This window comes from Rutilus rutilus, assembly GCF_951802725.1.
Source record: "Rutilus rutilus genome assembly, chromosome: 11".
Lineage (NCBI taxonomy): Eukaryota > Metazoa > Chordata > Actinopteri > Cypriniformes > Leuciscidae > Rutilus > Rutilus rutilus.
In genome coordinates, this window is record NC_140216.1 from 36,309,474 (window position 1) to 36,381,562 (window position 72,089).

Here is a 72,089-nt window from a genome sequence, read left to right on the forward strand (position 1 = left end):
CTTCCTGTTTCACAAACTGCAGCTTTGAAAGGCTGACCTTGTGCCCCTCCCTTTCAAGATGCTTCAGGAGAGTCACAGTGTCAGCCCTGCAAATAGACTCACTTTCTGAACAGATCAAAAGGTCATCAACATAAGAAAGGAGTTCGGTTAATTTCGGTTCTAACTTGTGAACCATCACAAGGCCTAATTACACCCTCTTTCAATAGAGCATCAAACACTGGTTTTATGCCCTCTATTGCTTCACGTTTCAGTGGATATTGTGCCTTACATGGTCTGAAATCAGATTTTGGTGTGATTACAACTGGCTCACATCCTTTAATCAGCCCCACATCATATTTGTTTTTTGCCCACAAGTTTGGTGACATTTGTGCCAAAGAAATATCAATTTCTGAGGCAGAAATATCCCCCTCTCCCTGTCCTGTCACATTTTTCCCAATAGCAGTCACATTTCTCTGAACCTCAACCTCAAAGTCACATTTTGATTTAAATGCCCCCATACTCTGACTCTCTGCTGTGTGTGTGTCAACTCTCACCCAGTCTGTCTGTGGCCGATAGACACTCTCTCACAAAAAGGCCTGCATCTCTCCACTGCTGGCTTATGGCCTTGGAGACAGATAAGTGGCAGACGGTGTTCTCTGACATAAGATAACAAACTTTCTGACTGTCACACTGCAGCCAATGCGCACACACACTTTCTGTCCAGAAAATCTGGTCAAATTTCACACTTTCATTCTTCACAGAATTAAACCACATCTTTTCAAAGTCTGAATCTCGTTCTGTTACGACATGTGATGTACAATGCATTTTGTCATTTGTCATAAACGATCTTTTGCCAATTTCAAAATCTTTTCTGCCCAATCAATATCTGTTACCTGCCAGACACAAGCCCACTTCGGCTCAAATTTAGAACAAGTAATTTGTGGTGCCTCCTCAATGCTAATTCCATAAGAATCAGCACAGAGGGACAAATTTAATTTACACTTTCCCATAGAAAACATGGTAAATCACATGGTCGTAACGTGGACAGACTGATACCAGAATCGACCAAAAATTCAATAATTACCCCTTTGACTAATAACGGGTAAATTGGCATTTCAGAAAACCCTGTACTTTTGTACAATCTCATACATTCGTCATTCACAACACTGCTCAAAGTATCAGTCATTGCTTTGCTCAAAGTTTCATCAGACACACAAAAAGATTTGCAAGCAGTTTTTTCATTGCAGGTAGCAGAAAGAAAATCAGTGTATGTGTTTGTGTGTGCGTCGTGTGTGTTAGTACAAATATTTTCACTTCCCTTTGCTGCAGCCAGAGAATGGCTTCCCAGAACCGGACTCTTTCCGTACCGCTCTCCAGCCCCCTCGGTTCAATCCGACTTCATGGTGGGACACGCTCTGCTTGCACACTCTACATTTTGTACAGTCTCGGAGCGAGTGGGCATTTGTGGCACAAACATAACAGCTCCATTTGTTTTCCCTCCAGCAGCTCTTCTCTGTCCTCTTCGGTTAGCAGGGTTTGAACAGGAAGATGCAGGTTTGTTGGGTTGTTTAGGTTGTCGTTGTTGCATAACCACCATTGTGAGGGGTTTTTTCTTCTCCTTTCTGTCCTCTTCAGCGTGAGTAGCGTGCCCCAGCGTTGCACTCAAACGCCCGTGTAACTGTGCATGAAACTGCGCTGTTAGTCTGTGTGCCACTCGCTCTGCGGCCTCTGCCCCCTCTCGCGCTGCTCTTGCATCTGTCTCTGCCTGCGCTGCTCTTTGGGCTGCCTCTACCAGTTCAATTTGTGCTCGTGCTTCTGCAAGTCGTGCTTCTTGGGCTGTTCTCGGGGTCGGTGGAAAGCGGTCCAGATCGAGGTCCAGCCTGAGGGCCGGTATCTCTGCTACTGGGTAGTGAGCTGTATTGTAGGCAGGTGGCGGAGCCGTTGCCACCTCAGTCACATGTGGAAAAGCACATACATTCGGTTCATTAGTAGCATTCTGTTCCAGTGGAACTGTTTTTACGCACACAACATTCTCAACATTACATGCCAATTCTTTTTGTATTTGCTCTCGTTCTCGCCTGTCAGCCTCTTCTACCCAACACATTATAGTCGGTTCACAGTTCTTACACACATGTTTGACACACACACAGCAGCTACTCTGTTTTCCCTCGTTCTTTTCTACTGACTCTTTTACTACATTTAGTCTTATTTTACTCAAGGTCCCCGCTTCGGGAAAATCGTGATGTTTGATCAGTTTCTGTATGTCAACCATACATTTACCACCATAATTATTTCTCATTTGACAGAAAATTGGTGTATAAAAATGATCTAATTTACTGTTAGATGACCCCATTTTTGGCTGAATTTCCCTTCTGGATTTCACTTTCGACACGTGTCTTGCAGTATCTGTCAAACGTCTTCAACAGACCCGATCTTATTTCACCCAAAATCGGTCGGGTTTCAGCAAATATGCTGTGCTTTTGTAATTATGTTTTACTCAAGGTCTTCTATTCACCTAATTAATCTGGCGTGGCTCTTCCGTCCACCTTTGCAAGACTTCTTCGGGTTACAGAGACTTCGAGCAAAACTAATTAACCAGCACCTGTGATTATCTGAATCACCAGTGGTACCCCTGTCCACTAACGAGCTAAGTGTGGCAGAAACCGGTCTGAATCTGTCAGATCAATTTCTCCCTCAAAAATTTGTGATTATCTGAATCACCTCTCGCCCGTACCCAAAGCAAATTCAGCCAACATGGTTCACGTTCACACACAATTATCAAATCACACTTAACATCAATAAAACAATTCTGCCGTTTCTTACCCAGAGATGCTTTCTCTTTTCTGTAATTGCCGCGGATTCTTTCTGATCCTGAGTTCCTCCCCTGGTCCTGAACGCCGGAATTGGCTCTCTCCCTTAACCTGTTGAGTCACTATCTCAAACAGTCGGGGTATGAGACGGCTGCCTGATGCCGCCGGGTTTGCAGTTCCGTCCAAATCCGTTCTTCAGGACCAGGAGAAGAAGATCCGCACAGGACCCCACGTCTGACACCAAGTTGTAATGGCAATTTTCAGAAGTTAATATCAAACAGCATCAGAGGTGTAAGAAAACTTTCAAGAGACAAAACTGTAATAAAGAGAAAAGGTTTATTTCAATGAGGATTCTTTTCACAAAAGCCGCAGCCACCCAGCTTTGAAATAGAATACCTAATAAACATAATAAAACATACAGATCTTATACAGTTTCTTGGCAAAAGAACTCCTCCTTCCAGGTTTCTTGTAAATTTCCAGAAAGATACCCCCTATCTTCAGCTAGTTCGGACTGGTTTCTACCCCCCCTGGCACAGGTCACACTGTTCTTTGTCCCTGAGACACCCAAAGGCCTTCATCTACGACCTAAATTGCCTCTCGCTTCCCTGTCCCTCCTCAGCTGCTAGAAAACCTCACAGAAACATATGATTAAACAGTTTGGAAACGAATGATAATAAGAAATGCTGAATTTTCCAAAACAGTTGCCCTCTGTGATACTATTATTTACTTATTACTGAGATTGAATGTAATTTTCTCTATATGATAATTAAACTCTTTTAAGTGAAGGAACATTTTGATATACATATATATATTGGAGTGGAAGTTTTTGGGAACAGAACATAATTTCTTACACCCCGCTCTCACTCTCACTCATTGTCCGGTATCGTTTGCATCTAGACGCTTTTCTGTATGCTTACCTCCAGGACTCCTCATACCACTTACCTGTTCCGTGGCTTCCTCTCCCAGTCTCCCAGTCTTCCTCGTGGGTCTTCATCTCCTGTGTTCTCCAGTGTCTCCTCCGGTTCCGGTAATCCCTCTCCGATCTCCATCTGCAAGAAAGACATACTGTATCATTCAAGTCATCATCATCGGGACTATATTCAGATCTACTCACCTTCATCTGCACTCCGATCACGCATCTGGTTGTTATCAATAAACTCTCATTACCTTATCCGTGTGTCTGCCCCTTCTGTGTTGTAACAGTTTTAAACTGCAAGCTGGCACATTCTCATATATCCAGTTCAGAATCACTGAATCAAAGATATGATTTGTTTACTTTTTATGTTATCTTCAGTGAGAATTTGCTGTAATATTTGTGCACTTCGGTATTATTAAATATATTCTAAAATCTACTTTTAAAAAGTATTTTTAAATTATTTTTGAAGGCTAAAATAACATTCACACATTAAGTCAGTTTTCAAAGATAAAAATAAAAACCTTAAATGTTACTCCAGGAACCTTCTTAAATACAACCTTGGGAATAAGTTAGTATAATATAGTCTCAGCAAAAAAAGAAATGTCCCCTCACTTTCAAATGCTTTTTTTCCCATCAAATTTCTATATTTCATTTCAGAATAATGAGTCTCTGAACAAGCGGGAGGGGTCATGCAAGCTTCTTCATAACTACAATTAGACCGAGAACTTTTTACCAATCTTATTTCTTTATTCTCTTGAATCCCTTTTAATCCTTTAATTATTCAGATCAATGCACTCACTTCTCTCTTCCGGCTAATTAGGTGCCAAGACCTATATATCTATAATCAAAAGTTGTAAGTATTATTAAGTTAAAGCAGGAGATAAAAACTAACACAAACGTTTTGGCTGTCTAAATATTAGTTGCTAGATGTGTTCTTCAGACTCATTACTTTATTATTTCCTGTCTGTATAAATGTGAATGACATTTTATGTGACTTCCTTATTCTGAACAAACTCGAGCAGAACTGAAGTCTCAGTGGACACGTCTTCTGTCAGGCTCATGAAATGGATTCAGTCTATGAAAATACTGGTTTCAAACTTTCAACAGTTTCTTCAGATGAAAAATGCTCTCAATACAAAGGTAAGGCTGGGGATATCATCAGTATGCATTAGAATTTCTATTTCTAAGATTTAGCACTGCAGTTACAGTGTAAGTTTTTTTTTTTTTTTTTTTTTTTTTATCTCAGCAAGATTTTGTGACTTTTTCTACATTATCTACATTATCTATCTATACACACCAAGGTTACTATGGTTTTGCATTTTTAAATTAGTTTTTATTTTAATAATTTCAATTTTTGTTTAAATTTCAGTTTAGTTTTAGTTAGTTTCATTATGTTTGTTAGTTTTAGATTAGTTTTTATTTAGTTTCTATTTAGTTTTTATTTATTTAGCTTCAGTTTTAGTTTTAGTTTTAGTAATTATAGTTTAGCAGAGCAAACAGAACACTTCCAGTGTAGACCTGTTGGAAACTCAGAAGCGGAGACCAGGAGACTTGGTTCTTTCTTCAGCAGGATTCTTTATTGAGAACACGAGCTGTCGGTAGCTGCAGTCATCAAGTCTAACTAGGGCAGTAGACATTGTAGTTTATATACATTTCAAGGGGGAGGGATTTACATTGAGGTGGAAACACTCTGAACAAAGCGTTTAAATTAAGTACATGAGTCAGCTCGTTACCGAAATGTCCCTAACCCTGATCTCATCAGCATAACAGTGTCATTCAAATGCATAGATGCTAATCCAATCATCCTGACAGTATCACCCATACCTTCACATTTTCATAGCTTAACTTGGGACAATGACACTGTTCAGGAGGTGCATAAAGACAAAAGGTTAATGTCAGACACCTGCGTTGCTTGACTTAATCTACTTTGAATCTCATCATCTATGCCTCAAAATGTAAAACACAGAGTACAGAACTTTCTCAGTTTATATACTATTGTGTTGTAACCTAGATGTAACATTTTATAAATTTGTAATATAACAATTCCCCCTTTGAGAGTTCTAATAACTGTCACAAAATACAAATTTAGACACTTAAAAGTGAATTCTTGTAACCCGTGATTGTTACAGGCACATAGCACAGATCTTCTGTAATTGCATGCTGACACAGAAACAAACATACAATTAGGGTCAGTGAGGTTCTTATGGGTAATAGTCTTTTCTGGTTGGAACTGTCCTTTTCTTGTTATTTTGTAGATGTAGATGGGGTGTGCCACCCATGGGATTCCTGCTCCTACTGAAGGCGGGTGTGGCATGCAAACGTTCTTTCCAGCAAACAAGGCGTTTTTTGACATATTCATCAGCTCTAAGAATATATGTTGTTTCTGGAATCTACACTTTGTGCGATGTCCATGATGGTTACTAGTACGGCAATCTTGATCATGCTGATGGATGACTGAACGTATGTGAGACTCTGCGTTGTTTTTTTTGTGTTTTTTTTTTTGTGATAGTTGGCTCGGCAATGGGTCTAGTTGTTTTCTAGAGGTTGTGGCTTCATACGCAGGTGAGGAGGTCGGTGCATATGGGTCTCGGGACAGCCATCAAGTGGTATCTGCACAGAATAAGAAAGAAAACAAAAGACAGATAGAGCAGTATTTGTTCAAACACTAGGGTTGTATCCTTTTCTGAGTCTGCTATTGTTGTTCCTTCTTTCCCTATTTCTTAATTCCTGGGACACCTAAAGAACAGTGAGGTAAGGATGGACTAGTGGATGGGGAAGGCCTATGAGGGAGTCTTCACCGCAGGGTTAGCCCCCAAAGCCTGTTGCATTCGGTTCTTCCCTGGGCTCCTCACTGGTCCGTGTCCTATCCAATCCCTGTAGGTGGGGGAACAACTTTACAGTGTGACCCATGAGTCCAGGTTTTCCTTCCCTGACACAATACTGCAGCTGCTGTAATCAACATCACTTGATGTGGTCCGTGCCATTTAGGCTCTAATGGCCCCGTTCAGTTCACCTGTGTTCTGCCGGACAATGCTCCTGTGCTCAGGGCAGAGATCGCTCTCCTACTGGTGAAGGACGTGATCGAGCCAGTCCCTCCAGCCGATATGAAGACCGGTTTCTACAGCCCGTATTTCATTGTACCCAAGTGGGGCGGTGGGTTCCGACCAATCTTGGACCTGCGTGTCCTGAACCGGTCCCTTCACAGGCTGCCGTTCAAGATGCTTACGCAGAAATGCATTTTCAAGTGCATCTGTCCCCAAGATTGGTTTGCAGCGATCGACCTGAAGGACGCGTACTTTCATGTCTCGATTCTCCCTCGATTCTTCTTCGATTTGCAATTGAGGGGCAGGCATGTCAGTACAAAGTCTTACCCTTCAGGCTGGCCCTGTCGCACCGTGTCTTCACGAAAGTCGGGGAGGCGGCCACTGCTCCCATGTGCGAGCGTGGTGTATGGAGCTGGACTCGATCAACATGACAGCACGCCTCACGATCTAGTCCCGAGATGGGTGTGGCAGAGTGGCTAGTGCCGGGTACAACTGACCCCACACTGTTGCCAAACTCTCAGCTTGTGGTCGGACCCTTCATACCTGCGGGCAGGTGTTCCCCTAGAACAAGTATCCAGGCATACGGTAGTCACCATGGATTCTTCCACCACCGGCTGGCAAATTTAGGTCTGTGGACAGGGCCTTAACTGCATTGGCACATCAACTGCCTCGAGTTGTTAGCAGTACATCTTGCGCTGAGTTTCAAAACGCCACTACTAGGCAAGCATGTACTGGTCCAGCACTGCACTCCAATTTTGTTGAGGTAACAATATATTTTTCTCGTGGCCACGACTTGATACTTTGAGAGAACGACATCTATTTCTCTCGTGGGCACGAGTTATGTTGAGGGTACCACACCGGCCAATACTGTAACCATATACAGCTGTCGGAGATGGAGATGACTGATGAAATAACATTTTACTTTGAATTAGGATATATATATATATATATATATATATATATATATATATATAGTACTGTGCAAAAGTGCAAAAGCAAAAATGGTTTTATTACAACCATTATATATATTTCATATAGCCTATATATCATTAGAGTATTTGTTTAAAAAAAAAAAAAAAATTCCATGGTCCACTTTAGACATTCTACTGACTTGAATTTGAAACATGTCACCTTATTATCCTAACCTTAACCTAACAGTCTACTACAGTGGTTTTCAACCTCTCCTGCAGGGACCCCCTGACAGGCCATGTTGCTGTTTTAACCCTGAAATGGCACACCTGATTCAAATAATGAGTAGTTTTTAGAGTAGGAAGAGTAGGAATTAGTCAATTAATCAATTAGTCAACTACTCATTAAGCCTTTGATTAACTGAATCAGGTGTGCCATTTCAGGGTTAAAACAGAAACATGGCCTGTCAGGGGGTCCCTGCAGGAGAGGTTGAAAACCACTGGTCTACTAGACTTAGTTGACATGCAGTTGCAAAGTTAATTAGTAACTTAATTATAGTCACTAAAGAGGACAATCGAAATAGTGTAATCAAAAATATTTCCACTTTCTACATGTAACTTTAAATTAAATTAAATATATATATAAAAAAATAATAATGTTTTGAACATGTCTCAAAGGTTAACAATTAGAATATAATTCAAATAAAAAATTTAAAAGGAGGACATGGGACTTTTTTTTAAACTCAAAATGAATTTATATCACCAGTTAAATACGTAATAAAATATCTAATGAATGGTGTTAAAAGCTCACTATCCTGCCGTCCTTCAGTGTACACACCGTCTCTGTATTGTCAGGTAATGTCAGTGCTGAGCGAAAGAGGACAGTCACTCTCTCTAATCGAGCTTCACTTCTGCTGCTTGTTCTCGGGGTCCCAATTGTGTGTTTTTCTTGGAGGGCTGTGTGTTCTGAGGGTGAATTGTGATTATGATTCATGTTCAGATCAATTACACCTAACCCGACCTGCAGGGGGTTTAAAATAACAAATACGTGGAAATTTGAATTAGTGTGACACACGTTGAATTGACTGACTGACCAACACAATGTTTCAAACTATAGTCGGATCCAGAGCAGAACAAAATTGATTAAATTCAAGGGATAAGAGTTTCCTTAATAAAATCAAACTCTTTTCTCTCTATGCATACAGACAGTCACAGACTTCAAGAACAACTCTCCTCTTGTCTTGGTTAGTATTGTACTGTATTCCCTGACACTTACAGTTGGCAACTTGAGATCTCTGTTGTCCTTGTTATGTTCGGATAGCACTTCCTGTACTGGAATTCATTTCTAAACGTTTTGCTTCAGAAAATACATCTCTGTCTCATAAACCCTGTGAGGATGACTGGATGGCATATAAAGGAAAGTGTTACTTCTTGTCTTCTACAAGTAAGACATGGTTTGAGAGTCGCGATTCATGTGTAGCATCAGGAGCTCATCTGGTCATAATAAACAATAAAGAAGAACAGGTGATTCTGAAAACAATAGTTTTTTTTTTTTTATAAATGATTTTAACATAAAGAAATATTAATTTAAACAATCTTAAAGATGCAAGACTTTTTAGGTTAAAAAAACAACAACCAGTAACTATCATTTTCAACCATGAATGTATTTTTCAATTGAATTTTTTAACCTGTCCTTTAAGACATCTGTTTTACAACTTATGACAGTATATGAAATGTTTTTCATAGGACTTTCTGATCTCTAAAATGTATAGGCCTATGTCACACTGGATTGGTCTCAATGATCTGGACACTGAAGGACACTGGGTTTGGGTGAACAACCAAACTCTCAATGACACCAGAGTACAGTAAGAAATCTGCTTGTGTAATCATGTCTAGGAATGTTAATCAATGTACCAATATACAGCTGTTTTCTAAAAATATTATTGCAAGTGCATTATTGCTTGTTTGTCTCTTAAAGGTTCTGGTTCAGCGGGAATCCAAAACAACCTAATAACCGGAGACAACATGATCCATCTGGAGAGAATTGCGCTGCTCTGGGAAATGTGAAAGGCAACTTAGACTCTTGGTTCGATGCTTCTTGTAAAACACAGAAATTGTTTATCCGTGAAAAGGAATATTAATTTACCTCCATCAGTGGTACTGGATGTTATTAAATAGGTCTATCATGTATATTCACAGAAAAAAATTAGTGTCAGCAAATTTAGACATTTCAGTGTGATTTTGTCCAAAAATATTGTTCATGAAACTGCTGCGGTCGGCAGGTGGAAGCCTTGCAGTTCTGAAATTTTTTCTTGGAATAACCAAGTGCTATCTGTAAATAGCCTACAAATAAGAGTAGATATGGACAAGATCTCTTGTGTATGTATAAAATAAAATAAAAAAAGAACAAAAACATTTGGTGAAGTTCACTTGCAGTGAATTGTTCATTTGCAGCACGTTTGAGCTTCAGCAAGAGCCAATGAGGTTCATTCTCGTGTGTTAACCCAGGGAACAAGACTAAATAACCTTATGTCATTATTCTTATGTAGATAATTTGACTGGAAACAAGAAGACAAAAATGCTAAGTAAGCAAAGCATTTTTTGCAGTGCAGGTTCATTCATTCATTGTGCATAGCCTATTTTCATCATGCAGACACCGTCAAAGTGACAAAATGGCATGTCCTTTTATACAGTACAGGATACTGTAGATGAGGAAGCTGCTTTCATTCTTAGGGAGTTACATTTACGTCAGGAGAGGTTTTTTTTTGTTGTTGTTTGTTGCCATATCCACATGCATATTTATTTGAGCTGTACCATTTTTAAATGGTAGTTTTCTATATAACATCAGGGATGCAGAGCACATTAGTAAGGCCGCTGTATGCAGAGAGGCAAGTAAAGTGTGCCTCGCTCTCTCGCTCTTTCTGAGAAGTTTTGTGTTGTTTCCTGGGTACAAACCGTGACAGTCATCAAAGAGGGGTTTTCACACGATTGCAGATCAGTGGTTAGAAATAAGTTAAAATGAAGCTAATCTGATAAGGTTAATAACATCTTGCTGTGACCACTGAAAGTAACCTAATATTTAGAATTTCCAATTTGGTGGATGCATTGATGACATGCACATTCCCATCATCACAATTAACTGCTGAAAATGAAACAGATTACTGTATGGAATGGAAGGATGCCATCAGATGGAAGGGTAGAGATAAAGCCTATGCCGTAACCACCACCACAGCTGTCAAATAAACACAAATTATTCACAATTTATTTGGTCTTCTTTATTTCCTACAGATACAAAACAAACAGTTAATATTTTTCCTGTTAGATTTTAATATTCTTCCAATACTTGATATTGTGGAGACCTCTTCTCCATCCCCCCATTTTGCGAGCCTCTGCCTTCTTGCTGTTGGCTGAGAAGTCAAATGTTGATTTCATTACCCTAATCAAGAAATGTAACCGGTTGCATTAGATAACATTTAATTATGTGAAAAGATCATTTGACTATGTGGAAAAAGCTGCTGCACATTGAAATAGACATTCAATTATATTTATTTAATATGTCAAATGTTTGTAAAGTCATGTAGCTTACAGCCATGAACATTATGGGCCATTCATACACACGGTATGTTTATATCTAAGTGCATCGTATATAAAGTTATTGTCTTTCAAATGTAGGAGTCGACTCTGAGTCAATGAAATTAATTGTTTTTCAAACGAGTCATAAGCCGTTTTGTTGTGACTTCAAGACGAAACATATAGCATATTGCACGCGCAGACACCAGGGAAAACTTAAACCTGAAACCTGCAGCTGATTCCTGTGAACATTGGATAACATCTAGTCATGGGAAGTTCGGATCTTGTTCGATCTCGTTCATCAAAATGAACAAATCTTTTTTCGAGTCATTTCATTCTAAGTTTGTGCTTAGTGTGTCTGACAACCTTTGGACGACATATGTACATGTCACTGCCCCGAAGCGTGAAAATCAGCCTTTTAAAAGAAACCCTTTCATTTTTAATTTGCATGCATCAAGTTTAAAATGTAGTGCTTCTCCATTGGAATGCACTGAAAGAGAGCTCTAATGCTGAGCACATTCAGAGGCACTAGACAGGTGTCTCTTTCTATACGTTTTCTTCACTTCACTTTCAACTGTTTTAATAAAACTGTGTTTTGCACATCCATACTTGCGTTTATTCAGTTTTAATGACCTAGATTTTATGAATGCCCCTGTTGTTTTACAATGGCGATATGACAAAATAATAATAAAATAAACATGGTCTTAGTGCATCCGGAAAGTATTCACAGTGCTTCACTTTTTCCAATTTTGTTATGTTACAGCCTTATACAAAAATTGATTAAATTCATTATTTTCCTTAAAATTCTACAAACCATACCCCATAATGACAACGTGAAAGGAGTTTGTTTAAAATCTTTGCAAATTTATAAAAACAAAAAAATAAATAAAAATAAATCACATGCACATGAGTATTCACAGCCTTTGCTCAATGCTTTGTTGAAGCACCTTTGGCACCAGTTACAGCCTAATTCCTTTTGAGTATGATGCTACAAGCTTGGCAGACCTATTTTTGGGCAGTTTCTCCCATTCTTCTTTGCAGAACCTCTCAAGCTCCATCAGGTTGGATAGGGAGCATCGGTGCAAAGTCATTTTCAGATCTCTCCAGAGATGCACAATCGGGTTCAAGTCTGGGCTCTGGCTGGTTCACTCAATGCTGCATTCATCTGTCCCTTGATCCTGACTAGTCTGCCAGTTCCATCCGCTGAAAAACATCCCCACAGCATGATCCTGCCACCACCATGCTTCACTGTAGGGATGGTATTGGCCAGGTGGTGAGCGGTGCCTTGTTTCCTCCAGACATGATGCATGATGAATGGCAAATTCAGGCCAAAGAGTTCAATCTTTGTTTCATCAGTCCAGAGAATTGTGTTACTCATGGACTGAGAGTCCTTCAGGTGCCTTTTGGCAAACTCCAGATGGGCTGTCATGTGCCTTTTACTGAGGAGTGGCTTCCGTCTGGCCACTCTACCACACAGGCCTGATTGGTGGAGTGCTGCAGAGATGGTTGTTCTTCGGGAAGGTTCTCCTCTCTCCACAGAGACACACTGGAGCTCTGTCAGAGTGATCATTGGGTTCTTAGGGCGCTTTCACACTGGCAGTTTAGTGCGGACCGGGGCACGGTTCGCATGAAAAATCGCTAATGTGAACGCTGTCATCGGACCCGGCTGCGCACTAGAGTACCGAACCCGAGACTACCTGGAGGAGGTGGTCTGAGCTCGGTTGCTCCTGAACCGTGGCGCGGTTCGCGTTAATGTGCAAGCAACACGGACTCGGGTGCGCGCTTGTTCAGGAAGTATAGTATCCCGCGCATGCGTATCACTGTCGATATCATTGTTTGATTGCGTTTGCGATGACGTAAGATCACTGCAAACGCACCTGGGTTTGATACAACTAATTGAGTGTGAAACCAGACCAACGCTGCGGGGGGCGCCGGGAACTAGCGCACTCGGGTTCGGACCGCAGCAAACGAACCCAGTGGAAAAACGCCCTTAGTCTCCTCCCTGACTAAGGCCCACATTAACTGTGGGACCTTATATATACAAGTGTGTGGCTTTCCAAATCATGTCCAATCAACTGAATTTACCACAGGTGGACTCCAATCAAGTTGTAGAAACATCTCAAGGATGATCAGTGGAAACAGGAGGCACCTGAGCTCAATTTTGAGTGTCATGGCAAAGGCTGTGAATACTTATGTACATGTGATTCTTTTCCCCCGTTTTTTTTATTTTTTTATAAATTTGCAGAGATTTCAAACAAACTTCTTTCACGTTGTCATTATGGGGTATTGTTTGTAGAATTCTGAGGAAAATAATGAATTTAATCCACTTTGGAATAAGGTTTTAAGCCACATCAGAAACACCATGTATTTGCATGATTCATGTCGAAGTAATTCATATCAAACAACACAATTAGCCTTTTGCAATGCCATATTTAGATTAATAACTTTTTACAGTCATTACTTCCTGTTGGTTCTTCCTTCCTGAAAATAACACACAGGGCTCAGAGTTTGCTGTCGTGTTGGGTTAGTAAAATGGAAATGATTTATGATGATGTAAATTCTGCAAACAACAGAAGTTCTCGTTACATGGGTAAGAATGCATTTATGATTTTTCTGAGCATCAGCTATTGTTTTCATTCTGTTCGTTCCTAACTGGTGAATAATTCGAATAATATGATTCCTTCAGGCCTGTTAAATCGATGCCACAAATATTGTAATTAATGTAAAAAACATTAAATAAAATATTTGATATATATATATATATATATATATATATATATTTGCTGACGTGTATCAATTTTAAAGTTCTGTGTTCTTTCTCCACTATGATATATCAAAAGAGAGAAGCATGTAATGCTGAGAACAGACATGAGATGGGTGTCTTTTTCTAAACGTTTGCATGTATAATTTTGTATAATCAACAGCTGTTGTTTTCATTCAGTTCACTTTTAAATAATTTATAATTACAGTGATATAGTTCCTGAGTACAGGGTTGTTCAACGGATGCCACATTGTAAAATAATGTATTTTGATTTAACATAACTAAATATAGATGTTAAGAAGTGTCCCCAGCAAGTTGAACATTCAAAAGGCATTGCAGTTTTTTTTTTTTTTTTTTTTTTTTATTGCTTGCACACAATTTCTGAAACTATGGCTCCATTTCTTGAAACTCTACACACAAAACTGCTTTACAGCAGAATTTGTATGAATGTGTTACTATTGTGAAGCTGCTGTGAAGCAATATATCTTTTTTTCTCAAAACACTAAGGTTTGATTTCTAAGTTTCCCAAATGAAACAAAAGAGCTGTTAGTTTTGAATGATGTGTGTAATGTAGTTTGTGTAGTAGTAGACTGTGTTTAAAGTTTTGCAAAAAGTTTGTTTTTCAATTGCAAACTGTGTTTAAAGCGTATAATGTACTTGTAGTTTTGCAGACTTGGACTGAAGATTCAGTACATGAGTGAATGTTTTCACTGAGTGAACCTCAAGTTTCACTTTAACTGTCTTAGCAATTTGGGGAAAAAACTGTGATTGAGATCACTGAGTCTGAGGTTTTTATAACTTCCTGCAAATTTCTATTTGTGTTTGGTTCCTATCACACACTGCTTTCTCATTCTCAGTATAAAACACCTGTGAAATCCCATTATGAAATAGATGTTTTTCTCCAAAACACGTTGGGAACAATTACTTGCCCCCTTTTATTAAAAACTTTTTGCAACCTCTTTTTTCCAAGATAACAGCTCTGAGTCTTCTCCTATAATGCCTGATGAGTTTGGAGAACATCTGACAAGAGATCAGAGACCATTCCTCCATACAGAATCTCTCCAGATCCTGCAGATTCCCATCTGACCATAGATTCCCATCTGATTCACTCACACCCCGTACCGTTTGAAGTTCCAGCAGTGTCAGTTACTTTTCAGACGTTCTATGGTCAGATGAAACAAAACAAAACAAAAAAGAGCTTTTTGGCAGCAAACACTTAAGATGGGTTTGATTCATATAGGGATAAAAAAGTGCCCAAATGTAAAATGAAATACTCTGCTGTATTTTTAATGCTGTGGGCCTCATTTTCTATCTTGTTCAGACACATGGCATCATGGATTCAATCAAATCAATTGCAAACTGAGTTTAAAGCGTATAATGTGCTTGTAGTTTTGAAGACTTGGACTGAAGATTCAGTACACGAGTGAATGGTTTCACTGAGCCTCAAGTTCCACTTTTAGTGTCTCAGCAATTTAAAAAAAAAAAAAAAAAACTGTATATGTTAAAAGGATCTCTGAATGTTTTCAAGCCAAACTATTCTGCCAATTAAATACAATAATCAACGTTGTACAATTGAATCACACTGGAATTCAGTCATCACATTTGATTTCTAATCACAGGGAATCAAGTTACTTCCTCAAAGCGGACTAAAGTTCTTCTGATCGTTCTCGGTGTCTCTCTCGTTTTGGCTCTTGGAGGTCTGAGTGTTCTGGGGTTCATGTGTGAGTATAATTCTTGCTCTATTTGAGCTTTGCTCTGATGAAAACAGCCACATTTAAGGCAGTTATACACTTATACAAGAGTTATGGTACATTGATTTCCTGTGGGTTGCAATTGTTAACACTTGACAGATATAAAGCTGCTAAAAAGGCACCAGTGTGTTCTGCATCAAACTCTGAGAGAGAGCTCTTAGACAAGTACCAGAAAGTTAAAAACTGCCTCTCTTCTTGCACTGGTGAGTGGGTTAACCTACTTTCAAGCTGTTTCTATGGCAAGCCGTTTTAACATTTAATCATTTAAACCGACTAGTCACTATTTTCTTGCTACTAGTACTTATTTTTTAGATACTAGTATCTATTCCATTAAGTACTAGTACTTATTCATTAGCTACTACTTATTCTTTAGGTACTAGTGCCTATTCTTTAGATACTAGTGCTTATCCTTTAGGTACTAGTACCTTTGCATTTTTATATTAGTTTTTATTTTAATATCATTTTCAAATTTCCTATACATTTCAGTTTAGTTTTAGTTAGTTTCATTAATGGTTTTGTTAGTTTTAGTTTAGTTTTTATTTTGTGAACACATTTCTATTTAGTTTTTATATATTTCGTTTCAGTTTTAGTTTTAGTAATTATAGTTTAGCAGAGTTAACAGAACACTTCCAGTTAAAGACATTTCATTTCAGCAGTTTAATGTTTGCAGTTTACATTTAACTCTTGTGAAAACCTCTTCATAATACAAATAAAATAATTGTTTGAGGATGAACAAAGAACCAAACAAATGCAACAACAAACAATATAATTTGTAAAAATTATATAATAATATTAAAAAATGAAATCTTGTTAAACGTGGTGTATAAGAAAAAGCAAAAGATATGCGTATGATTATTATGATTATTCTTTAAGTTTATTTCTATGATTAATCCTTTCAAACATTATTCTTGTATATGATCCATTTATGCTTTGTTTAAAATCATATACTCATAGTTATACACATATTCAAATGTTCTCTTCAGACCAGACATTATACTTCTACTCTGACAAATATACGTCTATTTCTGGGCTATAGACATGCTATATGTTTTTTCCGCTTTCTGCTCAGTGTGGTATCTTGTCTAATATGTGTAGTATAGGCCTATCTTGTTTAGGCTAGTTTCACATGAGATGGTTATCTTCCCTGGAATTAAGTATACAGCTGTATTTGCATGAGGAGGAAATACTTATTTGGGCATTTCTGCTTCTTAGGAGGGCTGGTTCACACAGAAAGCGGTTTTGCTGTGAAAAACGGAAAAAAGACGTGGGCACAGTGGGGAAAAAGCGCAAGGTCTCAAGATTCAAGATTCAAGAACTTTATTTGCCATTTGTGCTTGCACACATATGAACTCTTGTGCGGTTGTTGCTCAGAGAGTCAAGTCAAGTTTAAAAAGACACACAAGGAAGACATAAATCTATCTATAAAACATATACATTGTAAATTGCACAAAACCCGTTAAAAGTGTAAATTTGCATTATGAATTGCACAAGTATGTTGAATATTGCACAGGCCCCAGAGACAACATGATATAATATGATATATTATAGTGCAAAGTTGCGTTATAAATAAATAAATAAATAAATAAAATGCACAGGTATATTGCACAGGCCCTGGAGACAGTAGTTCATTTTGTTTTGGCCAAGAGTCTCACTGTGGCTGGGAAAAAGCTCTTATAAAAGCGTGTTCTATTTGTGATAATGCTGTCCGCTCATCTGTACCTGAGATTGTACAGTATGTACAGTTTTTGTGTGTGAGCAGGGAATGAGCTGGATGTAGTGTGTCTCTGATAATTCTCTCTGCTCTTTTCTGACAGCGCTGTGTGTAGATTGTGTCCATGGAGGGGAGTTCTGTTCTAATAATTCTAATAGTCTCGATATGCGTCTTTTAAAAGTTGAACTTATTTTAACTTGAGTGCTGCGTTTTTAGAGCGTCGTGTCATGAACGTGATGCTGCAGAAGACGCGAGACTCGAGCGCAACGGTCATACACTGAAAAATAAAGTAGCGCAGTGGAATGGAAAAAAGTGATTTTCCGGTAGGCTTATTTAGGAGAGCTTATTACAGTTTTTTACAATCGCTATGACAGTTTTTTTCAATACATTTAACAAGTTTCCTAAACTCTTAACGCACCAACACACGTAAAACACACAATTGGCAAAACGGTTAATTTCATGCTCAAAATCACACATTGTAAACTAAACTCCAAAACTAATTTTCAAAATACAATAATGCACTAACTCAATAAACTATGTCTACCAAAACACTGCAAGCATGTTTCAAAATCAAATAATTATTCAAAACACTAACACATGTTCTCTTCCAACAGGAACATTTAGTCAATCATAACACAATGACAAAAAAAAAAACACTATCATCAGCTGAAATTACAGAAACTGCATTATTTTATATGTGTCAAGTATGCCCTTATACAATAGACAGTATATTGTATTGATCATAGATTGTGTTTTGCACTGCGTTTTTTTTTTTTTTTTTTTAAGTCTCTACATTTTGGTTTTGTTTGTAATGTAAATGCATGCATTTTGTTGTTGTTTTTTTGCAGCAGAAATTCAATACAACAAAATAAATGACCCTTCTTAGAGTAGCTTTATAGAATGTATGGTTTATGAAAAAAGAAGACAGAGACAGAATTGCTGCAGTAACGGCTTTATTTGCAACAGGACATTTCTGCAATATAACAAAAATATGCAATATAGCTGCCATTTACAGTAGCCTATTACTGTATGTGAAAATACAAAATATACGAACAGAAAAAGCCATCTTCTAATCTGCCCGGTCTTCTGCATTTGTCCACATGTTCTCATCCACATCACACCTGATATCCTCCGTGTGTGTTCAGCTGTGATGTCTTGGTATGCAGCATCTTTTGCATACAGGAGGGACATTTGGTCCTGTGGACTATGGTCAAAAACCTTTCATCTCCAGGCTGAGGAAACTCCTCAATGGGGTTGAGGAAAGGGAAGTAAGGGGCAAGGAAAATGGACATCATCCTCTGATGGGCGTCAAACCAGGCTGTGACTATAGACGGGAATGGTGGAATGCCACATTGTCCCATATTTGCATAACTTCAATCAGCTGTTTCTCACTAGCAATGGAATAATGTGAAAATATACAAACAGAAAAAGCACCAGAAGAAAATAAATAAATAAAAAAAAGAGTCATTTTCTAATTATTTGCATAATTCAATCAGCTGTTTCTCAATAAGAATAGAATAAAATACAGGGGATATATTTGTGATTCAATTCACAATATAAACAGCTGTTTACCTTGACTTTAGCCTGTAAGGTTAGGTTTAGAACATGGTGTTATCTGTTCTGACATACAGTGTTAAAGCATTGGTAAATTTGGCAGTAAAAATCCATTGTTTTGGTCTTGTTTGAGCTTGTGTGTAAAAGAAGTTCAAGCATTTTAAATTTGTGTTAATTGTATGCATTTTGTGTTAAAGCAACAAGAAATGTGTTAATACTAATAGTATAGCTTACACAGACGGATGTAGTGCTAACTGTGTTAAGAGTTTTGGAAAATTGTTAAAAGTATTGAAAAATTTGTCATAGCAATCGTAAAAAACTGTAATTACGAAAACGATTATATATTTCTGCTAATTATTATTTTGTTTCAGTTAGTTTTTCAGTAACTGTTGTTAGTTTCGTTTAGTTTTAGTTTTTCATTAATGTTGAAATTTCTATTTTATTTCAGTTTACGAAAATGTTTTTTGACCAATAGTATTTAAAAAAAAAATGCTGTATAAACTGTATAACTGTATAAATGCATAGATACAGTATGTACACTGTCATTTTTAAAAAGCCTATACAGTATGTATTGGCACACAATTATTACAAAAAGGTATGCTGTGTATGTTCTTGCTAAATTGCTCCCAAATGTAAGATTGTTGTATCATAGTAGTAGAATATGTACCTTAGTTCTATAATACTTACAGTATAAATAGTTGTTTTATTCTCCTGGTTGTTACCCCTTTATTCCCCAAACTTTACATATTGTTCCCTTATACTTACATGCAAGTATACTTTATACACTATAATTACCGAAAGTAACACTGTAAAATCGCTTTAATTATACGCAGTTTCCGGGCTGTAATCTAAAGCGATACCCTTTTTTTTTATTGCAAACATATCCACATTGCTATAATCATATCTACAATGCTTTCTTAACTGCTGCTTCTCACCACTGATTATTGAGAGGAAATTGTGCAGTTGCTGGCTGCAGTTCACTTAACAGCCTACAGTTTTGCTAAAAACAGGGGTTTCTGAATTCTAAATACATCTGCAATTGTTTTTCTCTAATCAGATGTCAATGTTTTAATGCAACTGTCTGCCCAGGAGACCAACAGCACAAGTGAGTAAAATATATTTAATGCAGCCAATAAGCCTACAACATTTCATTAACCGTTTGTAAAGAAAAATTACATGATTTTGTCTCTCTTTTTTTATGTTATTCATAATTTTCTGTATCAGTCATGGTGAGAGAGCTCACAGACAACTACACCAGAGTTAGAGAGCAACTGTTCTTTTACAAAGGTGAGCTATTTCTCTTCTAGACACATGACACAGTCTTTGACAAAGTGTTGGAATATTTCTGCACATTAAACCAAACTTTAATTAAATTCAACATTTTTATGATCTGAAGAATGTATAATTTTCATATGTTTTTGTTTTTATTATTATTTCAGCATTCACAGCTCAGTCTTTGAACAGTGACATGAAGTTGAGAGATTGGGGTGGAAAGTTGTATTTCTTCAGCTCTGAAAAACTCACCTGGTCAAGCAGTCGTGCTTTCTGTGTTTCAAAAGGAACTGATCTGGTGACCATAACCAGCCAATCAGAACAGGTAAGACGATTATAATGCACAATTTTGCACCAAATAAACAGGTACAAAATACAAAAATGTTGTATTACAAAATCACATCTCACCACTGAATTTTTAGTTTTAAATAATTGTGAATTATGTGCCTTTTCTCTATTAGATGTTTCTGTACTCTGAAATTAAAGACCATTACTGGATTGGTCTCAATGATCTGGACACTGAAGGACGCTGGGTTTGGGTGAACAACCAAACTCTCAATGAAACTGGAGTACAGTAAGAACTCTGTCTGCAATTGTTTGTTAATCGGTAACACTTTATAATAACGTTCAGTTGTAAATCATTAATAAGTGGTTAGTTAATGATGAACTAATAATTTACAGAACATTAATAAATGATTAGCAAGTGATATACTAACATTTTATTTATGTTTTGTACATTCTGTTATAAGTCATTTACAAGTGATTCGTAAATGATTAACTAATCATTTACAAAACATGAATATGCATTGCATAAATGTTTAATAAATAATGTTATTTTTTTGTATGTATGTAGCAATTAGAGGGTGCAGAATGTGTTGTAAATGCCTTGAATACACATACAGATCATTTTTAACAGCTAAGTGTAACACATTTACAAGTGATGAATAGATTACACTTTAGATTAGGGGATGCAGAAAGTGTTATAAATCATTTACAACACTTTCTGCATCCCCTAATCTAAAGTGTAAACTATTCATCACTTGTAAATGTGTTACACTTCATTCGTAGATTACCACTTCAAGAATCAAAAAGGCATAATATCTACGAATGTTAACTACGAATGTATATGTAACACATTTACAAGTGATGAATAGTTTACACTTTAGATTAGGGGATGCAGAAAGTGTTGTAAATGATTTATTCATGCATTTACACATCTATAACAGGTGTTGAACACTGTAGTGTGTACTGCAGTGTAAGTGCTGACTGGTGAGGGTGTAGACAGCTGTCTTCTGTAGTGTGTAGTGTGTAGTGTAGTGTGTACTGCAGTGTAAGTGCTGACTGGTGAGGGTATAGACAGCTGTCTTCTCTGAAACACATGGAGTCTTTAACCACTGTGCACCTGATGTGAGCAAAACAAAAAAAGTAACAATTTATTAAACATTTATGAAACGCATAGTCTTGTTTTGTAAATGATTAGTTAATCATTAACTAATCAATTGTAAATGACTTATAACTGAATCTACAAAACATACATAAAATAATTAACATATCACTTATTAATCATTTATGAACGCATAGTCATGTTTCATAAATTATTAGTTAATCATTTACTAATCACTTGTAAATGACTTGTAATGAAATTTACAAAACATATGGTAACACTTTATAATAACTGCACGCTATTAATCATTAGTTAAGCATTAGTAAACAGTTAATTCGTCATTTATAAAGCATTAAAAGACATTAATAAGCAGTTTATAAATACGGCTATAAATGCTTTATTCTTGATTTATAAACGTATCGATAATGTGTTTAATAATTGTATTTTCATACTTTATTAATGATCAATTTATAATTTCTAAATGAAGTATAGCATTATTTACAAAGCAGTTGTTTAGGAGTTGTCAGTGGTTCACTTAGAAAGTGTAAGTAAATGATAAATAAACTGTTTAAATACATAGTATTATTCAGACATATAGTAATTGTTACTTAGTGTGTTAATAAATGCTTTATTAACATGTATTTCTACTGTAATTCAGGGTTAATTCAGGAGTTATAAAGCATTTAGTAGTGGTCAGTTAACTATTTTGTGAGCTCATCTAAAGTGAGGACTAGTTATGCCTTGTAAAGCCTTTACAAAGGAGATTTAAAGGCTGTTAAATATTTTTATATTCTTTATCACTGTGTTGTGTTTGTTTCCTTTTTCTGTTTAGAAGATAACTGAGTCTTTAAATCTCCTTTATAAATGCTTTACAAGGCATACATTATCCTCACTTTAGATGAGCTCACAAAAATAATTAACTGACCACTACTAAATGCTTTATAACTACCTGAATTTACTTTATTTAATTTACAATGACAACACCTAAAAAACTGGTTTGTAAATAATGCAATATTTCATTTAAAAATGATAATTTGGTCATTAATACACTATGAAAATACAATTATTAAACACATTATAGATATGCTTATAAATCAAGAATAAAGCATTTATAGCCGTATTTATAAACTGCTTATTAATGTCTATTAATGCTTTATAAATGATGAATTAATTGTTTACTAATGCTTAACTAATGATTAATAGCGTGCGGTTATTATAAAGTGTTACCAATACGAATGATCACGCCAGCACCTCACACAAACAACATATCAGTTCTAGCATTTCTAGCTGTATATCACAGGCCATTCATCCATCCTCAAACTAAAATGAGGTCATCCAAACAAAAAAACTTATTTGGCTCAATTTAAATAGTTTGTTGTACAATATGTAGGCTTTGCCTCAGTGTGATGTAATTAAGCCAAATACTGTGTATAGACCAATCCGATCTCACAGCAATTTGTATGCATTTTATGAGGTGGCTAAATCGTACAACCTCACTCGTACAAATTCATACGTATTAGCCACCTTGTAAAATACGTATGAAATGCCACGAGATCGGATTGGTATAAACCAGTGGTTCTCAACTCCACTCCTCGGGACCTACTGCTCTGCGCATTTTGTACGTCTCTCTAATCTGACACACTCAGTTGTCAGACACACTCATGGAGTCTGTTCTAACTAGCTGATGATCTGATTCAGGTGTGTTAAATAAGGGAGACACATACAAAATGTGCAGAGCAATGAAAGACCGAGGACTGGAGTTGAGAACCACTAGTATAAACTAGAACAGTTCTGTATAAAACAATAGTGGGATTAACATCAAAATGCATTGTCTGATGTTAAAAAAGTATGTTTTTTATGTAACTGTTACGATTGGTTGCAGCAACGGAGGAAGCAGGATCTAAGTGCAGCAGTTTTTTTATTAAGCGAAATCATACAAAAAACTCAAAAACAGAAACAAGGACCAAACAACCAACCTAAAGCAACAATAAGAACTGACAAAGAACAAGACAGAACACAGGGTTTAAATAGAACTGATTAGTAAATTAACAAGACACACCTGAACTAAACTAATGATCAATCAAACAGGCAGGGGCTGAGGAAGACAGAACTGAACTAATTAACAGATAAACTAAACACAGACCAACAGAAATCAGAACAAACTGACATTGTGACAGTAACCTTCTCCCTTTAAATTGTTTTGTCAATTTAAGCGTAATTCATGCAAATTTATAGTATTTATTTTGAAGAATTAAAAGAGCAGTTTTGTGTCTATCCTTGCATTGTTCAACTGGTCGAGGTTGATATGGGATTTAGAAAGTAATTAGTAATAAGTAATTCAATACATTTTAGAGAGAGTAATTAGTACAGTAATCTAATTACACTGTTGAAGATGTAATAAGTAACTAGTAATTACTTTTTTAGAATAACTTACCCAACACTACTCCCACCCACATTAACTGAGGGGATCCTTGGAACATGTTCTACCCTATAAAGGCCCCAACAAATTTGAAAACCCCTGTTTTACATGAACTAATTTATATATATATATATTCTCGAAAGGAAGAATATGGTTTTAACACTGACCACCTGTTTCTGCTATTGAAGGTTTTGGCACCAGAGGGTCTCAGAGAAAAGTGAACCTGATAACTGGAGAGTAGACGATCCCAATGGAGAGAACTGTGCTGTTGTGAAAAATTCATCCAACTATTTCAACAATTGGTTTGATGTTTCTTGTAATTATCTGTATAAGTTTATCTGTGAAAAGAATTTTTAATTTACCTCCTTCAGTGATATGTAATGAAAGGGGTCTATTTTAGAGAAAATAAAAACATCATGTATTCTTTTGGATTTTCTTACTTATTCAGTTAAAAGGCTGTAAAATGTATACTTCTTTTTTTTTTTTTTTTTGGATTTTTAAAATCTAGAAGCTCTAAACTGTCAAGAAAACTGCATTTCTGCAGCTCAAACAGTAAAGCATGGCACTAGCAACACAAAGGTTATGGGTTTGATTCCTAGCAAATGCATGAACTGATAAAATGTATTACGTTGAATGCAATGTATGTTGCTTTGGATAAAAGTGTTTGCCAAATGCATAAATGTAAATGCACAAGCAGCTTTTTATATTGAGTGCACTTATATCCCATCTTGTAGTCATTATTATGCTTGTAAGAGCAGGAGCGAAGCATATGATTTCTGTCACATTTTAGACAAACACCTTTTGGTAATGCTTTAGATTACAGGGGAAGTACTGCGTAATTAAGACAAATTTACAGCATAATTACCAACTTTCGGTAATTATAGTGTACCCATGAAGTACTTGCATGTAAGTATAAAGGAACAATATGCAAAGTTTGGGGAATAAAGGGGTAACAACCAGGAGAATTAAAAAATATTTATATTGTAAGTATTATAGAACTAAGGGGTCCTTACATTTGGGAGAAATTTAGCAAGAGCACACTGTGTACCTTTTTGTAAAATTGTGCATCAATACAAACTATATAGGCTTTTTAAAAATTATATCTTTGTATTTATAGTGTTTTGTTTTTTGTTTTGTTTTTTGATAGCAAAAGTGCAGATGTTTAAGTTTGGGCTTACATGTTTCAAGGCAAGTAAAGCTAAAACTTTGTTTTTTAAATACTGGGGAATATACTCTTGTTCCATGTAGTTACAGGGTAAGTACAATAAAATACATACACAATCTAATATCACTGACTCGGAAACCTTTATTTAAAAACAACTTATTACAGTTGGTCTGAAGTGATAGTCTACAGTTTAAAAAGTTTAAAATATTGTAATTTTTCTTACAAACACCTGTCATTTCACTTCAGAAGACACTGATCCATCCATTGGGGTCGTATGGATTACTACAGTTATTGCAGTATGTGCTGTTTGATGCTCCAACTTTTAGGAACAGATGAGCTTGCGTTATATGTATTCCCAGAGATATATATTTTTTTTATTTTTCTAAAAACCTTCATTTGTGTTAATCTGAAGAAGGAAAGTTGTAGACATCTTGGAGGGTAAAAGATGAGTAAATGGTGAGGACGTATTTCTGGGTGTACTGCATTTTCTTTTAATACAGAATACAAAATAGCAAGAGACATGATTTCTTCATTAGTGGAAAGAAAGAAAAAGAAGAGGAACAAAAGTAAGAAGCCAAGCAAGAGAAAAAAGGTGGGACAAAACATGTTACTTTCTGTAAAGACTTAAGCATTTGAAATGAATTGTTGATTAAAAAAAGCAGTTTTAAACGAAAAAGAAGTGTTGTAAATCTGTTTTGAATTAAGTTGTTTTTCAAATAAAGGTTTCAGAGTCAGTGATATAAGATTGTGTATGTATTTTTATTGTACTTACCCTGTAACTACATGGAACAAGAGGGTAACAAGCACCACTACATGAAACAAGAGTATCTTTCCCCAATATTTAAGCAAAAGTTGCAATTGTATTAGTTTTCAGTGCACTTTTGTTAAAAAGATTACTGTATAAATGCATAGATATGTACCCTGTAATAAAAAATAAAAACCTATACAGTTTGTATTGGTACACCATTATTACAAAAAGGTACACAGTGTGTGTTCTTGCTAAATTGGTCCCAAATGTGATTGTTGTATCATAATAGTAGAATAAGTACCCCTTAGTACCCCTATACCTCTATAATATTTACACAGTATTATATGTATATATATAAATATATATATATATATATATATATATATATATATTTTATTCTCCTGGTTGTTACCCCTTTATTGGTACTGTACCAGGTACTGTATAGTTGCACCTTGTTTGGAGTGTTTTTTAGTTTTGCACCTTGATACTTCTTCCCTGCTATATACCTCAGAGTCTATTAGTCTTAGACCTTGCAATTAGCATTAATTTGTATGCTTTTTCCACCACTGAGATCATGTTATTTACCTTGCACTCATCCAGGAACGCATCAACCAGGAATATGGCATCTTCTGGGTCAAGGTGATTCATTTGTTCAGCTTGGTCAAGTTATTTTTCCACGCTTCCTTTTCCTCCTTGTTTACCTTTTCCTGCTTCTTTCCCCTCATTTCTTTCTTTCTTCTTCTTCTTCTTCTTCTTCTTCTTCTTCTTCTTCTTCTTCGCGATTCGCATCGATTTTGCGCATTACAGCCACCTACTGTGAACTTGATCCAGATACTCTAACAACTACCCATCCTTCTTGAAGTCACGTGACTCAACCAAAACGTTTCAGTTTCACATTATTCTGGCGAGATCTGAAAAATCTTCGGAACAACGAGCAAGCGAGTGATTATGTACATTCACTGAGTAAATATTATGAAAATAAAATATATATTTCTCACTAGAAATGTAATCAAAACTTATTTTTATGCAAAAACTAAATCAAAATATGGCAATAGCAGCGTCCATATAGCAACAAAAACGTTTCAGTTTCACATTATTCTGGCGAGATCTGAAAAATCTTTGCAACAACGAGCAAACGAGTGATTATGTACATTCACTGAGTGAACATTACAAAAATAAAATATATATTTCTCGCTAGAAATGTAATCAAAACTTATTTTTATGCAGAAACGAACTCAAAATATAGATTTTTTTTCACTAAAAATGAAAGAAATGTCTGCCATGTTTTTTGTTCTCACGGCCGGAATCTTGAAAGTCACGTGACTTGGACGTAAAACAATAGGAAAAGAATAGGCAAAAAAATTTAACAGTCATACAATTTAAGGGCCATTATTGTAACCCCTCTACGTTTTGCACTTTGGACCAACGTAGTCAGGGTACGTTTTTATATGAGACTGGGTTGCATTTTAAGTCATGAGTTCTAGGTTTAACAAGACAAAGCAATTGTTTCCCCTGAAACTTTCTGATGTCATCATTTTCTCACCCTGGTGTTGTTCTTTCTTTTTCGGACCACAAAAGAAGAAATAAAAATAAATTACCAGCTCACACTACCTTATTTTTTAGAGGCTATCAGGCAAACAGGCTTATAACATCATACTTCCAGTCTGTATTAACATGGATAATATTTTATGTAACTTCCTTATTCTGAACAAACTCAGCTTGTAAGCTCAAGCTCGATCGGCCCAAAGTCCGGCGTCCGACCAGCGCGGAAGGTCTCTACATGTTACTGTCTTTTCTCGAGGCAAACTATTTTTCGATTAAATGCAATACATTTGAATATGTATTCTCTCGTTATTTCATCGGACTCCATAAATGAAAAGGTTTCATTAATGATATCTCTGCATTATTAAATGTGAGTGAATGTTTAACTATTCCTTTTAACTCTTTAATGAAAAATTAGACATTTGTACCAGTCGCACTGAGACATTTCAAATTATACTAAATATGTATAATACTCGATGTTAATCATTCACATTAAACCATATATTCTTGGGTGAGTTTTGGTGATCTTGGCATGGGGGAGAAGGAGAGGGGGGATGAGGGAAAGACATGTAGATTAGGATGACTCTGAGGTGAGACTGTCGTCTCGATAGTGCACGAGGGGGAGTTCAAATGTTAATTTCCAGAGAGGTCCTTTGTCCTCTCAGGGTCTGGTCGCTCTTCAACCAGACTGTCCGGCATTTTCTAATTTCTCAATCCTTACACTCAGCAGCACTGAAGTCTCAGTGGACACGTCTTCTGTCAGGCTCATGAAATGGATTCAGTCTATGAAAATTCTGGTTTCACTCTTTCAACAGTTGCTTCGGGTGAAAACCGCTCTCAACACAAAGGTTATGCCGGGATGTTTTCAGTATGCATTCATTTCTATTTTAATGATTTAGCACTATAGTAATGATGTATATGGTTTTCTTATATGTTCATTCAACAATTACACATTTGGCGGATGCTTTTTTTTTTTTGTTGCCCAAAGCAACATTTAGGTCTGTTCATGTGTTCCCTGGGAATCAAATGCTGTCAACACTGTCATTTAAATAAAAATGACTTTCTGAAGTTCCTGAAAGGCCACAGCCCACAGCTTCAACCTTAATGCTGATCCAGCTAATTAAGTATGTTGGACTTATTTGAAAACTACGGGTATGTGTGTGTTGAAGCAGGGTTGTAACTAAACTCTGCAGTGCTGTAGCCCTCCAGAGTCCAGGAAGTGAGTTTTGCACCCCTGGCCTAAAGCAACTGTGATGTGTGACCTGGTGTGAAGTTTACCATTTAACTTCCTGTGAGCCGACTAGAAGTGTTTCAAGTGCTCATGTCATGCTATTTTAAAGGTTCCTTATTTTGTTTTGAAGATAGGTTTATATGCCTCCATGGTCAAAAACACTATAATTTTATAGTAAATAAGTTTTACTAGATTATTAGTTTATAATTAAACTAGAGCTCTTCCCATGATATTTACACATTAGTTCAGTAGGCGGAGAGTAGACGTCTTTTGTGGCTGTTTGAACACATTCGATCACATGAGCGTTTACACTACGAAAGCAATCCGGTCGAATGTATTTTCGACTACCTCTGGAAGCGGTCGAAAGTTGAGAAGCTCAAAATATTTTATACCCCGTTTACACCTGTATTTAGCATCGTCCACTTGTGATCCGATCGACCAAAACGCATCTTAATACCAGGTGTGAACAGGGTCAAAGAGTCTGAAAACAGTTTGTTTGAAGATTCAGTCTTAAATAAAATCACACATTCATCATACTTCACTCTTGTCTAAATGTTTGCAAGTAGGTTTTAACTGAAACTTTAAACTGCTCTCAGGAGTCATGAGTGATCAGAAATAAATATAAAATATTTTCTCATATTTTCTTTTTCTCATGAAATTTCTAACCCCAGGCAACTCAGAGAGAGAGAGAGAGAAAGAGAGAGAGAGGTCACTTCTCCTAGGTGGAATAAAGTTCCTCTGATTGTTCTGGGTTTCTCTCTTGTTTTTGCTCTCGGAGGTCTCTGCGCTCTCGGGGTGATTTGTAAGTATAACTGATACTAGATCTCTGCTCTGTTCAGGGTTGTATTGGCTGAGTTACTGTAAGTACTTCTACTTGACCTCAGTGTTGGACAGTAGCATCACAGCAACATTGCAACTTGCAACACGTATTTTTTAGTAGCTTTTTATTTTTTAAATCATACTTTAGTAGGAAATCATTACCAAACAAACCTCCATATTGAACCTATGAAACTGCAATTAATTTAGCCAAAGGCACTTAATTTAAAAACTAAATTTAAACTTGGTTTCGTACATAATTTCAGTCCATTATAAGGACTTTCCTCCATGCTTTTGAAGTGGCTTCTTGTTTCTCCTTTACTATTTAATTGTCTTTTCACCAGCCATGAAGAAAGAGTTTAATGATCTTACACCCTGATGCGACAAACTTAGGCTATTTTTTGAAACCGGGTCCCAGAGTGGATAAATCTGAAAATCTTGTATACAGCGTGCAAGGTTTATGCGCATGCTCTAAGTCTTCTTCTCCATTTTTAGTGCATTTCTGTGGCAGAATTACAGCGCCACATACTGGTCTGGGATGTATACTACATCATTTTGAGTCGGTTTCAGTGGTTTCGTGTGTACGCAGATATTTCTTGAGATTAATTTAATTCATTCATTCATGAATCTCTTTGTAATATCTCTGTGAATGGCTGGATAGTTTGTTGTGGAAAGCTGTATTTATTCAGCTCTAATAAACTGAACTGGACAAGCAGTCGAGATGTCTGTTTTTCAACAGGAGCTGATCTGGTGACCATAACCAGCCAATCAGAACAGGCAAGTCAGATCAATTAGGATTTAATTCATTATTAAAGTTATTAATAAAAATAGCCAAGCGATGTTAAAAATGACCCAACTTTTTTTTTTTTTAATAACCCAACATAGTGACCCATATAATATGTGTAATCCAGCGGTTGGGTTAAAAAAACAACCCAACGTTTTTTACACATATCCTTATAGGACTACCTCATTTTAGTTCCTAGATTTGCTATTTGGCTAACTTAATAATACCTGTCTGTATTAAAGAGAGTGACATTCTTCATGTGTCTTCGTTATTCTGAACAAACTCGAGCAACACACAGTCTAAGCGGACACGTTTTTTAAAATTTATATCATTTACAAATTAAAACTTGCATAACAAAAATAATGTATAAAACAATTTGTTCTTTGTTACAAAAAAAAAAACAATTCACAGATATTTATTTTTTGTTTCATTAACAAATTATAACTTGCATAACAAAAATAAATAATGTAGAACGACTTTGTTTCATTTACAAATTTTAATTTACATAACCAAAATTATATTTCTCTACCAATCTCTCAAGAAGAGAAAACAGTCTGTCTATTCTCTCCCTGCTCTCCTCTCAACAAATACTTTTATATTATATACAAATAATGCATTGTGTTTCCATCTGGAGCAATAGTGTATGTATGAACCTTTTGTAATACTTGTAATACTTGCGTATGAGTCCCTCAATTGTCCTCAGTGTGAAAAGATGGATCTCAAAACCACACAGTTAGTCACTGCTGGAAAGGGTTCAAATATACAAAAGATGCTAAAAATTCAAAGAATTTGCAAAAGGATTTCTGAAGAACTGCTCAGAACAAACAAAGGTCTCATTAACAACCATCACAAAACATCACAACCATTGTGGATCATCCAGGTAACGACACAGTATTAAGAATCAGTACATAAACTTCTGAACAGGGTCATTTTTGTTCAGCCATTTTTTTGTCTTTTGGACTATATGTACTGTAAACATCTTTTATTTAAAATATCCCTCAATAAAGAAGTTGCTCTGAATAAATGGGCTAAAGTTCTTCTGATAGTTCAGTGTCTTGTCTTTGCTCTCAGAGGCGTCTGTACCCTGCTGGTGCTTCTCACACATGATGCACGTCACTATTTTACTTCTAAACTCTTCTTTCATTCCTAAATGTGAGCTTTTGATATCTGTTTATTTGTGTTGCATCTGTTGCTCTTTTAAATTCAGATTTCAATGTGTCTGATCAGGACCACAATGCCACAGGTGAGGTAAATACAGCAACCACTTCTTTGTTCTGGATGCAAATTACAAAAGACCAGTTTGATGCACTTCACAGCCAGCATGGTTTCCCAGTTCTTTCTCTAAAAACAACACAGGTGGTGTACTTTGTGCCGTCCACTGGATTCAAGGTTTCATTTAAAATAAAAAAATAAAAATTATACGCTGACAGTTAAGAATTTCATTTTTTTTTGTGTGTGTGTGTGTGAATAATACGTCAAAATTCTTATGTAAAACATCCATGAAACCTTTTAAACTGCGCAAAAGGTTATTTATAGTGGGAGGTTATTGATTATTAACTCTTTCCTCGACATTTATGGAAATTTCCAGATTTCTGTGTTTGCACTGTTATATGGTTGGAGTGCTATGACACATCTTCTGAAAGAGTTCGGAATCTCCTGATAAAAAGACAAGTGAAGATGATGCAGAAACAAGTGATAGCATATGTAATCAGATGCATATGTAATATAATGCGATCAGTAACAATAAACAGCATATAAATCAAAACTGCCTTATGTTACTGAATGAAATGTTGAACCAGGATGAGCTTTAGGACTGTGAAGCTTTGAGGGTGTTGATGGACTCCAAAAACATGTTTTTCTCAGACTTTTGCTCAAAATGTTTTTTTTTTAAATGAAACTTACCCACATTCAATTGCTGATTAAAAAAAAAAAAAAAAAAATCCATGAAGCTGGAATAAAACGTTTTGGGGTTTTGTTTGTTCTGTTTTTTGTTTTTAAAGCAGAGGGTCAGTTTCTTGTGATATATTGCATGTTCAGATATTCATACAACAAAATATTCTGGGGCCATGAAATGATCAAAAATGCTGGCGGTGGCTGGCAACTTTCTTTTTTTTTAACGCTGGTGAGAAAAGGGTCAAATGTTTTTCAAACAGAAAAAAAATTGAATCACTTTGATTCTCTTTTGCCGGGTTTTTTATTCTCTTTTGATTTTCTTTGGAGAAGAAAAAAAAAATCATTTTAATAATGCATATGTTTACATGTAATGCACCCTTATTACATTTGATTTCATATTCTACAGTTAAAGATTGTTTATACTGAGACGGACTACACATAAATATTTTCTATAGGCCTGCATTAAGACTTCTTTGCAACCATTGATGACATTTTAGCAATCAAAATGTTGCTAAACTAAATATGCTAAACATTACTGTAAATATTCGACATGAAAATTGAAACCATTTTTACTTCCATAACGCAGAATATTTCTGAGTGAAACTGAAAGAAAGGCAAGAAGTTTTGCACCTGCAAATGATTTATATGTTTAGAAAACACTTTTATCCAAAGTTACTTACAAATGAGTTTATTATAAGAACAACATCTTATTATAAGAATTAACAATATTTGCAGTACATAATTCCAAGTTTAAAGTATACAATTTTAAGATAAAGCAGAAGTTAAATGCAGAGAAGAGAATTATAGGAAGTTCATGTGATTATGGTTTTCTCTTAGAAGAAGTGTGACTATTTCTTGAGAGCTGTTAACTGTTAAAACTGTTAAGTTTTTTTTTTTGGGGGGATCTGCAGATTCTGGATAAAGCGAGAGAATGTCAGAGAGCCTGATACTAAATTCTCTTTTTCAAAGGAAGAAAAGATTATTTTCTCTCTAAGAAAAGATTTGTGTGTGAAGCTGCAGCGGTTTAATTCATTACATTTTCATCACTTTGAATAGAAATAAATTAAATAAATTTATTTCTATTCAAATGGAGTTAAATGACAGATATGTTTTCAGTATTAATGGTATATCAGTGTATTATACACTGATATACCATTAATACTGAAAACATATGTCAAGGTGTCAGACATGATTAAATATATTGCTGTCCATTTAAAATGAAGATACATTTGTATTAGTCTCTTTTAAATGAATATATATACGATTTCTATAAAGACACTTATTTAGAGATGTGGTATGAATAAAACAAGCACTAATGTTTTAAACTGCAAGCTGGCACATTCTCATATATCCAGTTCAGAATCACTGAATCAAAGATATGATTTGTTTACTTTTTATGTTATCTTCAGTGAGAATTTGCTGTAATATTTGTGCACTTCGGTATTATTAAATATATTCTAAAATCTATTTTTAAAAAGTATTTTTAAATTATTTTTGACGGCTAAAATAACATTCACACATTAAGTCAGTTTTCAAAGATAAAAATAAAAACCTTAAATGTTTCTCCAGGAACCTTCTTAAATAAAACCTTGGGAATAAGTTAGTATAATATAGTCTCAGCAAAAAATGAAATGTCCCCTCACTTTCAAATGCTTTTTTTCCCATCAAATTTCTATTTCTGTTTCATTTCAGAATAATGAGTCTCTGAACAAGCGGGAGGGGTCATGCAAGCTTCTTCATAACTACAATTAGACCGATAACTTTTTACCAATCTTATTTCTTTATTCTCTTGAATCCCTTTTAATCCTTTAATTATTCAGATCAATGCACTCACTTCTCTCTTCCAGCTAATTAGGTGCCAAGACCTATATATCTATAATCAAAAGTTGTAAGTATTCTGCACAATTTTTTATTAAGTTAAAGCAGGAGATAAAAACTAACACAAACATTTTGGCTGTCTAAATGTTAGTTGCTAAATGTTTTCTTCAGACTCATTACTTTATTATTTCCTGTCTGTATAAATGTGAATGACATTTTATGTGACTTCCTTATTCTGAACAAACTCAGCAGAACTGAAGTCTCAGCGGACACGTCTTCTGTCAGGCTCATGAAATGGATTCAGTCTATGAAAATACTGGTTTCAAACTTTCAACAGTTACTTCAGATGAAAAATGCTCTCAATACAAAGGTAAGGCTGGGGATATCATCAGTATGCATTAGAATTTCTATTTCTAAGATTTAGCACTACAGTTACAGTGTAAGTTTTTTTTTTTTTTTCATCTCAGCAAGATTTTGTGACTTTTTCTACATTATCTACATTATCTATCTATACACACCAAGGTTACTATGGTTTTGCATTTTTAAATTAGTTTTTATTTGAATATTTTCAATTTTTGTTTAAATTTCAGTTTAGTTTTAGTTAGTTTCATTAATGTTTGTTAGTTTTAGGTTAGTTTTTATTTAGTTTCTATTTAGTTTTTATTTATTTAGCTTCAGTTTTAGTTTTAGTTTTAGTTTTAGTAATTATAGTTTAGCAGAGCAAACAGAACACTTCCAGTGTAGACCTGTTGGAAACTCAGAAGCGAAGACCAGGAGACTTGGTTCTTTCTTCAGCAGGATTCTTTATTGAGAACACGAGCTGTCGGTAGCTGCAGTCATCAAGTCTAACTAGGGCAGTAGACATTGTAGTTTATATACATTTCAAGGGGGAGGGATTTACATTGAGGTGGAAACACTCTGAACAAAGCGTTTAAATTAAGTACATGAGTCAGCTCGTTACCGAAATGTCCCTAACCCTGATCTCATCAGCATAACAGTGTCATTCAAATGCATAGATGCTAATCCAATCATCCTGACAGTATCACCCATACCTTCACATTTTCATAGCTTAACTTGGGACAATGACACTGTTCAGGAGGTGCATAAAGACAAAAGGTTAATGTCAGACACCTGCGTTGCTTGACTTAATCTACTTTGAATCTCATCATCTATGCCTCAAAATGTAAAACACAGAGTACAGAACTTTCTCAGTTTATATACTATCGTGTTGTAACCTAGATGTAACATTTTATAAATTTGTAATATAACAATTCCCCCTTTGAGAGTTCTAATAACTGTCACAAAATACAAATTTAGACACTTAAAAGTGAATTCTTGTAACCCGTGATTGTTACAGGCACATAGCACAGATCTTCTGTAATTGCATGCAGACACAGAAACAAACATACAATTAGGGTCAGTGAGGTTCTTATGGGTAATAGTCTTTTCTGGTTGGAACTGTCCTTTTCTTGTTAGGGGTGTATGTCATTTGTTGAATGAAACACTTGATACTATGTACGCATAGATAGTATGCCAGTATAGGAGAAACAACAGCAGAATTGCTATTTCCTTGATCCACAGCCAGGGTTTATCTAACAGGTTTCCGAACCATGAAGAATTATCTTCAGTCATCTGGTGTAATTTTGCTGAAAGATCAAGAATTTAGCTTCAGTCTAAATTCAACAAAATCTTGTTGGATTTTGTTCAAGCCCTCTGTTGGATCTATTAACCCGGTGCAGCACTCAGAGACGATAATGGTGCAGGCTCCCCCTTGCTTTGCAAGAATGTAATCCAAGGCCACTCTGTTTGTAAGATCATTATCTTGTGCAAAGCGAGAGTGTCCATGATGTTACCCAGGGCCAAAACCATATCATTGGCCAATTTCTGTACAGCATTCGATAAGCTTCTGACTTGATCAAGGGCCTGTATGACACCATAAGATGGGATTAATGCTCCAAGAGTTCTTGACCACCATGTTTGTGCACAAGTGAGTCCTGTAATGCAGCCATCTTTGTTTGTGGTAGGAGATGAATTTTGTAGATGTAGATGGGGTGTGCCACCCATGGGATTCCTGCTCCTACTGAAGGCGGGTGTGGCATGCAAACGTTCTTTCCAGCAAACAAGGCGTTTTTTGACATATTCATCAGCTCTAAGAATATATGTTGTTTCTGGAATCTACACTTTGTGCGATGTCCATGATGGTTACTAGTACGGCAATCTTGATCATGTTGATGGATGACTGAACGTATGTGAGACTCTGCGTTGTGTTTTTTTTTTTTTTTGTGATAGTTGGCTCGGCAATGGGTCTAGTTGTTTTCTAGAGGTTGTGGTTCATACGCAGGTGAGGAGGTCGGTGCATATGGGTCTCGGGACAGCCATCAAGTGGTATCTGCACAGAATAAGAAAGAAAACAAAAGACAGATAGAGCGGTATTTGTTCAAACACTAGGGTTGTATCCTTTTCTGAGTCTGCTATTGTTGTTCCTTCTTTCCCTATTTCTTAATTCCTGCAACACCTAAAGAACAGTGAGGTAAGGATGGACTAGTGGATGGGGAAAGCCTATGAGGGAGTCTTCACCGCAGGTTTAGCCCCCAAAGCCTGTTGCATTCGGTTCTTCCCTGGGCTCCTCACTGGTCCGTGTCCTATCCTATCCCTGTAGGTGGGGGAACAACTTTACAGTGTGACCCATGAGTCCAGGTTTTCCTTCCCTGACACAATACTGCAGCTGCTGTAATCAACATCACTTGATGTGGTCCGTGCCATTTAGGCTCTAATGGCTTGTTTCTGAATGACTTTATCATGACCCATCGACCTGGGATGATTGTGTGTCCACCTTCTGGTGGAGTCTGCCAACAAGACTCAACTCTCTCTTTGGCGCTCTGTACTGTCTTTGCAGGGTTCTAGTGGACCATGTGAAGTCTAAGAAAGGCAATGCCTTTCTATGTTCTGACAAAAGATCATCAAACCATGTGCGAACAAGGGGACCATTATCATCTAGCACCTTCTCTGAAGTGTCAGCTATCCCACTGTATGCTGCAGCTGACTGTCAAAATCTTTCAGTGTACTCACTGACAGTTTCATCCTTCTACTGTACACAACTAGTGATCTTTGACCAGTCCACTTTTGGTCCAACAATGTTCTTTAACACTCTCAGAACTCCCTCTTTATATAAATCTTTTCTGGGATGTTGAAAATCAGAATTGTTTACAGCACTTTCAAAATCATTGAATTCTGACTCAGTCAAGATCTGTGATATTAGCTGGGTGACTTCAGCTAAAGACATATCATAGAGCCGCATCTATCTGAACAACTCCCTCCTAAACTCAGAAAAATGTATATGCACTGATGGCAAACTCTCAGCAAGTCTCTCTATGGCTTCAGGACCTAAAGTTATATTGCCTGCTTGTAACTGCAGTATGTGGGTTGCAGATGGAACTGTATCAACCCCTTTTCCCCTACTCTGAGCCTTTTGTCTTGCTCCACACACTTCAACTGCATTTACATCTTTATTCATCAATCCAGCTTTGACATTGTCCTCTATTCTATAGAAAGACTGTAAGTCAGGATAAATTGCATTTGATTGGTCTTCTAAGTCACATTTGGTTAAGGCCTTGTTATGGCCCACCTTTCTTGAGACAGGACACTGTGCAATTGTTTGTTCTGTTCTTTTAACTTACCAATACACCAAGTTTGTTCTTGTGCAATGGATAAGCTAAATTCTCTGTGGCAGCAGATGATGCCTTTTATGTTTTTCTTCCTGATACATGCACCTAACACCTTCTTGCATTCTTCAATAGACCATACTTTTTCTGGGTGAACACCAAATTTCTTTGTCAAATCCAATCTGACTGACTCAGTCACTATGGAGTCCATGTGCTCTCCTAACAATGACTTGAACTCACTGTCTGTCCATAAAGGGGTAGCTAGTCCACCTTTCTCAGTTGTTGGAATCAGCCTAGCATTCCTTCTAACCATTTTGTGATGTTTTCCTGACACGGTACTTCCCTGACAAAACAGAGGATAAACCAATAACTTCTCTGACAAAGCAAAGGATAGCTAGTTATGGATACTCATCATAATGTATTTAACTTTCCCTGGCAAGCGGAGGAGAACCAATTTGCTAACACACTTTTAACAGTTGTTAAACTTTCCTGATTAAACAGAGGATGAACCTTCTTCTCAAGCAAAGTAGAGGATAAACTACTGTTAACACATTGTAACTGTTGTTAAAATTCCCTGGTTGAACAGAGGATTAATCTTCTATGACTGCACAGAGGATATATCACTTTCCCTGGAAAAGCAGAGAATAAATCTTTCCTAACTTTACAGAGGATAAACCTTCTCTAACAACGTAGAGGATAACTATTCCATTAAACAACCTTCCCTGATTAGACAGAGGATAAACCAACTTCCCTGACTATACAGAGGATGAAACACTTCTCTGGCAAAGCAGAGGATAAATCACCTTCCCTGGTAAAGCAGAGGATAAATCTTCCCTAACTTTACAGAGGATAAACCTTCTCTAGCAATGTAGAGGATAACTAGTCTGTTAACCAAACCCTGCAGCTGTTTGTTAACACTTTTCTGGCTGCACAGATGATAACCACATGTACTGGTCTGTTAGGTTCTTTTGGATAGAGTGACACTCACCAACCCTTGGTTGTACAGAAAGATTCAGTCTGGAACTCAGTCAGACCTTTGTTGAGCTTGAAGTTTCAATCTATCTGGATTCAGATGAGTAGCTCTATCCGGGTCATGGCACCAAAACTGTTGAATTCTCAGAAGCGCAGACCAGGAGACTTGGTTCTTTCTTCAACAGGATTCATTATTGAGAACACGAGCTGTCGGTAGCTGCAGTCATCAAGTCTAACTATGCTAACTACGCTCGGGGCTGGGCGCTTTATACAAACTCTCCATAAGCGCATCAGCCTCATCTTCATCAATTTTCACTCATCAAGCAACTTTATTTATTTATTTGACTTTATTTAACTTTATTATTGTGGAATCCACATCCTACCCGTAGTGAGATCATCCATCCATCCGTCCGTCCATTCATTTTATCATAATCATCATAATCTCTCCAGCGTGTCCTAGGTCTTCCCCGGGGTCTCCTCCTGGTGGGATGCGCCCAGAACACCTCCCCGGGAAGGCGTCCAAGAGGCATCCGGAACAGATGCCCAAGCCACCTCAGCTGGCTCCTCTCGATGTGCCTCCTCTCATTTCGGCCGCCTGTATCCGGGATCTAGTCCTTTTCGGCCATGACCCACAGCTCATGACCATAGGTGAGAGTAGGAACATAGATTGACCTGTAAATCGAGAGCTTCGCCTTGCAGCTCAGCTCCTTCTTCACCACGACAGACGGGTACATCAACCGCATTTCTGCAGAAGCTGCACCGATCCGTCTGTCAATCTCCCGTTCCATCCTTCCTTCACTCGTGAACAAGACCCCAAGATACTTGGAATTCCTCCACTTGAGGCAGGAACTCTCCACCAACCTGAAGTGGGCAAGCCACCCTTTTCCGATTGAGAACCATAGCCTCTGACTTGGAGGCGTTGATTCTCATCCCAGCTGCTTCACACTCGGCTGCAAACCATCCCAGTGAATGCTGAAGGTCCTGGTCTGATGGGGCCAACATGACAACATCATCCGCAAAAAGCAGAGACGAAATCGTGTGGTCCCCAAACCAGACATCCTCCGGCCCCTGGCTGCGCCTATAAATTCTGTCCAGAATAATTATGAACAGAACCGGTGAAAAAAGGGCAGTCTGCCAGCAATGGGAACCAAGCTCTTGCTCTGGTCATACAGGGACCGGACAGCCCTTAGCAAAGGGCCCCCGACCCCATACTCCCAGAGCACCCTCCACTGGACACTGCGAGGGACACAGTCAAATGCCTTCTCCAAATCCACAAAGCACATGTAGATTGGTTGGGCAAACTCCCATGAACCCTCCAGCACCCTGGAGAGGGTATAGAGCTGATCCAGTGTTCCACGACTGGGACGAAAACCGCACTGTTCCTCCTGAATCCGAAGTTCTACTATCATGTGGAAATTACACATATGGACTGGCGACAAAAGGGGGGCTGAGGGTGACAGCCAGTGGCGGAACAGAAACAAAACTGAAAAAAAGATTCTCCGTTGTAAATTAGTTGCTTACATTTACAAAATGAGCCTATAGCAGGCATAAGCCATTTTAATAAAGATAAACGTCCATTTTTTATAAAATGTTAAATGAAACTTAATGAAATGTTTAGTGAAATTAGAAAATATTTAAGAGATCGTTCATTTAGTTGTATAGCCTACATACATATTTTTATATCCACATATTTTGTTCTAATGTCACAAGTAATAATCTCAGGGTTTACTGGATTTTACACGATTCTTTTTGTAGTGTGGTTTATTGGTGGCGAGTTAATAATATTGAGAACAGGCTTTTCTGCTACAGGTAACAACTCTTTCTGTAATTTTGTGGGTATTGGATCTAATAAAAATGTTGTTGGTTTAGATGCAAAGATACATTTATTTAGCTCTTCCTGTCCTAAAGCACTGCAATTGTTCTTGAGGGGTGATAATTGAGGCTGAATCATAAGACGCTGTCAAAGGTAGTACATTTACTATTGTATTTCTGATGCATTTGATTTTCCCATAGAAGAAATTCATAAAGTCATTACTACTAAACTGTAATGGAATAATTTGTTCAGGTGATGTCTGTCTATTTGTTAATCTAGCCATTTTGCCATTCCATATTTATTTATATATATATATTTTTTTTTGCACCATTATGCTTCCATACTGCCAAAGTTCTTCACGCACATGCGGGAAGAAGGCACAGGGGTGGGGCAAGGAATTTTAAGCTTGGTTTATACTCGCCGTGTCCGCACGAGCGCAAAGGTGTGCGGGGTAAAAATGATGTCATTGCGATGTGGGCAGTTGTGGGTGTAACGACTGGGACAATTAGACACATAACTATTTGTTACATACTGTATAACAAATAAGCTTCAAAGCCCACTCTTAGGAATGAAACATCCCCCCAAAAGAGACAAGAGAGCAGGAAAGGTTTCAGTCGCCAGGGCGACGATCAGATAAGATGTATTTATTGCTGTGAAAAATGTGGTCATGTGGTCAAGACCTAGGCCATAGGAAAGACCTACAGACCTTAAAACAGACTTTCCTGCATTCATTTATAGTTGAACTGATCTATAAATGAGCATACATCCCAGAACATTTTGTGAATTATTTACTGTCTTGTGTAATGTCTTTTAATACTATTATTTTTTGATACTGTGTATTTTACAATAGAATCAATGGTCAATGTAACCTCACCTATACCATATTTGGTCTCTATAAATTGGTACTTTGAAGATCAGAATGATTGCGTATATGATACATTGATAGCTGCACAACATAGTATTACAAGAATCTTTCATAGTTTCTTCATCAGCAACCAATCCAGCTGCACATGCAAATGAGCACGCTTGAAACAAAAGATCCATAAATCGCCAACAGAGGAATTTTCCCACTTGGAAATTCCACCTTTCTCATTGGTCAAGCTAACCCGGAGAGGTGGGACTTTTCTCAGGCTTTATTAGAGACAAATTCAAATATTAGTGACCCTCTCTTTTTCTGGTTTCTACTGCTGCTTCTTCAGGTTGATGTCTGTGGGGACCCCCACCGGGGCCCGTGAGCATCGGCAGGCCTTGACCACAGCCTGCTATGCCTGCTCTCCCAACAGAGTCAGACTGTAATTTCTTCATTCCAACTCAGAAGAAAACTGCAACTTTACCATCACTGAATGGACAATCATCAACTCTTCCGACTTCCTCCCTTCTCCTGGTTGCTCTGCGTGGCTTCTCTGGCCCAGGGCCGGCAGGCCACAATCAGCAATCCAGCCATGTGCTCATAGAGAGAGAGAAAACCTTCAACCAGAACAGTGTCAAATAAACCATTCGAGGTCATCACCATTTTTTCCTTCAACGCGGAAGAAATCATTTGAAACTGAACCATCAAAATCCTTCTTCAGGAACTTCACAAAATGCTTTCAATGCAAAGGCCATCCAAGTATACATTTAATGAGGTGCTCTGAAAATAATATGCTGATGGTACTTTTCATAGTTAGATGGATCTTTTCCATAGGTCCATTTCCTGCTTCCAGTTTCAGACTGTCACTTAACATTTTTGTGTATACGTGTGTTTAGATTAGTTATGTTTGTAATTTAGTTAATCAAACTTCTGCACAATACATATTTGGTTCTGATTCTCTGCTTGCAACAAAGTTTATTTTATGATTTAGATTTTGACTACAGGCTCTTAGTAGTACTGTACAGTAAGAAGTACAGTTTTTGGTCATGACAATCACGTTTACACTGCCTCCGAAACTTTTGTCCATTATAAAAAATGTTTTGGATCGGGTAAAATTTTCTGCGTTTTTCGCATTCGTAGCAAGCATTTTGAGAGGTGTTTTGACAATTCAGTGCCACCGAATGACGAATGCAAGAAAACACGTACGAAAATTTCGGACTCTGTGTGCAAGGACCTTTACTCCGAGTTGCCCCCTGTTGTTTCAAAGAATAGTACAACAGCGAGCGCCTCAAGTATAAATGCCTCGTCCATTTGGGGAGGTGCGCGTGCAGGCAGCGGACTGTTAAATAACTTCATAACTTTTTTATTTTTCCTCATGTCATGATAGAAATGATTCATATGGGTGTAGTTGTCACAAGATCTTTATTTTACCTACAACTTTATAAGCATTTGAGTCATATATTTAATTATACAAATGCTTGTTTTCTCTAGCAGTGGGTTTTGTATGTTCTATAGTTCTATTCCTGTTTGAAACTTAGAACAATATTTGTAAATTCGATCCTTCAAACTACTTTTTTTTTGGGGGGGGGGGGGGGGGGGGGGGATATGATCGCAATAAAATCCCACCGGTAAATATTCAGACAATAGTCAACCATATGATGAAGTTCGATTTTAACTTAATGGTAGAACTGAATTCTCAGGACTAGCGTACAATTCATAAAATGTCATGTACGGTCAATGTAAATGTATTCTGTTAAAAATCTATCATACAGAAATTAACACAGTGTAAATTCAGGAATGGTTCCAGATGGAAATGCTGCAAAGATTCAAGGTTCAGAAATCATTGCCTTTTTTTCTCATGAAATTTCTAACCCCAGGTAACTCCACTGAAGAGAGAGAGAGAGGGGTCACTTCTCCAAAGTGGACTAAAGTTCTTCTGATTGTTCTGGGTTTCTCTCTTGTTTTTGCTCTCGGAGGTCTCTGCGCTCTCTGGGTGATTTGTAAGTATAACTGATACTAGATCTCTGCTCTGTTCAGGGTTGTATTGACTGAGTTACTGTATGTACTTCTATACTTGACTTAACACATGTAGCATCATTACACAATTTTTAGTAGCTTTTTATTTGTAAAATCATACTTCTCAGCAAGCTATTTTATTAGGCAATATTGTCAAACAAACCTCCATATTGAATGTGTAAACTGCCACTAATTAAGCCTGAAGACTTCATTTACAAACTCCATTCAAACTTTGTTTTGTAGATAATTTCAGCTTTAAGTGTGCAAAAACACATATTTTCCACTGCTGCTTTTGTCTTTAATCAGATAATCATAAGCTTGCTGATTTCGAATCACTGAATGAGCAGAACATCATGGTTTCAAAGACACTGGCGGCTCAAGAGATCAACAGCACAGGTGAGAAAACTGTATTTCATAAACGGTAGAGCACAGACATGTTTCATTCACAACAGCCATATCACCCTGTAGCCCAAGACTGGTTGCCCACTGAAGCTAAGCAGGGCTGAGCCTGGTCAGTACCTTGATGGGAGACTCCTGGGAAAACCAGGTTGCTGCTGGAGGAGGTGTTAGTGAGGCCAGCAGGGGGTGCTGTTCACCCTGTGGTCTCTGTGGGTCCTAACGTTCCAGTGTAGTGATGGGGACACTATACTGTCAAAAGAGCACCTCCTTCAGATGAGACGTTAAACCGAGGTCCTGACTCTCAGTGGTTATTAAAAATCCCAGGATGTCTTTCGAAAGAGTTGGGGTTTAACCCTGGCATCCTGGCCAAATTTGCCCAATGGCCTCCGTCCATCATGTCCTCCTAAATATATATATTGGCTTCATCACTCTGTCTCTTCTCCACCAATAAGCTGGTGTGTGGTGGGCGTTCTGGCGCAATATTGAGGAGATTCCCCACCTATGTAAAGCGTCTTGAGTGCCGAGAAAAGCGCTATATAAAAGTAATTAATTATTATCATTAACAGTGTTGAGTGTTCATTGAACTGGCCATGTGAGAAACGTTATCAGCTTGTTGTCATATATTCTCCAAGCTATAATAAGAGAACTATTAACTTAAAACCAACTACACCAGAGTTAGAGGACAGCTTCTGTTTCATGTTAGTGAGTTGTTCTTTATGTGACATTTTCATAAAAAATGTTGAGCCTCATTTTGTGTTCGGGTCATTTTGACCACGAGAGGATTTTCCCGTACCCAAAAATGACCAGCCTACTAGAAATTGCTATAAATCTATCATTATGCTATAGTACATCATCACCCAATATTGGATTAAATCTTTTCGTCAACTTGTTTTGTTTCAATTAGGACCGGTTTTATATTTATTTTTGGACTGAGCTTACCTCAGTTTTTTTAAAAAGGCGTTGAAAAAGCCGCTATTTGTGGATGATTTTGTCAATTTTACATAAAAAAATAAATAAAAATGGCACTGTTAATCACACTAATGTGCTTTAATGTTTAACCAGGAAATTTGTTTGTTTTTTTTGTACAAAATGCCAAAAAAGTCATATTTGTGGTGTTCACGGTCAAAAATGACTGGCCTACAAAAAAAAAAAAAAAAAAAAAAAAAAAAGTATAAATCTCTTGTTATGCTATTTTATCACCAAATATTGGATTCAATCTTTAGGACATGTTATTTAAATTATGACAAAAAGTAAGAATCCAGTATTTGGTGATAAATATAGTGTAACAAGTGATTTTATAAGCAATTTTTTTGCAGGCATAGAACATCACAAGTGTTATAGGGTTTTCAACACAGGACAAGGGTTAAAAATGCCACAGTCTTCTGTTCTGACTTCAATTTTCTAAATGGCTGCTTGTTTTCTCCTTCTCTTTACTATTTAATTGTCTTTTCTCCAGCCATGAAGAAAGAGTTTAATGATCTTACAGCCAGATACGACACACTTAGAGAATGGCTGTTTGGTGGTGAGTGTCAGTTTACAAGCTTAGTGTGACACAAAGTGTGAATATTCATATTTCTGCACATGAAACCAGTTTGATTAACTTTATGATCTAAATGATGGAAGGTGTAATCACACTTTCTTCTTTTTTTTTTACAGCTCAGTCTTGTAATCTCTCTGTGAATGGCTGGATAGCTTGTTGTGGAAAGCTGTATTTATTCAGCTCTGATAAACTGAACTGGAGAAACAGTCGAGATGTCTGTGTTTCAAATGGAGCCGATCTGGTGACCATAACCAGCCAATCAGAACAGGCAAGTCAGATCAATTATGAATTAATTGACACTTTATGCAAGCGTTGTGAAAATTTGACTTACAGCTGACTTGATTTAAGGTTTGATCACACAGTTGAAAGGTTTATTTTAAAGGATTTTTTGTACCTCTAATTTTACCTACGAAACAATTATTTGCACTATCACCTGTGAATATATTTTCTCCTTTAGGATTTTCTGGTGTCTAAAATTAAACAGACGCACTGGATTGGTCTCAATGATCTGGACACTGAAGGACACTGGGTTTGGGTGAATAACCAAACCCTCACTGACACCAGACTACAGTAAGAACTCTGCATTTGTGATCTGTTTTAGCTATTTATTTATTTAGCCTTCTCAATGGTAATGGGTGGGTAATTCCATCTCAATGGTTCAAAAATGGTCAAATTGGTTGATTGATCATTTTTAATTTTCTTCTTTTTCTGTGATAACCTAATTGTATTGGTGTTTTAAAAAAACAGGATTTTTTTCTTTGTTCAACCACAGACCAAATGCATTATTGCTTGTTTGTGTGTTAAAGGTTCTGGTACACTGAGGGGCCGAAAGAACCTGATAACTGGAGAGTACAGGATCCCTCTGGAGAGAACTGTGCTAGTCTGGGAAATGGAAATGGCAATTTTCAATCTTGGTTTGATGCTTCTTGTAAAACAATGAAAATGTTTATCTGTGAAAAGAAATATTAATTTACCTCCATCAGTGATACTTTTACATGTCAGTTTGTTTTTGGACTTCTTTCTGTTTGCATTTGTTCAGTTTCTCGCCACTGCTTTTGTTTCCATGGTCATGGTAATCATCTCATTAGTTCTCTTTGTTTGTTTAATGTATATATTCCCTGTGTTCTCCCTCTGTCTTGGTCGGTTCTCGTTGATGTTTGGTTGTGTCCAACCATTCTCCTGCGTTTTTCCCTGTTCCAATGTGTTTGATGATTAAAGTTTTCCTTCCAACGTTCTTCCTCGTTGTGAGCATTTCTCAGCACCACCATCCGTAACAGAAGAACCGACCTAAACTGAAGATGGATCCTGTAGTACAATTACTGTGCCTAGATCAGGACCAGCTTTCTCTTGAGGCTCACACCACAGCGTTCCTCAACGAGGCGTTCCTGGAATGGATGTTGGCTGTCTGTGAGTCCCCGTTCCCCATCGGCCTTCCTAGCAACGGTGAACTCGAGTCAGTTCCAGAGCCTCATCTTAATAGCCTTGGAATAAACAAGTGCTTGCTATAAGTTCCCTGCAACTAAAATACATGGACAAGATTTGTGCATGCGTCTAAAATAACGTGTTACAACTAGACTAAATAATGTTAATGTGATGTGTGCTACAGCTATTTCAAGTCTTGTGAAGCAATACAGTACTTTTTTGTTAGAAAAGCAAAAGAATTGTATTACTGATAATTTTGCACTTTTACAGCAAGCAATTTTGTTCTGTTCTGCAAAGAAGTCACTAATGCAGTTGTCCTCTAAAGCTCTACATCGATTGCTTGTAAATTCCTTATTTGTTAGTCGCTTCAGTGATAAAAGAGTGTGATAAATGTGATTTAATAATGTTATTTTATTACTGCATTTAGATATTAATTTGATTGTGTGAGACATCTAAAGGGTTGAAAACAGGAGAAAGTCTTTTAAAACATTAATGCTGCAGGAATATATGTGTCCATAGTCTTTATACACCATTATATGCCATGAATTTTGCTTTTTGTTGAATCTACAACTTATTACTTAAATTGTTATGGCTGTCAAAAGATATAATAATTAAAAATAAAAACAAAAAAGTAGTGTTTTGAAGTATACACTAATTAACTTTTTATTTTTATTTTGAATTTTTATAATATTTTGACAGTCCTATAACATTTAAGTCATAATTTCTAGGTTTTACTCGTAGGCCTGAGGGCTGTTCCATAAAACAAGATTAGAAAACAAGCCAGGCTTATTTTGGTTAGTCTGACTTATTGTCAGCTGGTTCTGTTTCATAAAGCAAACTTGAAGGGATGGTTCGGAGTAATTTCAACCTAGGGTCCTTTGCACTATGACCTCGAGCCAAACACCCCTATAATTGTTCTATTCACAACTCACTATTTATTTTATTTTACTGACTATTTTTGATTTTTTTTTTCAATTTATGCTATATATACTATTTTATTCAGTTATTATATTACTTCTATGTTCAAGGTTCAAGGTATTTTACTGTCATTCTGTACATGTTGACACATGAGAACGAAATATGTACTCAGGTCCAGCAGCGTACTATTAATTTTTTTTTTTTAAAGATATATATAATACACATAAGTTAAAAAGTAGATTAATAGACTAAATTTAAAAATAACTTAGGAAACAAGAAATACCTGAAAAGTAAAACCTATAAAAAATAACTAAGCAGCAAGTTTTAGAAGCAGAGCATCAAATTCACATATAAACCAGGGGGCGTATTACAGAAACTTCCTATCTTAAGTTAAGATCTGTCAAGTTCATTTAGGATTTTTCACAAATTCATATTACAGAAGCAAATCTTAAGTTGATTTAGGATTCTTATCCTATATCTTACAAGATCTCATCGTATCTGTAGTTAGGAAATCTTAAACCCCTCCATCGAGTTCGGTAATCAACTCTCAGGTCTGTTACCAGGCAAACAGCTGCTGTGAAGTAAAACGAAAAACTGGAGAATGGAGAAACAAAATTAGTTGTGCTTTTCATTAAGTGAAGTTTTGGAAAAGGCAAAGCCTAATCCTTTTATTTCAGAGTCTGTAATTATTTTTCAGAGTTTTGTTGTCAAAGTGCAGCACATCATTTGAGTGTTCACCAAGTCTTTCCACCATCAAACATTGCTGTCCTTCATCTTGTATCATTAATAAATGGTTCTTTTGGTTCTGGCTTTAACGCTTCTTAGCCTCCTGCCTGAGGGGAAAGGATCGAACAGTTCGTTAGCCAGTGGGGCTGGGATCCTTCATAATACTGTACATGATGCTCTGCTTCTGCACCGGCTGGTGTGAATGTCGTCAACAGAGGGAAGGCTGCTAGGAGGTTTTTTTTTTGGGGGGGGGGGGGGGGGGGGCAGATTTGACCACCCTCTGTAATTCCTTCTTGTCAGCAGCAGAACAGTTTCCGTACCAGATGGAAAAGGTGAGTGTACTCTCCACCACACACCAGTAAAAAAGCTAACAAAACCGGAGTGCTGAGACCAGCCCGCTTCAACCTCCTGAGAAAATGAAGGCGTTGTTGGGCCTTTGCTGGCTGTGTTGATGACCCATGTTAAATCATTGAAAATGTGGATCCCAAGATACTTGAAAATGGAGACCATTTCCACATCTGCTCCTCCGATGAAGAGGGGAGAGGGGGTGTAACCTCTCCTCCTAAAGTCCACGACCATTTCCTTCGTCTTCCCACATTAATGCAGAGGTTGTTTGCTCTGCACCAAGTTCTTCAACCTCCAGTCTGTAAAAGGACTCGTTGTTGTGGGATATCGATCCCACCACAGCCGTGTCATCAGCAAACTTCACAATATGACTGCCCGGATATTTAGCCAGTCATATGTTAATAGCGTGTACAGCTCAGGACACATCCCTGGGGGGAGCCGATGTTAAGATAGACGAAGATGAAATGCCATGGGCTTTGTCAGTTTGTGGCCTGTTCGATAAAAAGTTATAAATGTCATACTATAATGTCATACTTTTACTTATTATACTCAAATCTATTTTAAGACTAATAATAATAATATGCTATAGAATAAAACTGCCGTATATTGACCTATTGCATCTGTCCTAATATTACGCTTATATTTCATGCAATTTATACTGTACTGTAGTTGTAAAAAAAAAAAAATTCCACCATATCACATATATGTCAAATGGTTGTATGAAATACAATGAAACACATTATGCATATTTCAAGTACATTAAATTATATTATATTAGGGACGTCTCTACAATTATTAACCCTGAAAAACAAACAAAAACAATGCTTGACACATGTGAGTGAATTTCACAATTTCTAATTAATAGGCCCCTATTAACAATTAAAAATGTTCAAGCTCCTGACTAGCGAGATTCTTAATAATTTCAGACAGAACCTTTTTCGTACGTTATCGCTCCCCGTTTATTTGTTTATAGAGCGATCTTTTATTATTATAGGACTATTATAGGTCTTTTATTATTATAGGTTATTTTATTTTATATGATGTCTATATGGTAACAATGTTGCGAGCACGTAGACAGTGACGTTGCCATAGTAGAAATGCGACGTGCCACAGACGTTGCCACAATGTACAGTAAATGTGTTTGCTGGGAGGTTGCATCATGTATACTGTGCAAGCTTTTGAATGTTTGTCTGAGATGAGACATGCAGTTATTCTTGTGGATATGTCAATAGGCATTGTTTAGTGGCAGGTTTGCTGCTCATAGCATACTTGTGTGTGTGTGTGTGTGTGTTTAGCACCAGTTTAAGTTGCATCAAGTTTGTATTTTTTTTTAGGGTTTTTTTTTTTTTACTTTATGTGGAATGCACCTTGTGAAATGCAGATTGTAAAATAAACCGCAGCTTACATTGGGAAACCTACTCCATTGTACTGAGCCTTCCTAAATTCTCCCAGGCCTCTCGACAACACACTACATGACACTGGCCAAGTTGGAATTACTTTTTTGTTATTGTTAATTTTGCTTAACTTAAGTAGAGTTTACTTAATTCCATTTGTGAAATTTAATTAAATAATATGCGTGCAAAAACGTGCACAATTAAGAAAATGTTACTTTTTTTTTTCTTTTTTTTTCAGGGAAGGCCTGAATTAAAACTTCTTTGCGACCATTGAGGACATTTTAGAAATCAAAATGTTAAGCTGGAAAAAAACATGAAACCCTTTTTACTTCCATAACGCAGCATATTTCTGAGTTAAACTGAATGAAAGGCAGGAATTTTTGCATCTGCATATGATTTATTAGTTTAGAAAACACTTTTATCCAAAGTTACCAAGTCTCAAGTATAAACTAGATTATAAGATAAAACAGAAGTTAAATGCAGAGAAGAGAATTATAGGAAGTCCAGTTGATTATGGTTGTGGTTTAGTTTTCTCTAGAAGTGTAACTTCAGCATTGTTTGAGAGCTGTTTTTATGTTGACCTTATATAGTATAATTCTCTGCTCTGAACCATCTTACATCTGATCTCACTGTTAAAATGGGTCAAATATGGGCAAACACAGCTGTTGTGTTAAATGTTGTACATTTAAGGACATCCTCAGATCTCACTCATATGATGAAAAGGCATCATGTCTCAGACTAAAAGGCTTCAGTCATTGGACAAAACAGCTTCGCGTCTCAGACTGAAACAAAGTTGTAAAACAAAGTTGGAAGTATACGCAGAGTAATACAATGTTAGTGAACATCCTGACACCGTCCACGCTGCTGAAAGCTGCATTTATCAAGTGTAGCGTTAGTTCTGGCAGGTCACGTTAGTCAAGCTTGCATCAGCTGACCCTCAGCTGATCCACGTCTACCTGGCATTTTTTAGAGTGTAACTATAAGATTTGTGTGCTATAGCTAAAGGAATACTGTAAATGTAATGTGTGCTACTCTTTTGAGGCCATATTATAGGTTTGTGTGAAAAACAGAATGGAATTAAATCACTAATAATCTGATCATTTAGCATTTTTAGACCATGCAGCTTTTGCCTGTTCTGTCACTTTGTATTTCTCTGTTCTTTTCTCCACAATACTTCCCTAATGAAATGTCTTCTGTCTGCTTTATTGAAGGCTCTAGTATGATACATTGCTTGTGAAGTTCATAATTTGTAAGATACTTTAATGATAAAAGAGTGTAATAAATGAATAAATGTTATATTTTATTACTGCATCTAGTCTGATATTGGTATGATTGTGTGAGACATCTGAAGAGATGAAAACAGGGAAAAGTCTTGTAGAAACATAAAGAACAACACAGCAGTAATATATCTGTCCGTAGTCTTTATTTACCATTGTTATATTATGTTACAGAAAACTATACTTATTTTGTTTTGTTTTCTTAAAATTTGCTGGATGTGTTTCATAAAAATCTGCTGAATCGTTTTCAATTATTTCAGTCTTTTTACAGCCCTAACATTGAGTTCTAGGTTTAACAAAACAAAGCAAAGTTGGTTTGTTCACCCTAAGATGAAAATGCTCATCATTTACTCACCCTGGTGTTGTTATAATGCAGTATATTGTTCTTTCTTTTTCAGACCACAAAATAAGTTTTTTTTTTTAATGTTCATCTCGTGCTCGTCTATTTATATCTATATGGCAGTGAATAATTACCAGCATCAAGCTTTAAAAAAAAGACACAAAAGTATCACAGAATGATCCTATGCAACATGTGTCATGTATGAACTTATATACTATACATATACTGAACTGCAATATCGTCCAGTCCACAATGTGGCTTGAAATTATGTTGAAATTTATTTTAAAAGGTTTCAAAATCTGCTGCAGCAAAATCTAAATGCCAACAATATGAGATTTTATGCTTAATGTTGGGGGTTGTAAATCAATAGTAATCAGCCTCATTCTTCACTTTTGGAGAACACAAACATATAATTATACCTTATTTTTTAGAGGTAGTCAAACATGTAGATGCCCAATTTGTTTTTCATTACTTCCAGTCTGTATAAATAAGGATGACATTGTATGTGACTTCCTTATTCTGAACAAACTCGAGCAGCACTCAAGTCAGCGGACACGTCTTCTGTCAGGCTCATGGAATGGATTCAATCTATGAAAATTCTGATTTCACACTTTCAACAGTTGCTTCGGGTGAAAACTGCTCTCGACACAATGGTAAGGGTGGGATGGTTTCAGTATGCATTCATTTCTATTTTAATGATTTAGCACTAGTAATGGTGTATAGGTTTTTTTTTTATTTATTTATTTATTTTTTTTAATGTTCATTCAACAATTACACATTTGGCGGGTGCTTTTGTCCAAAGCAACATCAAGGTATACATTTTATCCATTCACACGTTCCCTGGGAATCAACGCTGTCAACACTGTCATTTAAATAAAAAAGCTAAGTCTAAGTCATAATGATACCAACACCAACCCTGCTGAAAAATCCAGCATAAACTAGCATGGGTTCCTGGTATAGTGTTGGTATAGTGCTGGTTTATGCTGGTTTATGCTGGTTTGGCTGGTGGACTAACATATTCATCCTGTTCTCAAGTAAAATGGAGCTGGTGAAGCTGGTTTATCACCATGGTTTTGTAGGGTAGAGTGTGAGTAGTCTTAATGAAAGCAGTGTTTTGGGGACAAGCATTGTGTCATTGTCCTGCCCAGAGAGACTTGTCTGTTTTGTCTTTGTTTGTCTTGTGCTTGAGCTCATGGCTCTGTCTTTGTATGTGTTGTCCATGTGATTCTCTCGTCCCGTCTCCTTGTTTCCTGTTACCACACCCCCTTGTTTAGTCCTGGGCCAAATCCGAAATCGCCAATCTCTATTCCCTACGTTGGTACAGTTCACTTGAAGGAGTGAATGAAAACGAGTGAGTGAATTCAGACAGCTGTTGAGCGTGCATTGGTTGTACACTCGTTATTGCGGTGAAAATGTGGGATTGAATGTACTCAATAATGTCACTATGGTTTCGGACACCACTACAAATGGCTGTCCCCTTAAATAGTGCCCTATCTGAGGGCATAGGGGGCGGATTCAGCCCTTGTCTAGTCTTGTGACTCGTGAGCACCAGATTCTAATGTGCTGCTCCCTTTATATTGTGCTCCTTTATATTGTCCTCATGTCTTTGCTGGTTCGTTGTGTGCCTTTTGTGTGCACCTTGCTTGCTTGTGTCTATGGGTCTTGTTAGCTATTGCTACGTTTAGTCTTTTCCTGACAGTCTAGCATAGTCTTGTATTTCTTTCTTTTCGATTCTAGATTTTCTTTGTTCCTGTGTGTGTGTTTTTTACTCTAGTTCCAGTCTTTATTTTGCTTTAGTTCTCCCAGGCCTTAATTGTAGTTTCTCTTTTGATTTTGAATCAATCTAGTCGGATTTTTTGCTATCTAGTCTTTTATTTCTTTTTCTCTCTAGTTCCTTGCAAGGTTGCAGTCTTGTATTTTTATGTCTTTAATTTGCAGCTCGAGTCATTTATTCCTAGAAATTATTTATGTTGCTTTCCTCTTGTTTGCAAGCTAAAGCTATTTTTTATATTTATTTGTTTTCTTTTTCTTTTCTAATTCCACTTGTTTGTGGTTTCTTTATTTTGTTTTCTCTAGTCATAGTTTTTATTCTTGCTTATTTCTCGTTTTTGTCATCTCTTGTGGTCTTGTCTTGTGTGGGTTTCTGCCCTGTCCCACTTCCTGTTCCTCCCTGGTCTCTGACTCTCCAGGCCTCCAGATAGTCTGGTGCTATGTCTAGTCTCATCACCTAGTGTCAAGCCTCTGCTTCCCTGAACCGCTGCCTTTTCTCCGTCATTGGCCATCGCGATTGGTGTCTCATCCCAGATCAGCCAGTTCTCCTATTGTGTCTTGCCTCTATTGTTTGGACTTTGTTCCCGCCTCACTAATCTTGTGCTGTGTCTTTTATTGTTAATAGATATCACACCCCATCTGGATTCTCCCTCTCAGAATCATGACACATTGTTTTTTCTAACATATTTCTATAGTTAACACATTAAAGGCAGTGGCGTAACTTTGTTTTTAAAAAGTGGGTGGGTCCGTTGCTAACACAATGCTAAATCATAAATCAGATGTATGTAGCAATAACATTACGATGTCCAGCAATCGATTTAAATAGTACATTGGGTTTAATTTTTCGTTTAATTAGGTCTAATATATGTAAATTCAGAGAAATTCACAATTTTAAATAGTGCTCGTCCCTGGTCGCCTGTCAATGACGTAATATCCGCGTCATCCCTGGTTTCCGCTTGTACTGCCATAGTAACCATGACGACAGATGTGTACAACTGCTTTATGTCTAGCGACACGCTCACGCTGTTGTTGTTTCCTGAAACATTATGGACCATGGCAAGCAGACTTTGGGACAAAAGGAGAATTAAAACGAGGATCAATATTGGCGTGGCGTTATCGAGATGCCGAGAGCTCCGTGTCCGTGACAAACTTCGACTTGACAGAGACGCCGCTCTTGCATGAACTTTATTAGACAGGTGAGCAAATGTACATAAAACTAATTAATGTTATATAGCTCAACATGATGAAATGTTAGAATATGATCAGTGTGTTATTCTAATGTTGGTCTAGCTAACTGTCTCATACAGCCAACAAACTACAGTAACACATAGAATAACATTATAACTTTCAAAGCACACATTCAAATGCAGTTTAATGTGATAGTGGAGACCAAGTGAAACAGCGCTGCGTTACCTCACAAGTTTAATTTGTTACATAAACTGACCAGTTTGAGTATTAGCCTAATTCATTACTTGTGGGTATAGTTCGGTAGAATGGCATGTCCTCATTCCTTTATATCCGCTGGACTCGCGCGCTGATATCTGTCTCTCATTAGCAATTGTGCCCTGCTTCATATTACAGTCATGTTAAAAATATCAATATATTCACTCATCCATAAACATTATTTCCCGTAAACATTATTAGAGCCATCGGCATGACGACAAGTTCCATGATTCTGCTTATTCACTGCGTCATCAATCTACGCCTTTGTTATTGTAAGAGGTTAGCGTCCCCTAGCGGTGAAAAAAAATACATATTGTAGCTTTAATGATGTAAGGAACAACAATAGAAGATTAAAACATGATTTATTGAATTATATGACGATAACTCATTTACCCCCTCTGCTGAAAATACTGAAAATTGTAGTTGTTTTAGTTATGATTACATTATTAATTAATGTCACTGGTAAACTGGTAAAACATTTTAAAGCATCAAAGGAATTGTCTCACCTAATAAAAGCATAATCATAAGCAGTTTGTTCAATGACAGCGATTATGTGAAGAGCTCTTTCAATGGGACAGTTAATAACAATTTGATAATGAAAGTTGCTGTTTTTAAAGACTTTCATACTCAATTGGGAACTCACATGTGTCAAAAACCAGCTGTCAGTCACTGATTCCAAAACCTGTACATAATAAAAGGTACAGTATGTCATTGCATTCAGGAGCATGAAATATTGTTGACAATAGTGATAGCATGAAATATTGTTGACAATAGTGATAGCATGAAATATTGTTGACAATAGTAATAGCATTAAATATTGTTGACAATAATAATAGCATGAAATGTTGTTGACAGTAGTGATAGCATGAATTATTTTGACAAGTGATAGCATGAAAAATTGTGGACAATATATAGCATGAAATATTATTGACAATAGAGATAGCATGAATTATTGTTGACAATAGTGATAGCATGAAATATTGTTGACAATAGTGATAGCATGTAATTTCAACAATCGCTGAGAGAGAATTAACTCCCCAACCAATGGGCTTCAACAACCTTTGTACAACCATATGAAAGAAATAAAGCCAAAATGGTTTGAAATAAGTGATTATGGTAATGCTGTTTTTGGAGTTGTTTAATCATCCTCTGGTGAGATACAGATTTTATATGCAGTTGCTTTTACCTAAGGCCGTGTGGTAAGACAGTTGTAGTTGTCGTGTTTCTACTCATCTCTTCCCTTTGTCATAACTAATGCTCAATCATCACTTTTGTGAATCTTCTTTATTTCCCTAACTGCAACATTGCTTCAGTGTTACTTTTACTCTCTATACTCTCTATCTCTAAAAGTGTTACTTTTACTCTCTAGATTGGGACCATATGAAAACTGAGCAGTGTCTGTTTAACACTGAGGATTTTACTGTGCCAGTAAACATGTAACCACTAACCAGCAACATTTACATTTAAATTACATTAGAAGATGCTTTTATCCAAAGCGACTTACAAATGAGAACAATAGAAGCAGTTAAACTAACAGTAGGGCAACAATATGCGAGTGCTATGACCCTTCTCAGTTTAATCTAACGCAGTGCATGTTATTTTTTTTTTATTATTTTTTTTTATAATAAAAAAATAGAAAAGAAGAGAAAGTGTTAGTATTACTGGATCAAGTGCTGTCGAAAATGTGTCTTAAGCCGTTTCTTGAAAGTGGCTACAGACTCAGCAGCTCTGGTTGAGTTAGGCAGATCATTCCACCAGCAGGGAACAGTCATGGTAAAGGTCCAAGAAAGAGATTTTGTGCCTCTTTGAGATGGCATCACAAGACATCTTTCGCTTGCAGAGCGCAGGTTTCTGGATGGCACATAAGTCTGAAGTAATGAGTTTAGGTAAAAGGGAGCAGAGCCAGTGGTTGTTCTGTAGGCAAATGTCAGTGACTTGAATTTGACGTGAGAGGCAACTGGCAACCAGTGCAACTTAGTGAGGAGAGGAGTGACGTGTGCTCTCTTCGGCTCGTTAAAGGAACACTCCACCGTTTTTTTAAATTAGGGCTTATTCACCTTCTTTCCTACATTTAGATAGGTGGGCAAATGCATTTTTGTCTCAGTGCATGCGTTGTTTTAGTTTGACAGGGTCGGCGCTAGCTTAGCTTAGCACAATGAATGGAATCCTTTGTTGCCAGCTAGCATGTCCTGAGTAAAAGTGATCTAAAAAAATAAATAAACCCCACCTAATTACTTCTTGTGGCCTGCGTATTCACAACGAGTACAAATAGCGATGCTGATTAACACTAGGCGATTTCCTAGGCAGATATTAACTTGGGACTATATTAGGGGGAAGCACAGGCGAAGCACTGCTGCTTAGGCGAAGCACTGCTACTTGGGCGCAGAGATATCACGCAACACATGAACCAGACTGGTTGTTGTCCAAGAGGTTGTTCTGTGTAAGAAAGGAAGAGATCTGGTTGAAAACAACTCGTTCAAGTGTTTTTGCGACGAATGGAAGAGGAGATACTGGTCTGTAATTTTTTATTGTGCAAGTGACAATTCCATCATGTCCCGACTCCTAAACGCGACAGTGTAGTTTCGTATGCTTGCCTTGTCCAACCCATTTTGAGAGACAGGGAGAGAGAGAGAAGACACAGCACCGCTGAACACACCGCTGAAAGTTTTTAAATTACTGATTTGATTTTATAATCTGTGTGGATTCATTTAGGCTACCCATACAATCTACATGCTAAAGTGAACCAATGTTTGGGAGGGAATTTCCCGCATTATAAGCGGTAGACCTGCGGGAATTATAATTAACAGATAATACAGATAATACTTATTGAAGTATTATCTGTTATATTATTTATTTAATATAGTTCAAAAAGTACTATTAAAATAAATTATAAATAATAAATTACTATTATAATAAATGTTAAAATTTAAATTTAAGAATTGTTGAAAGGTGTCTTTTTAATAAATGCAACACGTTCCCAAAGTCATGATTATGATTTTTCCATAATCGAGCAGCCCTAGAGCGTAGGTTTCAGCGAAAGTTGACCTGTGGAGGAGTGTGTGTTGTGTTCTGAGGCAGGTTGAGGTTGAGAGTGAGGAGGAAGTGATCTGAGGTGTTCAGTGGAGTGACCAGTGTATGGTCAGTGGAGCAGTAGTGTGTGTAAATAAGGTCCAATTTATTACCTGATTTGTGAGTAGCCGCAGCCGATACTCGTTTGAGGTTGAATGAGGCAAGCAGAGTGTGGAAATCAGCAGCCTGAGGTTTTTCTAGGTGGATGTTGAAGTCTCCAAGAACTATGAGAGGAGTACCATCCTCAGGGAAGAATGAGAGTAGCACATCAAGCTCCTCTAAGAAACTGCCAAACTGACCTGGGAGACTATATAACTACAAAATGGATTTTAATAGGGTTAGTGATGGTAATTGAATGTGATTCAAATGAGCTGTTGTCACACAGAGGCGGTAAATGTATAAATTTCCAATCGTTTGAGATGAGCAGACCAGTACCTCCACCCCTTTCAGTCAGGCGAGGGGTGTGTGAGAAAGTGAAGTTAGTGGAGAGGGCAGCCATTGTGGCAGTGTCCTCTGGTCTGATCCAGGTCTCAGTCAGGGCCAATAGGCTGAGACCTGAACGACTAGAAATAGATGTAATGAAATCAGTTTAGTTAACAGCGGACTGGCAATTCCAGAGACCAAAATAGAATTGTACTGCCTCCGACGTGTGACATTAGATTTACGTATGTTAGTAATAGTAGGGATTTGAAAACACATGGTGTAAGACAGCTCACAAACAGAAAGATCACTTGAAAAGTTGTGTAGAAGAGAAAGGAAACAAAAAAAAAAAAAAAATCAATAAACAACAAGAAATGAATACTCAAGTGCCTTGTCAGTGTCCTTGCTCGGTGGAGTCGATGAGGGCTTCACACGAGGGCTGCCGCGGTGCACTAACCTATTTATTATTGAATACAGCACTCAAAGTAAAAACTCACAGACTGACGTTCTCTCCTGTTGTTCGACTGCTTCTTCTATCTGATGGGTTGAATAAATACTTTAACTGGCTTTGGGCCACGCCCTACTATTTAGCCAAGCGAAACTCAAAAGTCACGACACACAAACAAACGCCACGTGGGCGAGTCTTACCAGAGTAATACCAGGGTAAAACACAGTAAACAAAACAAAGTTTCCTAGCAACAAAGAACCGCCCTAAAATCTACTGAGAAAAGTAAACTCTGATGTTCTCTCCTGTTGTTTGACTGCTTCTTCTGCAGAAAACATGCGTTTTCTTTATTAATTTATTCAGTTAGTTAGGAAAATTGTCGTGATTTGTATTTAACTATGAACGCAAATTAAGAAACGTGATATGTAACACATGCCAGTTTTGTTGTGGTCTTGCTGGGATCATACTAGCACCCAAAAAACAGCATCCCAAGCTGGACCCAGTGTGTAAAACATACCTTATGCTGGTGACCATGCTGGTATTTTTAGCACGGATGGTCATGGGTTCAGAAAGTTAAAAGGAATGCAATACAAGGTGCTTTGGATAAAAGCATCTGCCAAAAGTATAAATAAACATGTTTTTAGATATATTGCATAAAGCAGGGGTGTTAAACTCAGTTCCTGGAGGGCCACAATCCACAGCTTCAACCTTAATTAAACACACCAGATCAAGCTAATCAAGTCCTTCAGGCTTATTTGAAACTACAGGAATGTGTTGAAACTAAAGTTTGCAGGACTGCAGCCCTCCAGGAACTTTTGCTCCCCTGAACCTTTTACATTCACAAGCTATATACACATACACATGCACTGCATTAAAGGTAATATTCACATTTTGTCTTACGTTTATATCCACATGTTCTATTCCATTTTCTCTTATCTTTTCAGTAACAATGGTCACAATAAAATCACACTGGCAAACATTCAGACAACTATGTCTGAACTATGATGGAAAAAAAAAAATAACAACAGACACTTTAAACTCTTCTCAGGAGTCATCTGTAATTTCAGGAATAGTTCTAGACAGCAGTGCTGGACTATTTCAAGGAATCAGAAATAAATATAATTTTTTATTTTATTTTTATATAACCCCAGGTAACTCCACTGAAGAGAGAGAAAGAGGGGTCACTTCTCCTAAGTGGACTAAAGTTCTTCTGATTGTTCTGGGTTTCTCTCTTGTTTTTGCTCTCGGAGGTCTCTGCGCTCTCTGGGTGATTTGTAAGTATAACTGATACTAGATCTTTGCTCTGGTCAGGGTTGTATTGACTGAGTTACTGTACGTAATTCTATACTTCACTTAACACATGTAGCATCATTAACACACAATTTTTAGTAGCTTTTTATTTGTGAAATCATACTTCTCAGCAAAGATGTTTTATCAGGCAAATATTGTCAAATAAATCTCCATATTGAATGTGTAAACTGCCATTAATTAAGCTTGAAGACTTCATTTACAAACTCCATTCAAACTTTACTGGATTGTGCGGACTTTCCTCAAAAACACATATTTTCCACTGCTGCTTTTGTCTTAATCAGATAATCATAAGCTTGCTGATTTCGAATCACTGAATGAGCAGAACATCATGGTTTCAAAGACACTGGCAGCTCAAGAGATCAAAAGCAAAGGTGAGAAAACTGTATTTAATAAGCGGTAGAGCACAGACATGTTTCATTAACTGTGTTGAGTGTTTATTGAACTCACCATGTGAGAAACTTTATCTGCTTGTTCTCCTGTTGTCTTTTCACCAGCCATGAAAAAAAGGTTGAATGATCTTACCACACTCAGGCTGTCCTTTTACGATGGTGAGTGTCAGTTTACAAGCTTAGTGTGACAAAGTGTGAATATTTCTGCACTGGAACCAGTTTGATTAACTTTATCTAAATAATGGAAGGTTTAATCACACTTTATTCATCTTTCACAGCTCAGTCTTGTAATCTCTCTGTGGATGGCTGGTTAGCTTGTCGTGGAAAGCTGTATTTATTCAGCTCTGATAAACTGAACTGGAAAAACAGTCGAGATGTCTGTGTTTCAAAAGGAGCCGATCTGGTGACCATAACCAGCAAATCAGAACAGGCAAGTCAGATCAATTAGAAATGAATTATATTTTGATCACACAAATAAAACAAAGCTTTAAAAGGGTTTCTATTAACCTATAAATTTACCTTCACAGTTACCAAAAACACTTATTTTACACTATCACTTACATTTTCCCTATTAGGATTTTCTGGTGTCTAGAATTAATGAGACGCACTGGATTGGTCTGAATGATCTGGAGACTGAAGGACACTGGGTTTGTGTGAATAACCAAACTCTCACTGAAACTGGAGTACAGTAAGAAATCTGCTTGTGTAATCATGTCTAGGAATGTTAATCAATATACCAATATACATTAACTGTTTTCTAAAAATATTATTGCAAGTGTATTATTGCTTGTTTGTCTCTTAAAGGTTCTGGCTCAGCAGGAATCCAAAACAACCTAATGGCAGGAGAAATGCTAATTGCGCTGCTCTGGGAAATGTGAAAGACCACTTAGACTCTTGGTATGATGCTTCTTGTAAAACACCGAAAAAATTTATCTGTGAAAAGGAATATTAATTTACCTCCATCAGTGGTACTGCATGTTATTAAAGAGGTCTAGCATGTAAATGCACAGAAAAAATTATTGTCAGCAAATTTCTGTTTTTTTGTGTGATTGTGCCTGATTTTGTCCAAAAATATTGTTCATGAAACTGTGCTGCGGTCAGCAGGTGGAAGCCTTGCAGTTCTTCTTAGAATAAAAAGGTTTTCTTGGAATAACCAAGTGCTTAAATTGCCTACAAATAAGAGTGTATATGGACAATATCTCTTTTGTTTATGTATCTAAAAAAAAAATATATATATATATATATATATATATATATATATATATATATATACACTGTATGTATATTTTACGTTTAAAGGGTTAGTTCATCCAAAAATGTAATTCTGTCAATGAGATTCATTTACGTTTGAGCTTCAGCAAGAACCAATTAGGTTCATTCTCATGTTACGCAGCACATTTGAGCTTCTGTAAGAAACAGGAATTTTAATTTAATGTGAACACCAACAATTTAATGACAGGTGGGACGCTGTCAATCCCGGTTCTGTGTTTAAGGACTTTTGTGTTTAAATATATTCTCAGTTTCCATTGTCTGATTTTCTTTCCTGTTTGGTTTCTGTTTCTTTGATTACCTTGTTAGTTCCTGTGGTTACCGTCATCAGCCACACCTGTAGTTAATCATGCTTGATTTCCTTTAAACTCTTGTGCTTCGGTCATGTTTTGTTAGGCCACATTTACTCCTGAAATCTACAAACTCATCAGCTCCTCCAAACCTACTACATGCTCACTTGACTACCTCCCTACTCCACTCCTTAAGTCCTGCCTCCCTGTACTTTGCCCTTACCTCACTAACCTCTTCAACTCCTCACTGTCCCTTGGATCTGTCCCCTCTGCTTTCAAAACTGCCGCTGTCACTCCAATCCTCAAGAAACCCGGTCTGGATCCCTCTTCACTCAACAACTACCGCCCAATATCCAACCTCCCCTTTCTGTCTAAAACCCTGGAACGCATAGTCGCCTCACAACTACAAACCCATCTTCATGCCAATAATCAATATGAACCCCTCCAATCTGGTTTTCGCCCCCTCCACAGTACAGAAACTGCTCTCCTCAAAGTCCTCAATGACCTCCTCACCTCTGCTGACACTGGTTCCCTCAACATTCATATCCTTCTCGACCTGAGTGCAGCCTTCGATACCGTGTGCCATAACACTCTGCTCACCAGACTTAAAAACCTCGGTATCGAAGGCACTGCACTCAGCTGGCTACGTTCCTACCTCTGCAATAGATCTCACTTCATCTCTCTCCATAACCACACCTCTGCCACAGCCACAGTCACACAAGGCATTCCCCAAGGCTCCGTACTCGGCCCCCTCCTCTTCATCATCTACATCCTTCCCCTTGGTCAGATATTTCGCCATTTCAACCTGAATTACCACTGCTATGCCGATGACACCCAGATCTACCTCAGCACAAAGTCCCCCCACAATCCTCCCCTCTCCCACATCAACTCCTGTCTGTCAGCTACAAAAATCTGGATGCAACAGAACTTCCTCAAACTCAACAGCAATAAAACAGAATTCCTCATCATTGGCTCCAAATCCACACTCGGCAAAACCAATAACCCCACTCTCACCATCGACGGCACCATTGTCTCCCCATCTCCCCAGGCACGCAACCTTGGCGTGATTTTTGATTCAACCCTCTCCCTTTCCACCACCTGGCCCCATCATACCTCACTGACCTCCTCTCCCCCTACCAACCCTCACGGTCCCTCAGATCCACCTCAGCCGGTCTCCTATCCATCCCCAAGTCCAAACTCTGTAGTTTTGGGGACAGAGCTTTCTCGAGGGCAGCTCCAAGGCTCTGGAACTCCCTTCCCTCTGAGATCCGCACCTCTGAGTCCCTTACCATCTTTCAGTCCCGCCTCAAGACCCATCTCTTCACCTCTGCCTATCCATAGCCCCCCCAATTATTATTATTATTATTATTATTTCATTTTTTTTAATTTTTTTTCTGCCCTGTAAAGCGACTTTGAGTTAGAGAAAAGCGCTATAAAAATTCAATTTATTATTATTATTATTTACACATAGCCGGGTATTTAGAGAAACGAATATTTCTCCCCCTCCGTTTTCAAAAATAACATCGTGCACACAACATCGTTTTCAAAAAAGTCGTTTCCATCAACCCACATAAATACGCCGTCGAGCAACATCATAATTATGCCAAACCTATGGGCGGCAGTGTAGGGAGAAGGATAAAGCCATGCAAGCCAATCAGAATCCTCAAAATCGACAACAACGAATAGCACAAGCGACTTCCAGTTCCTTTCAAAACAACAGACATGGCGTGAGATTCGTTTGTGTGGACAGACAGCGAAACAAATGCAAACAGGCCAAAAACGTTTGCACAAAAGTAAAAATGAGTACCACCTTAACAGCATCCATGATCAAATAGTAGCCAAACAAACTCTAAACATAGGGCGCTCACATGACGTAAGCATTTTCTGGAGCATAATGTGACGTTTGAGAACCTAAAACCCCGTTTCTCCCAGTTGACACGGCAACACATAACCGGCGTTTTCAGAAATCTCCACTTTGGCCGGAGTTTTTAGAAATAATCGTTTTCTTGGATAAAAACGGCGTTTTCGTGTAAATGACAGGCCAAAACGCAGGGAAATATCTGCGTTTTCCCATCGTGTAAACGGGGCCTTAGTTGTCGGTTGCTCTTATGGTGTTTGGTCGTGGGGTGCCTGGATGTCCTGGTTTTGCCCTTTGTGTTCGTGTGGACTATTTGCCTCTTTCCTGTTCTGGATTATCTGTGTTTTTGTCTTTTGCTAATAAAGTTGTGCACACTTGGATTCTCTCTCTGCCTCGTCTCTACAAACCCATTACAGACGCACATTAAATATCTCAGCTGTATCACACAGGAACTTTAAACGTACAATATGTAATTGTTTCGCCGCTAGGGGTCGCTAACCTCTTACAGAGGCGTAGTTTGATGACGCAACATTTGCTAAGAATTATGGATCTTGTCGTCAACACCAAGCCGACCGATCTAATAATGTTTATGGATGAGTGAATACATCGATGTTTTTATCATGACTGTGATATGAAGCAGTTCGGGATTGCTAAGAGACAGCTATCAGCTCCACACACGACGCGAGTCCCGCGGATATAAAAGGAATATAGACATTTTATTCTACCGAACTACAAGCAAATGCAGAATTACTACTCACAGGTCAGTTTATTAGACAAATTAAACTTGTGAGGTAACGCAGCGCTGTTTCACTTGGTCTAACATGACACTATCACACTAAACTGCATTTGAATGTGTTGAAATTTCTGTGCTAGTTTGTCTGTATGAGACTAGCAGTAAGCTAGATCAACATTAGAATAACATACAGATCATATTCTAACATTTTATTATTGTTGAACTATATAACATTGATTCGTTTTATGTAAATGTGCTCACCTGTTTAATAAAGTACATGTAGGAGCGGACGAAGTCTCGGACGTGGAGCTCTCGGCATCTCAAAAACACCGCGCTGATATTGATTCTCGTTTTAGTTCTCCTTTTTTATCCAAAGTCTGCTTGCCATGGTCCATAATTTTTGAACGAAACAACAACAGCGTGCAGATAGACATTACGAACTAACAGTTACACAGTTGTCCACGTCTATCGCCTTGGTTAATAGCAGAGGGCTCTGGTTCTCTGGTTACTATGGCAATACGAGCGGAAACCAGGGACAACGCGGATATGACGCCATTGACGGCGACAAAACGGAAATAAAGAAACGGGACATGTCTTCGAATTAAATTACAAATTTCTCTTGGTTTGAAAGTAGATGGAAACAGTCGGGATAATGTAAGTACACAACTTAAAAAAAATATATAACATAGATATTGTGATTTAAAAAAAAATACATATTGTACCTTTAACTTGACAATAGCATACACAATTAAATTAATTACAGATAAGACTTTCATTTGCTCTGATGCCTGTACATACAGGTTACTATATACAGGTTCATATTTAATATGAATAATGCATCATGTATAATTAATTCTAAAGTGAAGATCATGGTAATGCACTAGCAATGACTCTCCTATTGAAGATGATACTCCTATTAAACACTGAATTCATTGTAAACTTTTGAGTTTTTTTGTAAGGTTTTGGACAGTAATTCCTTCAGGTGGATTTAGTAATGTTGTATTACAAATTTCTTAAATGTTTAATTTAGGTTCCAATACAATAGTATATAAACTGAGAAAGTTTAGTAGACTGTGACTTTAGCATTTGAGGTATAAATGATGAATACCGAGTTTCCAGCAAGAGATTCCTGCCAGACCTGTTTTCTCTATTGTAAGTTAAACGAGTCAGATTACTGAGACTCTCACCTTTTGTCTTTAATGGCTCTTGGAGCCCAAGCCCCAGCCCCAGTCGTTGAATAGTTATGCTGATTGGATTAGGATTGGTAACACTCTAGAGTCTAGGGCGGGTTCCTAAACCTGTATACTTCATTTACATGCTTTGTTCAACCTTAATGTAAATCCCTCCCCCTAAATGTATATAAATTGCAAAGCAACGTTCCTTAGTCAGACTTGATGACTGCAGCGTGTTCTCAATAAAGAATCCTGCTGAAGAAAGAACCAAGTTTCCTGGTCTCTGCTTTGACGAAGGAAAAGTTTCCAACAGTAACACTTGAGTCATTACCAGGATCTTCACTTTAGATTACTGATCCAAATAATTTGTAGTTCCTTTAGAAAGAGCCATTACTATCCAAAAGGAATGTAATGTAAACTTAGAAAGCAATGCAAGTCACTTAGAATAAAAGCATCTGCCAAATGCATGAATGTAAAAATGGTTCTTGCACCTTGATATTTGTCTGTGAATTATATGTTGTTTAAAAATATGTTTTAAATCCCCCAAAACTTCTAGATGAACAACAATCTCATCCGCAAATATCCATATTGTTCAAATAACAAACAGAAGCCAAAATAGGAACATACAAAATATATGTTATTATTCATTTTCTGAATTTCTACACTGTAGTGGCTTCTTTAAAGACACCATCATCAGGAAAGACTGCCGGACACCGATGCAACATAACAACTGTGTGCTGTGTGTCCCAGCTTCAATATATAATTATTGTATGAAAAAAATATATATATATATGTATATATTGTCATGATTCCTGTCTTGTGTTCCCCTTTTCTTGTGTGGACTTGTTATTTCCTGTTCTGTGCCATGTTTTGTAGTCCTTTGTAGTTTTTCTTGTTTATTAGTCTTCCCAGGTGTTTCCAATTAGCCACATGTAACACCTGCTTTGCAGAACTTGTGATAAAGATCAATGGGCCAATCAGAAGACACAGGGGTCGAAGGAGGCAGAGGTACACACACATAGACTTTTCCAGCCACGCTTTTTATATAAAAGTATCAATGGGATGAAATAATTAAACAATAGAGGAAAAAAACAAAACAGATATGGATCAAAAATACCCTTTAAAGAAAATAAATTGTACACAATTCAATTGTGACTTAACTTGGTTACAAATTAAAACAATTACCCAAATTAAATACAAACAATGTCAACCAAAAGAAAATTGTCAAAGTTTATTTCCTTTCTTTTTCCCCTTTAGCTAGTTGGTTTCTGTTCTGAGTTTCCCTTATAATTCAGAATTTGATTTATGGGCTTTTGACCTAATTTAGTTACTCCTTATTATCAAGTGTTAGTAGTTATTTACAAATTTTTGGATATATCTCTTTTGTCTCCTAATCTCAGTGTATTTTTGTGAAATGACCTTTTCACAACCAAAATTAAATTACAATTTCCCAAGAAAAATATAAACCAATAAAATAAATGTACAATACCTTTTTGTTACCACAGTAATAATGAAAGAAAATATGTAGGAAATATATATCTCTGATGAGATCAAATAATTATTTTCAGATCAAAGATTTCAGTCCAAACAACAACAAAAATCAGAATTTTCCCCCATAGTTCTTAGAAAAATGTCAGTTCCAAAGGAACAAAAATACCTCAATCCTTAAGTTCACAAGAGAAGAGCTCCTACAGATGAACAATCTGCAGGGATGACTCAAATCCAATGGAAAATGAGAAAAGTAGATCCAAGTTCGGTTTTCACGGGTGGCTCGCCATCTATTTCCTTCACTCGTCACGCGTCTCGATGCATCCACACCAAAGAACGCAGTCCACAATATGAAAATCCAACTTCAAAACACATATAAAAACTGGCCTGCACACAACAGGGCAATGTCCTTAGTGATTTATCTTTACATTAGCATCATTCAACAAATTTCTGAATAACAATTAACACTGTAACCACACTTTACACATAGTTAAACTCATTGCTTTGTTTATGTTTAGTCTCACATTAATACTGTGCATAGACACAGTTAACCACATTTATCAAAATAAACATTCAACTCACCGATTCCTCTGTAAATTAACTGTTCTCGTTCATTTGTCTCTCTTCCAGGTACAACCAGATTAACCACGCTTAGCTTCATTGGTGTTAGTTTGGCCTTAACCATTTACAAATCAACAGGAACTCTACGCAGGTACGTATCTAAACAAACACTTCTAAATAAGTGTAATTAATAAACTGATTCTCAATTAAATTCTAGGTTTTCTTTCAGGTATTTCCTTTTGTACAACGGTGATCAGTAATACGAAGTTGCCGAGGGACTGTGCCGACAGTTAACAGCACTGCAGTCTGTATTGAGTGTAGACCTCGAACTACTCCATAGGTTAGCTATTGGCCTATCAAGCGAGCCTTCAGCTGATAACGCTAATGTGAATGAGACATCCCTTATGAAACACAACTTTAGGAATCTTGTAGTATTTTGGGACAAAACATTATAGTAATTTTTAGTATTAGTAGTAATATTTACTAATTTAGTATTAGTATACAACGTACCCAACCTTCTAACAACGTTTTATCACCATGGCCAAAAGGTTGCTATAACTACGTTGTGTGGTGAAGGTTGTTACAGCGTTGTCACAATGTTGACATTAAACCACCGTTCAGGGCCATTGCTTAAGGTTGTGCCAACGGTGTCTTGACAACCAATGGACTACATATGTACTCGTCACTGCCCTGAAGCGCGAAAATCAGCCTTTTAAATTTCAACCGCCCATTGGGCTCATTGTGTTGTCTCGTTCTTCATCGAGCAAGGATACGTGAGTATTGCGTTTTATTTACCTCAGCTAAATAAGATACGTAATTATTCAAACACAACCTACAACTTCATTTTCTAATTTGACTAATGTAGCCTCGCTTGCACGGTTTAGTTTTTCATTTCATTTGTCTGCTATTTAGTCTCATTCGTTTCTTTGCTCCTCTGGATGTGTGGATGTTTCCTGGACTGATTCCGTTTACCAAACTTTATCGTCCGGCTTTCGACTACTGTCTGCCATGTACAGAACCGGTTTTGTTCATTAAAAGATCTGATCTTTGCTTTTTATGTTTTATTTATTATACTTAAAATAAATTTTATAATAATTTTTTTTTTTTTTTTTTTTCACAAATGTATGACTTTTGGAAGTGCAATTTGATTATATGCATAATGCAGTTAGTTTTAATAATAAAGTTGAATTAACGTTACCTTCTGTAATTTTTACTCTTCAAAGTGTACACTTGCAGGTGTTGATTATAATTTGGCTAATTTACTGATAGCCCCATTAAATAATAATAAGGATAAACAATATAAAAAAAAAAAACTACATAATTATCTAACATCTGACTAATTAAAAATGTACCTCAAAACATAAAATGCTAAATGTATCTACAGTCCTATCTAGCATAAAAACAAAAAATTGTCAGAACGTCATCTCTTAGTTGCTGAATGTCGCGCAACAACGTTGCTACAGCCCTGTCGCGTCTTACAATTCTACGTTGTTACAATGTTGCGAGCCCGTAGACAGCGATGTTGCCATAGCAGAAATGCAGCGTGCACAGACGTTGCCACAACGTAAATGTGTTTGCTGGGTATTTGACTGTTGAACATGTCACATTAACTAGGGTTAATGCAATGCATATTTTTTTCAAGTAGCGCAATTCAACAAGCTTTTTTGTTTCAAAAACATTATTTTACTTCCATACATACACCTAATAAAGTATTCTCGTAAGCGTAAAATCTGCCATTTATAATACATATGAGCGAGTCGCTCGAATTGCGGCAGCCATGTTGCGCCTCCATCTTGAAAATACATTCGCCAAAGAGCAACATACCTGGAAATTCAAGCTTCGCCTTTCGCGTTTTACACAGTGACACTGTGACAAATGCGAGAGGGAGATTACTCGCGACTGCCGGCTGATTTGAAAGATTGTTGAAGATGGAGGATCACGCCTATTTTCGAGGACATGTAGCAGAGTCGCCAAGGAAGCGAAAGAGAGAATTAAAAGTCAACGCGACAGGCAAATCAGCAAGACCAAAGTCAATATTGGAGTAACTTTTCCCAGATGGAAAGAGCTCATGAGGAGCAAAGATTTTAAAACGGACGGCGAAGTTGCCTGCTTTCTTCTCGACAGGTAATTCAGCCTATTTGTGTAAATTCGAAGTTTTATAGTTGCTTGTCTAACCATAGCATGGTTGTGTATAGAGCTGGTAAGTCCCGCCCCTTCCGCTAACCCCACTGGACCTCTAGGTTGAAAAATCGTCAAGTGAATGTGAGAAAATAATTATTTTCTGGTCCCGTTTGAATTTTGCCATGAATGTGAACATATGTTGTCTGTGAATTTTTTATATAATTTTTCGTGTGAAGAATGCTACAATTTACCGGGTAGAAGTTTGATACGGTTAGACTTTGTGAGAGCACTTTGTGGACTACAACTCTTCGCTGCTTTCAGATGGGAATCTGAAGAAAGAACAACCCATTTGGTTTGAATGGTGACATTTTGGGTACAAAACACACAGGCTCGATCTGTCTCCATAGATTATCGCAGCATTAGCACCGTGATTTGACAAGTGGAGGGAAAATGTGTTATGGGGTGACGTCACATACACATGTAGTCTTTCTCGTTATGTCTTTTCCACAACTGCTAGCCAAAGAATCATACAATATACTGCCAAACTCGTAACATGAAAAATTATATAAAAAAATTCACAGACAACATATGTTCACATTCATGGCATAATTCAAACGGGACCAGAAAAGAATTATTTTCTCACATTCACTTGCATTGACGATTTTTCAACCTAGAGGTCCACTTGGGGTTTTACGGATGGGCGGGACTTACCAGCTCTATAACGCCAGAACAACCTCTAGTATAACTTGCGTTACTTTTCCTCGCGTCAATGGTGAACAAGTATTGTTTACCTTGTAACATAAATCTGTGCTGCGACGGATCACAGGTGATGAATAGTTTTAAAGGCGCAATTTTTGCGAAGTCGAACTGGAAGCCATGTTAATCTTGGAATAATACGGCCGCCGTAGGAGTTAAAACGCCCTCGGAATTGGAAGGAACAGAAACTAATATTCACTGGGTAGTCATATACAATTTCACCGCTAGATGGGGGAAAATATCACACAGTGTAGCTTTAAGCTTATGATGCTTTAGATGCTGGAGTAACTTTGCATTTAGTCTTCCAGAACACCCGAAGAGTTCATATATTCATTACAGAGTTCATTTTACAATCATATACAGTACAGTCACTCAGAGAATCCATCTAGGCCTGTTTTACAAAATTTGCATTGGCTCCCAGTTAAATTCTGTGTAGATTTTAAAATTTAATTTTTAACTTACAAAGCACTTAACAGCTTGGCTCCTTCATATCTTCTAGATCTTGTTCATATACATACTCCTTCCCGCATTTTAAGATATGCTTCTGCACTTACTTGTTCTTCCACGCACTCGGACAACTTCTGCAGCTCCCCATTTATGGAACTCACTTCCTGTAGAAGTTAGCAACAGTTCTAGTCTTTCGGTCTTTAAATCTCGTCTTAAAAACTGACCTGTTTAGGCAGGCTTTTATGTGATTTAATGTTTGTTGCTGTACTGGTTTTATTGTTTAATGTCATTGCTTTTATGGATTTTGCAAGGTGTCCTTGAGTGCCATGAAAGGCGCCTTTAAATAAAATGTATTATTATTATTATCTCATGAACAGTTAATGGACCCACTTGGCAATAAACATGTGCAATACACAACGCTTTCTACATTTATTTAACACACCATACTTCTTATTTACATTTCTTTGCATTTGTACATATAGCCTACCTGGTACAGTAGATAACGTCTATTGCCTATTTTTGTATATTGAGTTTTTTTTTTTGTGTATATTGTTATTTCCTATTAACTTATTCATTTTTTTTATTCTTTTATTATCTGTGTCTTGTCACTGTCTTTCTGTTTGTGCTGTAAGCTTCTGTCACCAAAACAAATTCCTCGTATGTGTAAACACACCTGGCAATAAAGCTCTTTCTGATGAAGTATTATGTCCATGAAGCTTACAGAACACAAGTTAAAGTTTAAGATTAGTTTATTTATATAGCATTGTTAAAAAATCGACAGCTGACCAATGGGCTTT

The 72,089-nt window shown here is 37.1% G+C and overlaps 2 protein-coding genes across 3 annotated transcripts; both read left to right on the plus strand.

The window, feature by feature from the left end:
* Positions 1–4,584: 4,584 nt before the first annotated feature.
* Positions 4,585–25,310, plus strand: LOC311299768 (C-type lectin domain family 4 member F-like). Of its 2 annotated transcripts, none has more exons than XM_084423578.1 (7): positions 4,585–4,845; positions 15,608–15,709; positions 20,062–20,109; positions 20,229–20,291; positions 20,444–20,601; positions 20,738–20,850; positions 24,268–25,310. In XM_084423578.1, exons 1-7 carry the CDS (start codon positions 4,770–4,772, stop codon positions 24,434–24,436), a joined length of 729 nt encoding a protein of 242 aa, XP_084279704.1. In that variant the 5' UTR covers positions 4,585–4,769; the 3' UTR covers positions 24,437–25,310. The 2 variants fall into 2 exon arrangements, with proteins under 2 accessions (XP_084279704.1, XP_084279705.1); XM_084423579.1 differs by lacking the exon at positions 4,585–4,845 and adding an exon at positions 13,750–13,817.
* Positions 25,311–34,013: 8,703 nt separating this feature from the next.
* LOC311299473 (C-type lectin domain family 4 member F-like) lies at positions 34,014–47,252 on the plus strand. The gene is made up of 8 exons (XM_084423053.1): positions 34,014–34,146; positions 34,329–34,446; positions 43,251–43,373; positions 43,696–43,785; positions 45,245–45,310; positions 45,445–45,596; positions 45,786–45,898; positions 46,135–47,252. The coding sequence occupies exons 2-8, from the start codon at positions 34,371–34,373 to the stop codon at positions 46,295–46,297; spliced, it is 783 nt and encodes a 260-aa protein (XP_084279179.1). The 5' UTR covers positions 34,014–34,146; positions 34,329–34,370; the 3' UTR covers positions 46,298–47,252.
* The last annotated feature ends 24,837 nt before the right edge of the window (positions 47,253–72,089 follow it).

What these genes read in the sequence shown, in the direction of transcription:
- LOC311299768 (XM_084423578.1), top strand. Translation starts at nt 4,770, where the DNA reads ATGGATTCAGTCTATGAAAATACTGGTTTCAAACTTTCAACAGTTTCT. An exon ending in GAGTGTTCTGGGGTTCATGT is followed by an intron (nt 15,710 to 20,061) that starts GTGAGTATAATT and finishes TTCTCTAATCAG; the next exon opens with ATGTCAATGTTTTAATGCAA. An exon ending in TAACCAGCCAATCAGAACAG is followed by an intron (nt 20,602 to 20,737) that starts GTAAGACGATTA and finishes TTTCTCTATTAG; the next exon opens with ATGTTTCTGTACTCTGAAAT.
- LOC311299473 (XM_084423053.1), top strand. Translation starts at nt 34,371, where the DNA reads ATGGATTCAGTCTATGAAAATACTGGTTTCAAACTTTCAACAGTTACT. An exon ending in TCAAGAGATCAACAGCACAG is followed by an intron (nt 43,786 to 45,244) that starts GTGAGAAAACTG and finishes TCTTTTCTCCAG; the next exon opens with CCATGAAGAAAGAGTTTAAT. An exon ending in TAGAGAATGGCTGTTTGGTG is followed by an intron (nt 45,311 to 45,444) that starts GTGAGTGTCAGT and finishes TTTTTTTTACAG; the next exon opens with CTCAGTCTTGTAATCTCTCT.